Source organism: Spermophilus citellus, assembly GCF_964194105.1.
Source record: "Spermophilus citellus genome assembly, chromosome: 7".
In the NCBI taxonomy this organism is placed as follows: domain Eukaryota; kingdom Metazoa; phylum Chordata; class Mammalia; order Rodentia; family Sciuridae; genus Spermophilus; species Spermophilus citellus.
Genome location: NC_138188.1, coordinates 12,422,288 through 12,494,376, shown reverse-complemented (window position 1 = coordinate 12,494,376; position 72,089 = coordinate 12,422,288).

Genomic DNA, 72,089 nt, shown 5'->3' with positions numbered 1-72,089 from the left:
GCTAGCTTCTTGAAACTTGACACAATAAAGTAGTTTCACGTTCTATCTCTATGTTTTGTTTCCTCTTGATGTAGCCCTAACAGTGACTGGCGAGAAACACTTTCATGGAAAGGGGTTGCCAGGCTTCCCAAATATACGAATCTCCAGAAATCTCAGGAAATATTTTTTCACCCAAACAGGATGATACTTTCAGGTAATGATCAGTACACTATGGCGACTTGGTTCCCCAAATTTCGTTTTTCTATATTGAAGCGTTCGTTTCCAGTAACAGTTTGAATTTTTAGGTTTCACTCTGTTTTCTCCTATATTGATAGATGTATTTGGAACTCTAAATCCAACACGGTTTTTGCTAGCTTCATGAAACTTGACACAATAAAGTAGTTTCACGTTCTATCTCTATGTTTTGTTTCCTCTTGATGTAGCCCTAACAGTGACTGGCGAGAAACACTTTCATGGAAAGGGGTTGCCAGGCTTCCCAAATATACGAATCTCCAGAAATCTCAGCAAATATTTTTTCACCCAAACTGGATGATACTTTCAGGTAATGATCAGTACACTATGGCGACTTGGTTCCCCAAATTTCGTTTTTCTATGTTGAAGCGTTCGTTTCCAGTAACAGTTTGAATTTTTAGGTTTCACTCTGTTTTCTCCTATATTGATAGATGTATTTGGAACTCTAAATCCAACACGGTTTGTGCTAGCTTCTTGAAACTTGACACAATAAAGTAGTTTCACGTTCTATCTCTATGTTTTGTTTCCTCTTGATGTAGCCCTAAGCAGTGACTGGCGAGAAACACTTTCATGGAAAGGGGTTGCCAGGCTTCCCAAAATTACGAATCTCCAGAAATCTCAGCAAATATTTTTTCACCCAAACAGGATGATACTTTCAGGTAATGATCAGTACAGTAAGGCGACTTGGTTCCCCAAATTTCGTTCTTCTATGTTGAAGCGTTCGTTTCCAGTAACAGTTTGAATTTTTAGGTTTCACTCTGTTTTCTCCTATATTGATAGATGTATTTGGAACTCTAAATCCAACACGGTTTGTGCTAGCTTCTTGAAACTTGACACAATAAAGTAGTTTCACGTTCTATCTCTATGTTTTGTTTCCTCATGATGTAGCCCTAAGCATTGACTGGCGAGAAACACTTTCATGGAAAGGGGTGGCTTCCCAAAATTACGAATCTCCAGAAATCTCAGCAAATATTTTTTCACCCAAACTGGATGATACTTTCAGGTAATGATCAGTACACTAAGGCGACTTGGTTCCCCAAATTTCGTTCTTCTATGTTGAAGCGTTCGTTTCCAGTAACAGTTTGAATTTTTAGGTTTCACTCTGTTTTCTCCTATATTGATAGAGGTATTTGGAACTCTGAATCCAACACGGTTTGTGCTAGCTTCTTGAAACTTGACACAATTAAGTAGTTTCACGTTCTATCTCTATGTTTTGTTTCCTCTTGATGTAGCCCTAACAGTGACTGGCGAGAAACACTTTCATGGAAAGGGGTTGCCAGGCTTCCCAAATATACGAAGATCCAGAAATCTCAGGAAATATTTTTTCACCCAAACAGGATGATACTTTCAGGTAATGATCAGTACACTAAGGCGACTTGGTTCCCCAAATTTCGTTCTTCTATGTTGAAGCGTTCGTTTCCAGTAACAGTTTGAATTTTTAGGTTTCACTCTGTTTTCTCCTATATTGATAGATGTATTTGGAACTCTAAATCCAACACGGTTTGTGCTAGCTTCTTGAAACTTGACACAATAAAGTAGTTTCACGTTCTATCTCTATGTTTTGTTTCCTCTTGATGTAGCCCTAACAGTGACCGGCGAGAAACACTTTCATGTAAAGGGGTTGCCAGGCTTCCCAAAATTACGAATCTCCAGAAATCTCAGCAAATATTTTTTCACCCAAACAGGATGATACTTTCAGGTAATGATCAGTACACTAAGGCGACTTGGTTCCCCAAATTTGGTTTTTCTATGTTGAAGCGTTCGTTTCCAGTAACAGTTTGAATTTTTAGGTTTCACTCTGTTTTCTCCTATATTGATAGATGTATTTGGAACTCTAAATCCAACACGGTTTGTGCTAGCTTCTTGAAACTTGACACAATAAAGTAGTTTCACGTTCTATCTCTATGTTTTGTTTCCTCTTGATGTAGCCCTAACAGTGACCGGCGAGAAACACTTTCATATAAAGGGGTTGCCAGGCTTCCCAAAATTACGAATCTCCAGAAATCTCAGCAAATATTTTTTCACCCAAACAGGATGATACTTTCAGGTAATGATCAGTACACTAAGGCGACTTGGTTCCCCAAATTTCGTTCTTCTATGTTGAAGCGTTCGTTTCCAGTAACAGTTTGAATTTTTAGGTTTCACTCTGTTTTCTCCTATATTGATAGATGTATTTGGAACTCTAAATCCAACACGGTTTGTGCTAGCTTCTTGAAACTTGACACAATAAAGTAGTTTCACGTTCTATCTCTATGTTTTGTTTCCTCTTGATGTAGCCCTAAGCAGTGACTGACGAGAAACACTTTCATGGAAAGGGGTTGCCAGGCTTCCCAAAATTACGAATCTCCAGAAATCTCAGCAAATATTTTTTCACCCAAACTGGATGATACTTTCAGGTAATGATCAGTACACTAAGGCGACTTGGTTCCCCAAATTTCGTTCTTCTATATTGAAGCGTTCGTTTCCAGTAACAGTTTGAATTTTTAGGTTTCACTCTGTTTTCTCCTATATTGATAGATGTATTTGGAACTCTAAATCCAACACGGTTTGTGCTAGCTTCTTGAAACTTGACACAATAAAGTAGTTTCACGTTCTATCTCTATGTTTTGTTTCCTCTTGATGTAGCCCTAACAGTGACTGGCGAGAAACACTTTCATGGAAAGGGGTTGCCAGGCTTCCCAAATATACGAATCTCCAGAAATCTCAGGAAATATTTTTTCACCCAAACAGGATGATACTTTCAGGTAATGATCAGTACACTAAGGCGACTTGGTTCCCCAAATTTCGTTCTTCTATGTTGAAGCGTTCGTTTCCAGTAACAGTTTGAATTTTTAGGTTTCACTCTGTTTTCTCCTATATTGATAGATGTATTTGGAACTCTAAATCCAACACGGTTTGTGCTAGCTTCTTGAAACTTGACACAATAAAGTAGTTTCACGTTCTAGCTCTATGTTTTGTTTCCTCATGATGTAGCCCTAAGCAGTGACTGGCGATAAACACTTTCATGGAAAGGGGTGGCTTCCCAAAATTACGAATCTCCAGAAATCGCAGCAAATATTTTTTCACCCAAACTGGATGATACTTTCAGGTAATGGTCAGTACACTAAGGCGACTTGGTTCCCCAAATTTCTTTCTTCTATGTTGAAGCGTTCGTTTCCAGTAACAGTTTGAATTTTTAGGTTTCACTCTGTTTTCTCCTATATTGATAGAGGTATTTGGAACTCTAAAACCAACACGGTTTGTGCTAGCTTCTTGAAACTTGACACAATAAAGTAGTTTCACGTTCTATCTCTATGTTTTGTTTCCTCTTGATGTAGCCCTAACAGTGACTGGCGAGAAACACTTTCATGGAAAGGGGTTGCCAGGCTTCCCATATATGCGAATCTCCAGAAATCTCAGCAAATATTTTTTCACCCAAACAGGATGATACTTTCAGGTAATGATCCGTCCAATAAGGCGACTTGGTTCCCCAAATTTCGTTCTTCTATGTTGAAGCGTTCGTTTCCAGTAACAGTTTGAATTTTTAGGTTTCACTCTGTTTTCTCCTATATTGATAGATGTATTTGGAACTCTAAATCCAACACGGTTTGTGCTAGCTTCTTGAAACTTGACACAATAAAGTAGTTTCACGTTCTATCTCTATGTTTTGTTTCCTCTTGATGTAGCCCTAACAGTGACCGGCGAGAAACACTTTCATGTAAAGGGGTTGCCAGGCTTCCCAAAATTACGAATCTCCAGAAATCTCAGCAAATATTTTTTCACCCAAACAGGATGATACTTTCAGGTAATGATCAGTACACTAAGGCGACTTGGTTCCCCAAATTTCGTTCTTCTATGTTGAAGCGTTCGTTTCCAGTAACAGTTTGAATTTTTAGGTTTCACTCTGTTTTCTCCTATATTGATAGATGTATTTGGAACTCTAAATCCAACACGGTTTGTGCTAGCTTATTGAAACTTGACACAATAAAGTAGTTTCACGTTCTATCTCTATGTTTTGTTTCCTCTTGATGTAGCCCTAACAGTGACTGGCGAGAAACACTTTCATTGAAAGGGGTTGCCAGGCTTCCCAAATATACGAATCTCCAGAAATCTCAGGAAATATTTTTTCACCCAAACAGGATGATACTTTCAGGTAATGATCAGTACACTAAGGCGACTTGGTTCCCCAAATTTCGTTCTTCTATGTTGAAGCGTTCGTTTCCAGTAACAGTTTGAATTTTTAGGTTTCACTCTGTTTTCTCCTATATTGATAGATGTATTTGGAACTCTAAATCCAACACGGTTTGTGCTAGCTTCTTGAAACTTGACACAATAAAGTAGTTTCACGTTCTATCTCTATGTTTTGTTTCCTCATGATGTAGCCCTAAGCATTGACTGGCGAGAAACACTTTCATGGAAAGGGGTGGCTTCCCAAAATTACGAATCTCCAGAAATCGCAGCAAATATTTTTTCACCCAAACTGGATGATACTTTCAGGTAATGATCAGTACACTAAGGCGACTTGGTTCCCCAAATTTCGTTCTTCTATGTTGAAGCGTTCGTTTCCAGTAACAGTTTGAATTTTTAGGTTTCACTCTGTTTTCTCCTATATTGATAGAGGTATTTGGAACTCTAAATCCAACACGGTTTGTGCTAGCTTCTTGAAACTTGACACAATAAAGTAGTTTCACGTTCTATCTCTATGTTTTGTTTCCTCTTGATGTAGCCCTAAGCATTGACTGGCGAGAAACACTTTCATGGAAAGGGGTGGCTTCCCAAAATTACGAATCTCCAGAAATCTCAGCAAATATTTTTTCACCCAAACTGGATGATACTTTCAGGTAATGATCACTACACTAACGCGACTTGGTTCCCCAAATTTCGTTCTTCTATGTTGAAGCGTTCGTTTCCAGTAACAGTTTGAATTTTTAGGTTTCACTCTGTTTTCTCCTATATTGATAGATGTATTTGGAACTCTGAATACAACACGGTTTGTGCTAGCTTCTTGAAACTTGACACAATAAAGTAGTTTCACGTTCTATCTCTATGTTTTGTTTCCTCTTGATGTAGCCCTAAGCAGTGACTGACGAGAAACACTTTCATGGAAAGGGGTTGCCAGGCTTCCCAAAATTACGAATCTCCAGAAATCTCAGCAAATATTTTTTCACCCAAACTGGATGATACTTTCAGGTAATGATCAGTACACTAAGGCGACTTGGTTCCCCAAATTTCGTTCTTCTATATTGAAGCGTTCGTTTCCAGTAACAGTTTGAATTTTTAGGTTTCACTCTGTTTTCTCCTATATTGATAGATGTATTTGGAACTCTAAATCCAACACGGTTTGTGCTAGCTTCTTGAAACTTGACACAATAAAGTAGTTTCACGTTCTATCTCTATGTTTTGTTTCCTCTTGATGTAGCCCTAACAGTGACTGGCGAGAAACACTTTCATGGAAAGGGGTTGCCAGGCTTCCCAAATATACGAATCTCCAGAAATCTCAGGAAATATTTTTTCACCCAAACAGGATGATACTTTCAGGTAATGATCAGTACACTATGGCGACTTGGTTCCCCAAATTTCGTTTTTCTATATTGAAGCGTTCGTTTCCAGTAACAGTTTGAATTTTTAGGTTTCACTCTGTTTTCTCCTATATTGATAGATGTATTTGGAACTCTGAATACAACACGGTTTGTGCTAGCTTCTTGAAACTTGACACAATAAAGTAGTTTCACGTTCTATCTCTATGTTTTGTTTCCTCTTGATGTAGCCCTAAGCAGTGACTGACGAGAAACACTTTCATGTAAAGGGGTTGCCAGGCTTCCCAAAATTACGAATCTCCAGAAATCTCAGCAAATATTTTTTCACCCAAACAGGATGATACTTTCAGGTAATGATCAGTACACTAAGGCGACTTGGTTCCCCAAATTTCGTTCTTCTATGTTGAAGCGTTCGTTTCCAGTAACAGTTTGAATTTTTAGGTTTCACTCTGTTTTCTCCTATATTGATAGATGTATTTGGAACTCTAAATCCAACACGGTTTGTGCTAGCTTCTTGAAACTTGACACAATAAAGTAGTTTCACGTTCTATCTCTATGTTTTGTTTCCTCTTGATGTAGCCCTAAGCAGTGACTGGCGAGAAACACTTTCATGGAAAGGGGTGGCTTCCCAAAATTACGAATCTCCAGAAATCTCAGCAAATATTTTTTCACCCAAACTGGATGATACTTTCAGGTAATGATCACTACACTAACGCGACTTGGTTCCCCAAATTTCGTTCTTCTATGTTGAAGCGTTCGTTTCCAGTAACAGTTTGAATTTTTAGGTTTCACTCTGTTTTCTCCTATATTGATAGATGTATTTGGAACTCTGAATACAACACGGTTTGTGCTAGCTTCTTGAAACTTGACACAATAAAGTAGTTTCACGTTCTATCTCTATGTTTTGTTTCCTCTTGATGTAGCCCTAAGCAGTGACTGACGAGAAACACTTTCATGGAAAGGGGTTGCCAGGCTTCCCAAAATTACGAATCTCCAGAAATCTCAGCAAATATTTTTTCACCCAAACTGGATGATACTTTCAGGTAATGATCAGTACACTAAGGCGACTTGGTTCCCCAAATTTCGTTCTTCTATATTGAAGCGTTCGTTTCCAGTAACAGTTTGAATTTTTAGGTTTCACTCTGTTTTCTCCTATATTGATAGATGTATTTGGAACTCTAAATCCAACACGGTTTGTGCTAGCTTCTTGAAACTTGACACAATAAAGTAGTTTCACGTTCTATCTCTATGTTTTGTTTCCTCTTGATGTAGCCCTAACAGTGACTGGCGAGAAACACTTTCATGGAAAGGGGTTGCCAGGCTTCCCAAATATACGAATCTCCAGAAATCTCAGGAAATATTTTTTCACCCAAACAGGATGATACTTTCAGGTAATGATCAGTACACTAAGGCGACTTGGTTCCCCAAATTTCGTTCTTCTATGTTGAAGCGTTCGTTTCCAGTAACAGTTTGAATTTTTAGGTTTCACTCTGTTTTCTCCTATATTGATAGATGTATTTGGAACTCTAAATCCAACACGGTTTGTGCTAGCTTCTTGAAACTTGACACAATAAAGTAGTTTCACGTTCTATCTCTATGTTTTGTTTCCTCATGATGTAGCCCTAAGCATTGACTGGCGAGAAACACTTTCATGGAAAGGGGTGGCTTCCCAAAATTACGAATCTCCAGAAATCGCAGCAAATATTTTTTCACCCAAACTGGATGATACTTTCAGGTAATGATCAGTACACTAAGGCGACTTGGTTCCCCAAATTTCGTTCTTCTATGTTGAAGCGTTCGTTTCCAGTAACAGTTTGAATTTTTAGGTTTCACTCTGTTTTCTCCTATATTGATAGAGGTATTTGGAACTCTAAATCCAACACGGTTTGTGCTAGCTTCTTGAAACTTGACACAATAAAGTAGTTTCACGTTCTATCTCTATGTTTTGTTTCCTCTTGATGTAGCCCTAACAGTGACTGGCGAGAAACACTTTCATGGAAAGGGGTTGCCAGGCTTCCCAAATATGCGAATCTCCAGAAATCTCAGGAAATATTTTTTCACCCAAACAGGATGATACTTTCAGGTAATGATCAGTACACTAAGGCGACTTGGTTCCCCAAATTTCGTTCTTCTATGTTGAAGCGTTCGTTTCCAGTAACAGTTTAAATTTTTAGGTTTCACTCTGTTTTCTCCTATATTGATAGATGTATTTATAACTCTAAATCCAACACGGTTTGTGCTAGCTTCTTGAAACTTGACACAATAAAGTAGTTTCACGTTCTATCTCTATGTTTTGTTTCCTCTTGATGTAGCCCTAAGCATTGACTGGCGAGAAACACTTTCATGGAAAGGGGTGGCTTCCCAAAATTACGAATCTCCAGAAATCTCAGCAAATATTTTTTCACCCAAACTGGATGATACTTTCAGGTAATGATCACTACACTAACGCGACTTGGTTCCCCAAATTTCGTTCTTCTATGTTGAAGCGTTCGTTTCCAGTAACAGTTTGAATTTTTAGGTTTCACTCTGTTTTCTCCTATATTGATAGATGTATTTGGAACTCTGAATACAACACGGTTTGTGCTAGCTTCTTGAAACTTGACACAATAAAGTAGTTTCACGTTCTATCTCTATGTTTTGTTTCCTCTTGATGTAGCCCTAAGCAGTGACTGACGAGAAACACTATCATGGAAAGGGGTTGCCAGGCTTCCCAAAATTACGAATCTCCAGAAATCTCAGCAAATATTTTTTCACCCAAACTGGATGATACTTTCAGGTAATGATCAGTACACTAAGGCGACTTGGTTCCCCAAATTTCGTTCTTCTATATTGAAGCGTTCGTTTCCAGTAACAGTTTGAATTTTTAGGTTTCACTCTGTTTTCTCCTATATTGATAGATGTATTTGGAACTCTAAATCCAACACGGTTTGTGCTAGCTTCTTGAAACTTGACACAATAAAGTAGTTTCACGTTCTATCTCTATGTTTTGTTTCCTCTTGATGTAGCCCTAACAGTGACCGGCGAGAAACACTTTCATGTAAAGGGGTTGCCAGGCTTCCCAAAATTACGAATCTCCAGAAATCTCAGCAAATATTTTTTCACCCAAACAGGATGATACTTTCAGGTAATGATCAGTACACTAAGGCGACTTGGTTCCCCAAATTTCGTTCTTCTATGTTGAAGCGTTCGTTTCCAGTAACAGTTTGAATTTTTAGGTTTCACTCTGTTTTCTCCTATATTGATAGATGTATTTGGAACTCTAAATCCAACACGGTTTGTGCTAGCTTCTTGAAACTTGACACAATAAAGTAGTTTCACGTTCTATCTCTATGTTTTGTTTCCTCATGATGTAGCCCTAAGCATTGACTGGCGAGAAACACTTTCATGGAAAGGGGTGGCTTCCCAAAATTACGAATCTCCAGAAATCGCAGCAAATATTTTTTCACCCAAACTGGATGATACTTTCAGGTAATGATCAGTACACTAAGGCGACTTGGTTCCCCAAATTTCGTTCTTCTATGTTGAAGCGTTCGTTTCCAGTAACAGTTTGAATTTTTAGGTTTCACTCTGTTTTCTCCTATATTGATAGAGGTATTTGGAACTCTAAATCCAACACGGTTTGTGCTAGCTTCTTGAAACTTGACACAATAAAGTAGTTTCACGTTCTATCTCTATGTTTTGTTTCCTCTTGATGTAGCCCTAAGCATTGACTGGCGAGAAACACTTTCATGGAAAGGGGTGGCTTCCCAAAATTACGAATCTCCAGAAATCTCAGCAAATATTTTTTCACCCAAACTGGATGATACTTTCAGGTAATGATCACTACACTAACGCGACTTGGTTCCCCAAATTTCGTTCTTCTATGTTGAAGCGTTCGTTTCCAGTAACAGTTTGAATTTTTAGGTTTCACTCTGTTTTCTCCTATATTGATAGATGTATTTGGAACTCTGAATACAACACGGTTTGTGCTAGCTTCTTGAAACTTGACACAATAAAGTAGTTTCACGTTCTATCTCTATGTTTTGTTTCCTCTTGATGTAGCCCTAAGCAGTGACTGACGAGAAACACTTTCATGGAAAGGGGTTGCCAGGCTTCCCAAAATTACGAATCTCCAGAAATCTCAGCAAATATTTTTTCACCCAAACTGGATGATACTTTCAGGTAATGATCAGTACACTAAGGCGACTTGGTTCCCCAAATTTCGTTCTTCTATATTGAAGCGTTCGTTTCCAGTAACAGTTTGAATTTTTAGGTTTCACTCTGTTTTCTCCTATATTGATAGATGTATTTGGAACTCTAAATCCAACACGGTTTGTGCTAGCTTCTTGAAACTTGACACAATAAAGTAGTTTCACGTTCTATCTCTATGTTTTGTTTCCTCTTGATGTAGCCCTAACAGTGACTGGCGAGAAACACTTTCATGGAAAGGGGTTGCCAGGCTTCCCAAATATACGAATCTCCAGAAATCTCAGGAAATATTTTTTCACCCAAACAGGATGATACTTTCAGGTAATGATCAGTACACTATGGCGACTTGGTTCCCCAAATTTCGTTTTTCTATATTGAAGCGTTCGTTTCCAGTAACAGTTTGAATTTTTAGGTTTCACTCTGTTTTCTCCTATATTGATAGATGTATTTGGAACTCTGAATACAACACGGTTTGTGCTAGCTTCTTGAAACTTGACACAATAAAGTAGTTTCACGTTCTATCTCTATGTTTTGTTTCCTCTTGATGTAGCCCTAAGCAGTGACTGACGAGAAACACTTTCATGTAAAGGGGTTGCCAGGCTTCCCAAAATTACGAATCTCCAGAAATCTCAGCAAATATTTTTTCACCCAAACAGGATGATACTTTCAGGTAATGATCAGTACACTAAGGCGACTTGGTTCCCCAAATTTCGTTCTTCTATGTTGAAGCGTTCGTTTCCAGTAACAGTTTGAATTTTTAGGTTTCACTCTGTTTTCTCCTATATTGATAGATGTATTTGGAACTCTAAATCCAACACGGTTTGTGCTAGCTTCTTGAAACTTGACACAATAAAGTAGTTTCACGTTCTATCTCTATGTTTTGTTTCCTCTTGATGTAGCCCTAACAGTGACCGGCGAGAAACACTTTCATATAAAGGGGTTGCCAGGCTTCCCAAAGTTACGAATCTCCAGAAATCTCAGCAAATATTTTTTCACCCAAACAGGATGATACTTTCAGGTAATGATCAGTACACTAAGGCGACTTGGTTCCCCAAATTTTGTTCTTCTATGTTGAAGCGTTCGTTTCCAGTAACAGTTTGAATTTTTAGGTTTCACTCTGTTTTCTCCTATATTGATAGATGTATTTGGAACTCTAAATCCAACACGGTTTGTGCTAGCTTCTTGAAACTTGACACAATAAAGTAGTTTCACGTTCTATCTCTATGTTTTGTTTCCTCTTGATGTAGCCCTAAGCAGTGACTGGCGAGAAACACTTTCATGGAAAGGGGTGGCTTCCCAAAATTACGAATCTCCAGAAATCTCAGCAAATATTTTTTCACCCAAACTGGATGATACTTTCAGGTAATGATCACTACACTAACGCGACTTGGTTCCCCAAATTTCGTTCTTCTATGTTGAAGCGTTCGTTTCCAGTAACAGTTTGAATTTTTAGGTTTCACTCTGTTTTCTCCTATATTGATAGATGTATTTGGAACTCTGAATACAACACGGTTTGTGCTAGCTTCTTGAAACTTGACACAATAAAGTAGTTTCACGTTCTATCTCTATGTTTTGTTTCCTCTTGATGTAGCCCTAAGCAGTGACTGACGAGAAACACTTTCATGGAAAGGGGTTGCCAGGCTTCCCAAAATTACGAATCTCCAGAAATCTCAGCAAATATTTTTTCACCCAAACTGGATGATACTTTCAGGTAATGATCAGTACACTAAGGCGACTTGGTTCCCCAAATTTCGTTCTTCTATATTGAAGCGTTCGTTTCCAGTAACAGTTTGAATTTTTAGGTTTCACTCTGTTTTCTCCTATATTGATAGATGTATTTGGAACTCTAAATCCAACACGGTTTGTGCTAGCTTCTTGAAACTTGACACAATAAAGTAGTTTCACGTTCTATCTCTATGTTTTGTTTCCTCTTGATGTAGCCCTAACAGTGACTGGCGAGAAACACTTTCATGGAAAGGGGTTGCCAGGCTTCCCAAATATACGAATCTCCAGAAATCTCAGCAAATATTTTTTCACCCAAACAGGATGATACTTTCAGGTAATGATCAGTACACTATGGCGACTTGGTTCCCCAAATTTCGTTTTTCTATATTGAAGCGTTCGTTTCCAGTAACAGTTTGAATTTTTAGGTTTCACTCTGTTTTCTCCTATATTGATAGATGTATTTGGAACTCTGAATACAACACGGTTTGTGCTAGCTTCTTGAAACTTGACACAATAAAGTAGTTTCACGTTCTATCTCTATGTTTTGTTTCCTCTTGATGTAGCCCTAAGCAGTGACTGACGAGAAACACTTTCATGTAAAGGGGTTGCCAGGCTTCCCAAAATTACGAATCTCCAGAAATCTCAGCAAATATTTTTTCACCCAAACAGGATGATACTTTCAGGTAATGATCAGTACACTAAGGCGACTTGGTTCCCCAAATTTCGTTCTTCTATGTTGAAGCGTTCGTTTCCAGTAACAGTTTGAATTTTTAGGTTTCACTCTGTTTTCTCCTATATTGATAGATGTATTTGGAACTCTAAATCCAACACGGTTTGTGCTAGCTTCTTGAAACTTGACACAATAAAGTAGTTTCACGTTCTATCTCTATGTTTTGTTTCCTCTTGATGTAGCCCTAACAGTGACCGGCGAGAAACACTTTCATATAAAGGGGTTGCCAGGCTTCCCAAAGTTACGAATCTCCAGAAATCTCAGCAAATATTTTTTCACCCAAACAGGATGATACTTTCAGGTAATGATCAGTACACTAAGGCGACTTGGTTCCCCAAATTTTGTTCTTCTATGTTGAAGCGTTCGTTTCCAGTAACAGTTTGAATTTTTAGGTTTCACTCTGTTTTCTCCTATATTGATAGATGTATTTGGAACTCTAAATCCAACACGGTTTGTGCTAGCTTCTTGAAACTTGACACAATAAAGTAGTTTCACGTTCTATCTCTATGTTTTGTTTCCTCTTGATGTAGCCCTAAGCAGTGACTGGCGAGAAACACTTTCATGGAAAGGGGTGGCTTCCCAAAATTACGAATCTCCAGAAATCTCAGCAAATATTTTTTCACCCAAACTGGATGATACTTTCAGGTAATGATCACTACACTAACGCGACTTGGTTCCCCAAATTTCGTTCTTCTATGTTGAAGCGTTCGTTTCCAGTAACAGTTTGAATTTTTAGGTTTCACTCTGTTTTCTCCTATATTGATAGATGTATTTGGAACTCTGAATACAACACGGTTTGTGCTAGCTTCTTGAAACTTGACACAATAAAGTAGTTTCACGTTCTATCTCTATGTTTTGTTTCCTCTTGATGTAGCCCTAAGCAGTGACTGACGAGAAACACTTTCATGGAAAGGGGTTGCCAGGCTTCCCAAAATTACGAATCTCCAGAAATCTCAGCAAATATTTTTTCACCCAAACTGGATGATACTTTCAGGTAATGATCAGTACACTAAGGCGACTTGGTTCCCCAAATTTCGTTCTTCTATATTGAAGCGTTCGTTTCCAGTAACAGTTTGAATTTTTAGGTTTCACTCTGTTTTCTCCTATATTGATAGATATATTTGGAACTCTAAATCCAACACGGTTTGTGCTAGCTTCTTGAAACTTGACACAATAAAGTAGTTTCACGTTCTATCTCTATGTTTTGTTTCCTCTTGATGTAGCCCTAACAGTGACTGGCGAGAAACACTTTCATGGAAAGGGGTTGCCAGGCTTCCCAAATATACGAATCTCCAGAAATCTCAGGAAATATTTTTTCACCCAAACAGGATGATACTTTCAGGTAATGATCAGTACACTATGGCGACTTGGTTCCCCAAATTTCGTTTTTCTATATTGAAGCGTTCGTTTCCAGTAACAGTTTGAATTTTTAGGTTTCACTCTGTTTTCTCCTATATTGATAGATGTATTTGGAACTCTGAATACAACACGGTTTGTGCTAGCTTCTTGAAACTTGACACAATAAAGTAGTTTCACGTTCTATCTCTATGTTTTGTTTCCTCTTGATGTAGCCCTAAGCAGTGACTGACGAGAAACACTTTCATGTAAAGGGGTTGCCAGGCTTCCCAAAATTACGAATCTCCAGAAATCTCAGCAAATATTTTTTCACCCAAACAGGATGATACTTTCAGGTAATGATCAGTACACTAAGGCGACTTGGTTCCCCAAATTTCGTTCTTCTATGTTGAAGCGTTCGTTTCCAGTAACAGTTTGAATTTTTAGGTTTCACTCTGTTTTCTCCTATATTGATAGATGTATTTGGAACTCTAAATCCAACACGGTTTGTGCTAGCTTCTTGAAACTTGACACAATAAAGTAGTTTCACGTTCTATCTCTATGTTTTGTTTCCTCTTGATGTAGCCCTAACAGTGACCGGCGAGAAACACTTTCATATAAAGGGGTTGCCAGGCTTCCCAAAGTTACGAATCTCCAGAAATCTCAGCAAATATTTTTTCACCCAAACAGGATGATACTTTCAGGTAATGATCAGTACACTAAGGCGACTTGGTTCCCCAAATTTCGTTCTTCTATGTTGAAGCGTTCGTTTCCAGTAACAGTTTGAATTTTTAGGTTTCACTCTGTTTTCTCCTATATTGATAGATGTATTTGGAACTCTAAATCCAACACGGTTTGTGCTAGCTTCTTGAAACTTGACACAATAAAGTAGTTTCACGTTCTATCTCTATGTTTTGTTTCCTCTTGATGTAGCCCTAAGCAGTGACTGGCGAGAAACACTTTCATGGAAAGGGGTGGCTTCCCAAAATTACGAATCTCCAGAAATCTCAGCAAATATTTTTTCACCCAAACTGGATGATACTTTCAGGTAATGATCACTACACTAACGCGACTTGGTTCCCCAAATTTCGTTCTTCTATATTGAAGCGTTCGTTTCCAGTAACAGTTTGAATTTTTAGGTTTCACTCTGTTTTCTCCTATATTGATAGATGTATTTGGAACTCTAAATCCAACACGGTTTGTGCTAGCTTCTTGAAACTTGACACAATAAAGTAGTTTCACGTTCTATCTCTATGTTTTGTTTCCTCTTGATGTAGCCCTAACAGTGACTGGCGAGAAACACTTTCATGGAAAGGGGTTGCCAGGCTTCCCAAATATACGAATCTCCAGAAATCTCAGGAAATATTTTTTCACCCAAACAAGATGATACTTTCAGGTAATGATCAGTACACTAAGGCGACTTGGTTCCCCAAATTTCGTTCTTCTATGTTGAAGCGTTCGTTTCCAGTAACAGTTTGAATTTTTAGGTTTCACTCTGTTTTCTCCTATATTGATAGATGTATTTGGAATTCTAAATCCAACACGGTTTGTGCTAGCTTCTTGAAACTTGACACAATAAAGTAGTTTCACGTTCTATCTCTATGTTTTGTTTCCTCATGATGTAGTCCTAAGCATTGACTGGCGAGAAACACTTTCATGGAAAGGGGTGGCTTCCCAAAATTACGAATCTCCAGAAATCGCAGCAAATATTTTTTCACCCAAACTGGATGATACTTTCAGGTAATGATCAGTACACTAAGGCGACTTGGTTCCCCAAATTTCGTTCTTCTATGTTGAAGCGTTCGTTTCCAGTAACAGTTTGAATTTTTAGGTTTCACTCTGTTTTCTCCTATATTGATAGAGGTATTTGGAACTCTAAATCCAACACGGTTTGTGCTAGCTTCTTGAAACTTGACACAATAAAGTAGTTTCACGTTCTATCTCTATGTTTTGTTTCCTCTTGATGTAGCCCTAACAGTGACTGGCGAGAAACACTTTCATGGAAAGGGGTTGCCAGGCTTCCCAAATATGCGAATCTCCAGAAATCTCAGGAAATATTTTTTCACCCAAACAGGATGATACTTTCAGGTAATGATCAGTACACTAAGGCGACTTGGTTCCCCAAATTTCGTTCTTCTATGTTGAAGCGTTCGTTTCCAGTAACAGTTTGAATTTTTAGGTTTCACTCTGTTTTCTCCTATATTGATAGATGTATTTATAACTCTAAATCCAACACGGTTTGTGCTAGCTTCTTGAAACTTGACACAATAAAGTAGTTTCACGTTCTATCTCTATGTTTTGTTTCCTCTTGATGTAGCCCTAAGCATTGACTGGCGAGAAACACTTTCATGGAAAGGGGTGGCTTCCCAAAATTACGAATCTCCAGAAATCTCAGCAAATATTTTTTCACCCAAACTGGATGATACTTTCAGGTAATGATCACTACACTAACGCGACTTGGTTCCCCAAATTTCGTTCTTCTATGTTGAAGCGTTCGTTTCCAGTAACAGTTTGAATTTTTAGGTTTCACTCTGTTTTCTCCTATACTGATAGATGTATTTGGAACTCTGAATACAACACGGTTTGTGCTAGCTTCTTGAAACTTGACACAATAAAGTAGTTTCACGTTCTATCTCTATGTTTTGTTTCCTCTTGATGTAGCCCTAAGCAGTGACTGACGAGAAACACTTTCATGGAAAGGGGTTGCCAGGCTTCCCAAAATTACGAATCTCCAGAAATCTCAGCAAATATTTTTTCACCCAAACTGGATGATACTTTCAGGTAATGATCAGTACACTAAGGCGACTTGGTTCCCCAAATTTCGTTCTTCTATATTGAAGCGTTCGTTTCCAGTAACAGTTTGAATTTTTAGGTTTCACTCTGTTTTCTCCTATATTGATAGATGTATTTGGAACTCTAAATCCAACACGGTTTGTGCTAGCTTCTTGAAACTTGACACAATAAAGTAGTTTCACGTTCTATCTCTATGTTTTGTTTCCTATTGATGTAGCCCTAACAGTGACTGGCGAGAAACACTTTCATGGAAAGGGGTTGCCAGGCTTCCCAAATATACGAATCTCCAGAAATCTCAGGAAATATTTTTTCACCCAAACAGGATGATACTTTCAGGTAATGATCAGTACACTATGGCGACTTGGTTCCCCAAATTTCGTTTTTCTATATTGAAGCGTTCGTTTCCAGTAACAGTTTGAATTTTTAGGTTTCACTCTGTTTTCTCCTATATTGATAGATGTATTTGGAACTCTGAATACAACACGGTTTGTGCTAGCTTCTTGAAACTTGACACAATAAAGTAGTTTCACGTTCTATCTCTATGTTTTGTTTCCTCTTGATGTAGCCCTAAGCAGTGACTGACGAGAAACACTTTCATGGAAAGGGGTTGCCAGGCTTCCCAAAATTACGAATCTCCAGAAATCTCAGCAAATATTTTTTCACCCAAACTGGATGATACTTTCAGGTAATGATCAGTACACTAAGGCGACTTGGTTCCCCAAATTTCGTTCTTCTATGTTGAAGCGTTCGTTTCCAGTAACAGTTTGAATTTTTAGGTTTCACTCTGTTTTCTCCTATATTGATAGATGTATTTGGAACTCTAAATCCAACACGGTTTGTGCTAGCTTCTTGAAACTTGACACAATAAAGTAGTTTCACGTTCTATCTCTATGTTTTGTTTCCTCTTGATGTAGCCCTAACAGTGACCGGCGAGAAACACTTTCATGTAAAGGGGTTGCCAGGCTTCCCAAAATTACGAATCTCCAGAAATCTCAGCAAATATTTTTTCACCCAAACAGGATGATACTTTCAGGTAATGATCAGTACACTAAGGCGACTTGGTTCCCCAAATTTCGTTCTTCTATGTTGAAGCGTTCGTTTCCAGTAACAGTTTGAATTTTTAGGTTTCACTCTGTTTTCTCCTATATTGATAGATGTATTTGGAACTCTAAATCCAACACGGTTTGTGCTAGCTTCTTGAAACTTGACACAATAAAGTAGTTTCACGTTCTATCTCTATGTTTTGTTTCCTCTTGATGTAGCCCTAAGCATTGACTGGCGAGAAACACTTTCATGGAAAGGGGTGGCTTCCCAAAATTACGAATCTCCAGAAATCTCAGCAAATATTTTTTCACCCAAACTGGATGATACTTTCAGGTAATGATCACTACACTAACGCGACTTGGTTCCCCAAATTTCGTTCTTCTATGTTGAAGCGTTCGTTTCCAGTAACAGTTTGAATTTTTAGGTTTCACTCTGTTTTCTCCTATATTGATAGATGTATTTGGAACTCTGAATACAACACGGTTTGTGCTAGCTTCTTGAAACTTGACACAATAAAGTAGTTTCACGTTCTATCTCTATGTTTTGTTTCCTCTTGATGTAGCCCTAAGCAGTGACTGACGAGAAACACTTTCATGGAAAGGGGTTGCCAGGCTTCCCAAAATTACGAATCTCCAGAAATCTCAGCAAATATTTTTTCACCCACACTGGATGATACTTTCAGGTAATGATCAGTACACTAAGGCGACTTGGTTCCCCAAATTTCGTTCTTCTATATTGAAGCGTTCGTTTCCAGTAACAGTTTGAATTTTTAGGTTTCACTCTGTTTTCTCCTATATTGATAGATGTATTTGGAACTCTAAATCCAACACGGTTTGTGCTAGCTTCTTGAAACTTGACACAATAAAGTAGTTTCACGTTCTATCTCTATGTTTTGTTTCCTCTTGATGTAGCCCTAACAGTGACTGGCGAGAAACACTTTCATGGAAAGGGGTTGCCAGGCTTCCCAAATATACGAATCTCCAGAAATCTCAGGAAATATTTTTTCACCCAAACAGGATGATACTTTCAGGAAATGATCAGTACACTATGGCGACTTGGTTCCCCAAATTTCGTTTTTCTATATTGAAGCGTTCGTTTCCAGTAACAGTTTGAATTTTTAGGTTTCACTCTGTTTTCTCCTATATTGATAGATGTATTTGGAACTCTGAATACAACACGGTTTGTGCTAGCTTCTTGAAACTTGACACAATAAAGTAGTTTCACGTTCTATCTCTATGTTTTGTTTCCTCCTGATGTAGCCCTAATCAGTGACTGACGAGAAACACTTTCATGGAAAGGGGTTGCCAGGCTTCCCAAAATTACGAATCTCCAGAAATCTCAGCAAATATTTTTTCACCCAAACCGGATGATACTTTCAGGTAATGATCAGTACACTAAGGCGACTTGGTTCCCCAAATTTCGTTCTTCTATGTTGAAGCGTTCGTTTCCAGTAACAGTTTGAATTTTTAGGTTTCACTCTGTTTTCTCCTATATTGATAGATGTATTTGGAACTCTAAATCCAACACGGTTTGTGCTAGCTTCTTGAAACTTGACACAATAAAGTAGTTTTACGTTCTATCTCTATGTTTTGTTTCCTCTTGATGTAGCCCTAACAGTGACTGGCGAGAAACACTTTCATGGAAAGGGGTTGCCAGGCTTCCCAAATATACGAATCTCCAGAAATCTCAGGAAATATTTTTTCACCCAAACAGGATGATACTTTCAGGTAATGATCAGTACACTAAGGCGACTTGGTTCCCCAAATTTCGTTCTTCTATGTTGAAGCGTTCGTTTCCAGTAACAGTTTGAATTTTTAGGTCTCACTCTGTTTTCTCCTATATTGATAGATGTATTTGGAACTCTAAATCCAACACGGTTTGTGCTAGCTTCTTGAAACTTGACACAATAAAGTAGTTTCACGTTCTATCTCTATGTTTTTTTTCCTCTTGATGTAGCCCTAACAGTGACTGGCGAGAAACACTTTCATGGAAAGGGGTTGCCAGGCTTCCCAAATATACGAATCTCCAGAAATCTCAGGAAATATTTTTTCACCCAAACAGGATGATACTTTCAGGTAATGATCAGTACACTAAGGCGACTTGGTTCCCCAAATTTCGTTCTTCTATGTTGAAGCGTTCGTTTCCAGTAACAGTTTGAATTTTTAGGTTTCACTCTGTTTTCTCCTATATTGATAGATGTATTTGGAACTCTAAATCCAACACGGTTTGTGCTAGCTTCTTGAAACTTGACACAATAAAGTAGTTTCACGTTCTATCTCTATGTTTTGTTTCCTCATGATGTAGCCCTAAGCATTGACTGGCGAGAAACACTTTCATGGAAAGGGGTGGCTTCCCAAAATTACGAATCTCCAGAAATCGCAGCAAATATTTTTTCACCCAAACTGGATGATACTTTCAGGTAATGATCAGTACACTAAGGCGACTTGGTTCCCCAAATTTCGTTCTTCTATGTTGAAGCGTTCGTTTCCAGTAACAGTTTGAATTTTTAGGTTTCACTCTGTTTTCTCCTATATTGATAGAGGTATTTGGAACTCTAAATCCAACACGGTTTGTGCTAGCTTCTTGAAACTTGACACAATAAAGTAGTTTCACGTTCTATCTCTATGTTTTGTTTCCTCTTGATGTAGCCCTAACAGTGACTGGCGAGAAACACTTTCATGGAAAGGGGTTGCCAGGCTTCCCAAATATGCGAATCTCCAGAAATCTCAGGAAATATTTTTTCACCCAAACAGGATGATACTTTCAGGTAATGATCAGTACACTAAGGCGACTTGGTTCCCCAAATTTCGTTCTTCTATGTTGAAGCGTTCGTTTCCAGTAACAGTTTGAATTTTTAGGTTTCACTCTGTTTTCTCCTATATTGATAGATGTATTTGGAACTCTAAATCCAACACGGTTTGTGCTAGCTTCTTGAAACTTGACACAATAAAGTAGTTTCACGTTCTATCTCTATGTTTTGTTTCCTCTTGATGTAGCCCTAAGCATTGACTGGCGAGAAACACTTTCATGGAAAGGGGTGGCTTCCCAAAATTACGAATCTCCAGAAATCTCAGCAAATATTTTTTCACCCAAACTGGATGATACTTTCAGGTAATGATCACTACACTAACGCGACTTGGTTCCCCAAATTTCGTTCTTCTATGTTGAAGCGTTCGTTTCCAGTAACAGTTTGAATTTTTAGGTTTCACTCTGTTTTCTCCTATATTGATAGATGTATTTGGAACTCTGAATACAACACGGTTTGTGCTAGCTTCTTGAAACTTGACACAATAAAGTAGTTTCACATTCTATCTCTATGTTTTGTTTCCTCTTGATGTAGCCCTAAGCAGTGACTGACGAGAAACACTTTCATGGAAAGGGGTTGCCAGGCTTCCCAAAATTACGAATCTCCAGAAATCTCAGCAAATATTTTTTCACCCAAACTGGATGATACTTTCAGGTAATGATCAGTACACTAAGGCGACTTGGTTCCCCAAATTTCGTTCTTCTATATTGAAGCGTTCGTTTCCAGTAACAGTTTGAATTTTTAGGTTTCACTCTGTTTTCTCCTATATTGATAGTTGTATTTGGAACTCTAAATCCAACACGGTTTGTGCTAGCTTCTTGAAACTTGACACAATAAAGTAGTTTCACGTTCTATCTCTATGTTTTGTTTCCTCTTGATGTAGCCCTAACAGTGACTGGCGAGAAACACTTTCATGGAAAGGGGTTGCCAGGCTTCCCAAAAATACGAATCTCCAGAAATCTCAGGAAATATTTTTTCACCCAAACAGGATGATACTTTCAGGTAATGATCAGTACACTATGGCGACTTGGTTCCCCAAATTTCGTTTTTCTATATTGAAGCGTTCGTTTCCAGTAACAGTTTGAATTTTTAGGTTTCACTCTGTTTTCTCCTATATTGATAGATGTATTTGGAAGTCTAAATCCAACACGGTTTTTGCTAGCTTCATGAAACTTGACACAATAAAGTAGTTTCACGTTCTATCTCTATGTTTTGTTTCCTCTTGATGTAGCCCTAACAGTGACTGGCGAGAAACACTTTCATGGAAAGGGGTTGCCAGGCTTCTCAAATATACGAATCTCCAGAAATCTCAGCAAATATTTTTTCACCCAAACTGGATGATACTTTCAGGTAATGATCAGTACACTATGGCGACTTGGTTCCCCAAATTTCGTTTTTCTATGTTGAAGCGTTCGTTTCCAGTAACAGTTTGAATTTTTAGGTTTCACTCTGTTTTCTCCTATATTGATAGAGGTATTTGGAACTCTAAATCCAACACGGTTTGTGCTAGCTTCTTGAAACTTGACACAATAAAGTAGTTTCATGTTCTATCTCTATGTTTTGTTTCCTCTTGAGGTAGCCCTAACAGTGACTGGCGAGAAACACTTTCATGGAAAGGGGTTGCCAGGCTTCCCAAATATACGAATCTCCAGAAATCTCAGGAAATATTTTTTCACCCAAACAGGATGATACTTTCAGGTAATGATCAGTACACTAAGGCGACTTGGTTCCCCAAATTTCGTTCTTCTATGTTGAAGCGTTCGTTTCCAGTAACAGTTTGAATTTTTAGGTTTCACTCTGTTTTCTCCTATATTGATAGATGTATTTGGAACTCTAAATCCAACACGGTTTGTGCTAGCTTCTTGAAACTTGACACAATAAAGTAGTTTCACGTTCTATCTCTATGTTTTGTTTCCTCTTGATGTAGCCCTAAGCAGTGACTGGCGAGAAACACTTTCATGGAAAGGGGTGGCTTCCCAAAATTACGAATCTCCAGAAATCTCAGCAAATATTTTTTCACCCAAACTGGATGATACTTTCAGGTAATGATCACTACACTAACGCGACTTGGTTCCCCAAATTTCGTTCTTCTATGTTGAAGCGTTCGTTTCCAGTAACAGTTTGAATTTTTAGGTTTCACTCTGTTTTCTCCTATATTGATAGATGTATTTGGAACTCTGAATACAACACGGTTTGTGCTAGCTTCTTGAAACTTGACACAATAAAGTAGTTTCACGTTCTATCTCTATGTTTTGTTTCCTCTTGATGTAGCCCTAAGCAGTGACTGACGAGAAACACTTTCATGGAAAGGGGTTGCCAGGCTTCCCAAAATTACGAATCTCCAGAAATCTCAGCAAATATTTTTTCACCCAAACTGGATGATACTTTCAGGTAATGATCAGTACACTAAGGCGACTTGGTTCCCCAAATTTCGTTCTTCTATATTGAAGCGTTCGTTTCCAGTAACAGTTTGAATTTTTAGGTTTCACTCTGTTTTCTCCTATATTGATAGATGTATTTGGAACTCTAAATCCAACACGGTTTGTGCTAGCTTCTTGAAACTTGACACAATAAAGTAGTTTCACGTTCTATCTCTATGTTTTGTTTCCTCTTGATGTAGCCCTAACAGTGACTGGCGAGAAACACTTTCATGGAAAGGGGTTGCCAGGCTTCCCAAATATACGAATCTCCAGAAATCTCAGCAAATATTTTTTCACCCAAACAGGATGATACTTTCAGGTAATGATCAGTACACTATGGCGACTTGGTTCCCCAAATTTCGTTTTTCTATATTGAAGCGTTCGTTTCCAGTAACAGTTTGAATTTTTAGGTTTCACTCTGTTTTCTCCTATATTGATAGATGTATTTGGAACTCTGAATACAACACGGTTTGTGCTAGCTTCTTGAAACTTGACACAATAAAGTAGTTTCACGTTCTATCTCTATGTTTTGTTTCCTCTTGATGTAGCCCTAAGCAGTGACTGACGAGAAACACTTTCATGTAAAGGGGTTGCCAGGCTTCCCAAAATTACGAATCTCCAGAAATCTCAGCAAATATTTTTTCACCCAAACAGGATGATACTTTCAGGTAATGATCAGTACACTAAGGCGACTTGGTTCCCCAAATTTCGTTCTTCTATGTTGAAGCGTTCGTTTCCAGTAACAGTTTGAATTTTTAGGTTTCACTCTGTTTTCTCCTATATTGATAGATGTATTTGGAACTCTAAATCCAACACGGTTTGTGCTAGCTTCTTGAAACTTGACACAATAAAGTAGTTTCACGTTCTATCTCTATGTTTTGTTTCCTCTTGATGTAGCCCTAAGCAGTGACTGGCGAGAAACACTTTCATGGAAAGGGGTGGCTTCCCAAAATTACGAATCTCCAGAAATCTCAGCAAATATTTTTTCACCCAAACTGGATGATACTTTCAGGTAATGATCACTACACTAACGCGACTTGGTTCCCCAAATTTCGTTCTTCTATGTTGAAGCGTTCGTTTCCAGTAACAGTTTGAATTTTTAGGTTTCACTCTGTTTTCTCCTATATTGATAGATGTATTTGGAACTCTGAATACAACACGGTTTGTGCTAGCTTCTTGAAACTTGACACAATAAAGTAGTTTCACGTTCTATCTCTATGTTTTGTTTCCTCTTGATGTAGCCCTAAGCAGTGACTGACGAGAAACACTTTCATGGAAAGGGGTTGCCAGGCTTCCCAAAATTACGAATCTCCAGAAATCTCAGCAAATATTTTTTCACCCAAACTGGATGATACTTTCAGGTAATGATCAGTACACTAAGGCGACTTGGTTCCCCAAATTTCGTTCTTCTATATTGAAGCGTTCGTTTCCAGTAACAGTTTGAATTTTTAGGTTTCACTCTGTTTTCTCCTATATTGATAGATGTATTTGGAACTCTAAATCCAACACGGTTTGTGCTAGCTTCTTGAAACTTGACACAATAAAGTAGTTTCACGTTCTATCTCTATGTTTTGTTTCCTCTTGATGTAGCCCTAACAGTGACTGGCGAGAAACACTTTCATGGAAAGGGGTTGCCAGGCTTCCCAAATATACGAATCTCCAGAAATCTCAGGAAATATTTTTTCACCCAAACAGGATGATACTTTCAGGTAATGATCAGTACACTAAGGCGACTTGGTTCCCCAAATTTCGTTCTTCTATGTTGAAGCGTTCGTTTCCAGTAACAGTTTGAATTTTTAGGTTTCACTCTGTTTTCTCCTATATTGATAGATGTATTTGGAACTCTAAATCCAACACGGTTTGTGCTAGCTTCTTGAAACTTGACACAATAAAGTAGTTTCACGTTCTATCTCTATGTTTTGTTTCCTCATGATGTAGCCCTAAGCATTGACTGGCGAGAAACACTTTCATGGAAAGGGGTGGCTTCCCAAAATTACGAATCTCCAGAAATCGCAGCAAATATTTTTTCACCCAAACTGGATGATACTTTCAGGTAATGATCAGTACACTAAGGCGACTTGGTTCCCCAAATTTCGTTCTTCTATGTTGAAGCGTTCGTTTCCAGTAACAGTTTGAATTTTTAGGTTTCACTCTGTTTTCTCCTATATTGATAGAGGTATTTGGAACTCTAAATCCAACACGGTTTGTGCTAGCTTCTTGAAACTTGACACAATAAAGTAGTTTCACGTTCTATCTCTATGTTTTGTTTCCTCTTGATGTAGCCCTAACAGTGACTGGCGAGAAACACTTTCATGGAAAGGGGTTGCCAGGCTTCCCAAATATGCGAATCTCCAGAAATCTCAGGAAATATTTTTTCACCCAAACAGGATGATACTTTCAGGTAATGATCAGTACACTAAGGCGACTTGGTTCCCCAAATTTCGTTCTTCTATGTTGAAGCGTTCGTTTCCAGTAACAGTTTGAATTTTTAGGTTTCACTCTGTTTTCTCCTATATTGATAGATGTATTTATAACTCTAAATCCAACACGGTTTGTGCTAGCTTCTTGAAACTTGACACAATAAAGTAGTTTCACGTTCTATCTCTATGTTTTGTTTCCTCTTGATGTAGCCCTAAGCATTGACTGGCGAGAAACACTTTCATGGAAAGGGGTGGCTTCCCAAAATTACGAATCTCCAGAAATCTCAGCAAATATTTTTTCACCCAAACTGGATGATACTTTCAGGTAATGATCACTACACTAACGCGACTTGGTTCCCCAAATTTCGTTCTTCTATGTTGAAGCGTTCGTTTCCAGTAACAGTTTGAATTTTTAGGTTTCACTCTGTTTTCTCCTATATTGATAGATGTATTTGGAACTCTGAATACAACACGGTTTGTGCTAGCTTCTTGAAACTTGACACAATAAAGTAGTTTCACGTTCTATCTCTATGTTTTGTTTCCTCTTGATGTAGCCCTAAGCAGTGACTGACGAGAAACACTATCATGGAAAGGGGTTGCCAGGCTTCCCAAAATTACGAATCTCCAGAAATCTCAGCAAATATTTTTTCACCCAAACTGGATGATACTTTCAGGTAATGATCAGTACACTAAGGCGACTTGGTTCCCCAAATTTCGTTCTTCTATATTGAAGCGTTCGTTTCCAGTAACAGTTTGAATTTTTAGGTTTCACTCTGTTTTCTCCTATATTGATAGATGTATTTGGAACTCTAAATCCAACACGGTTTGTGCTAGCTTCTTGAAACTTGACACAATAAAGTAGTTTCACGTTCTATCTCTATGTTTTGTTTCCTCTTGATGTAGCCCTAACAGTGACCGGCGAGAAACACTTTCATGTAAAGGGGTTGCCAGGCTTCCCAAAATTACGAATCTCCAGAAATCTCAGCAAATATTTTTTCACCCAAACAGGATGATACTTTCAGGTAATGATCAGTACACTAAGGCGACTTGGTTCCCCAAATTTCGTTCTTCTATGTTGAAGCGTTCGTTTCCAGTAACAGTTTGAATTTTTAGGTTTCACTCTGTTTTCTCCTATATTGATAGATGTATTTGGAACTCTAAATCCAACACGGTTTGTGCTAGCTTCTTGAAACTTGACACAATAAAGTAGTTTCACGTTCTATCTCTATGTTTTGTTTCCTCATGATGTAGCCCTAAGCATTGACTGGCGAGAAACACTTTCATGGAAAGGGGTGGCTTCCCAAAATTACGAATCTCCAGAAATCGCAGCAAATATTTTTTCACCCAAACTGGATGATACTTTCAGGTAATGATCAGTACACTAAGGCGACTTGGTTCCCCAAATTTCGTTCTTCTATGTTGAAGCGTTCGTTTCCAGTAACAGTTTGAATTTTTAGGTTTCACTCTGTTTTCTCCTATATTGATAGAGGTATTTGGAACTCTAAATCCAACACGGTTTGTGCTAGCTTCTTGAAACTTGACACAATAAAGTAGTTTCACGTTCTATCTCTATGTTTTGTTTCCTCTTGATGTAGCCCTAAGCATTGACTGGCGAGAAACACTTTCATGGAAAGGGGTGGCTTCCCAAAATTACGAATCTCCAGAAATCTCAGCAAATATTTTTTCACCCAAACTGGATGATACTTTCAGGTAATGATCACTACACTAACGCGACTTGGTTCCCCAAATTTCGTTCTTCTATGTTGAAGCGTTCGTTTCCAGTAACAGTTTGAATTTTTAGGTTTCACTCTGTTTTCTCCTATATTGATAGATGTATTTGGAACTCTGAATACAACACGGTTTGTGCTAGCTTCTTGAAACTTGACACAATAAAGTAGTTTCACGTTCTATCTCTATGTTTTGTTTCCTCTTGATGTAGCCCTAAGCAGTGACTGACGAGAAACACTTTCATGGAAAGGGGTTGCCAGGCTTCCCAAAATTACGAATCTCCAGAAATCTCAGCAAATATTTTTTCACCCAAACTGGATGATACTTTCAGGTAATGATCAGTACACTAAGGCGACTTGGTTCCCCAAATTTCGTTCTTCTATATTGAAGCGTTCGTTTCCAGTAACAGTTTGAATTTTTAGGTTTCACTCTGTTTTCTCCTATATTGATAGATGTATTTGGAACTCTAAATCCAACACGGTTTGTGCTAGCTTCTTGAAACTTGACACAATAAAGTAGTTTCACGTTCTATCTCTATGTTTTGTTTCCTCTTGATGTAGCCCTAACAGTGACTGGCGAGAAACACTTTCATGGAAAGGGGTTGCCAGGCTTCCCAAATATACGAATCTCCAGAAATCTCAGGAAATATTTTTTCACCCAAACAGGATGATACTTTCAGGTAATGATCAGTACACTATGGCGACTTGGTTCCCCAAATTTCGTTTTTCTATATTGAAGCGTTCGTTTCCAGTAACAGTTTGAATTTTTAGGTTTCACTCTGTTTTCTCCTATATTGATAGATGTATTTGGAACTCTGAATACAACACGGTTTGTGCTAGCTTCTTGAAACTTGACACAATAAAGTAGTTTCACGTTCTATCTCTATGTTTTGTTTCCTCTTGATGTAGCCCTAAGCAGTGACTGACGAGAAACACTTTCATGTAAAGGTGTTGCCAGGCTTCCCAAAATTACGAATCTCCAGAAATCTCAGCAAATATTTTTTCACCCAAACAGGATGATACTTTCAGGTAATGATCAGTACACTAAGGCGACTTGGTTCCCCAAATTTCGTTCTTCTATGTTGAAGCGTTCGTTTCCAGTAACAGTTTGAATTTTTAGGTTTCACTCTGTTTTCTCCTATATTGATAGATGTATTTGGAACTCTAAATCCAACACGGTTTGTGCTAGCTTCTTGAAACTTGACACAATAAAGTAGTTTCACGTTCTATCTCTATGTTTTGTTTCCTCTTGATGTAGCCCTAACAGTGACCGGCGAGAAACACTTTCATATAAAGGGGTTGCCAGGCTTCCCAAAGTTACGAATCTCCAGAAATCTCAGCAAATATTTTTTCACCCAAACAGGATGATACTTTCAGGTAATGATCAGTACACTAAGGCGACTTGGTTCCCCAAATTTTGTTCTTCTATGTTGAAGCGTTCGTTTCCAGTAACAGTTTGAATTTTTAGGTTTCACTCTGTTTTCTCCTATATTGATAGATGTATTTGGAACTCTAAATCCAACACGGTTTGTGCTAGCTTCTTGAAACTTGACACAATAAAGTAGTTTCACGTTCTATCTCTATGTTTTGTTTCCTCTTGATGTAGCCCTAAGCAGTGACTGGCGAGAAACACTTTCATGGAAAGGGGTGGCTTCCCAAAATTACGAATCTCCAGAAATCTCAGCAAATATTTTTTCACCCAAACTGGATGATACTTTCAGGTAATGATCACTACACTAACGCGACTTGGTTCCCCAAATTTCGTTCTTCTATGTTGAAGCGTTCGTTTCCAGTAACAGTTTGAATTTTTAGGTTTCACTCTGTTTTCTCCTATATTGATAGATGTATTTGGAACTCTGAATACAACACGGTTTGTGCTAGCTTCTTGAAACTTGACACAATAAAGTAGTTTCACGTTCTATCTCTATGTTTTGTTTCCTCTTGATGTAGCCCTAAGCAGTGACTGACGAGAAACACTTTCATGGAAAGGGGTTGCCAGGCTTCCCAAAATTACGAATCTCCAGAAATCTCAGCAAATATTTTTTCACCCAAACTGGATGATACTTTCAGGTAATGATCAGTACACTAAGGCGACTTGGTTCCCCAAATTTCGTTCTTCTATATTGAAGCGTTCGTTTCCAGTAACAGTTTGAATTTTTAGGTTTCACTCTGTTTTCTCCTATATTGATAGATGTATTTGGAACTCTAAATCCAACACGGTTTGTGCTAGCTTCTTGAAACTTGACACAATAAAGTAGTTTCACGTTCTATCTCTATGTTTTGTTTCCTCTTGATGTAGCCCTAACAGTGACTGGCGAGAAACACTTTCATGGAAAGGGGTTGCCAGGCTTCCCAAATATACGAATCTCCAGAAATCTCAGCAAATATTTTTTCACCCAAACAGGATGATACTTTCAGGTAATGATCAGTACACTATGGCGACTTGGTTCCCCAAATTTCGTTTTTCTATATTGAAGCGTTCGTTTCCAGTAACAGTTTGAATTTTTAGGTTTCACTCTGTTTTCTCCTATATTGATAGATGTATTTGGAACTCTGAATACAACACGGTTTGTGCTAGCTTCTTGAAACTTGACACAATAAAGTAGTTTCACGTTCTATCTCTATGTTTTGTTTCCTCTTGATGTAGCCCTAAGCAGTGACTGACGAGAAACACTTTCATGTAAAGGGGTTGCCAGGCTTCCCAAAATTACGAATCTCCAGAAATCTCAGCAAATATTTTTTCACCCAAACAGGATGATACTTTCAGGTAATGATCAGTACACTAAGGCGACTTGGTTCCCCAAATTTCGTTCTTCTATGTTGAAGCGTTCGTTTCCAGTAACAGTTTGAATTTTTAGGTTTCACTCTGTTTTCTCCTATATTGATAGATGTATTTGGAACTCTAAATCCAACACGGTTTGTGCTAGCTTCTTGAAACTTGACACAATAAAGTAGTTTCACGTTCTATCTCTATGTTTTGTTTCCTCTTGATGTAGCCCTAACAGTGACCGGCGAGAAACACTTTCATATAAAGGGGTTGCCAGGCTTCCCAAAGTTACGAATCTCCAGAAATCTCAGCAAATATTTTTTCACCCAAACAGGATGATACTTTCAGGTAATGATCAGTACACTAAGGCGACTTGGTTCCCCAAATTTTGTTCTTCTATGTTGAAGCGTTCGTTTCCAGTAACAGTTTGAATTTTTAGGTTTCACTCTGTTTTCTCCTATATTGATAGATGTATTTGGAACTCTAAATCCAACACGGTTTGTGCTAGCTTCTTGAAACTTGACACAATAAAGTAGTTTCACGTTCTATCTCTATGTTTTGTTTCCTCTTGATGTAGCCCTAAGCAGTGACTGGCGAGAAACACTTTCATGGAAAGGGGTGGCTTCCCAAAATTACGAATCTCCAGAAATCTCAGCAAATATTTTTTCACCCAAACTGGATGATACTTTCAGGTAATGATCACTACACTAACGCGACTTGGTTCCCCAAATTTCGTTCTTCTATGTTGAAGCGTTCGTTTCCAGTAACAGTTTGAATTTTTAGGTTTCACTCTGTTTTCTCCTATATTGATAGATGTATTTGGAACTCTGAATACAACACGGTTTGTGCTAGCTTCTTGAAACTTGACACAATAAAGTAGTTTCACGTTCTATCTCTATGTTTTGTTTCCTCTTGATGTAGCCCTAAGCAGTGACTGACGAGAAACACTTTCATGGAAAGGGGTTGCCAGGCTTCCCAAAATTACGAATCTCCAGAAATCTCAGCAAATATTTTTTCACCCAAACTGGATGATACTTTCAGGTAATGATCAGTACACTAAGGCGACTTGGTTCCCCAAATTTCGTTCTTCTATATTGAAGCGTTCGTTTCCAGTAACAGTTTGAATTTTTAGGTTTCACTCTGTTTTCTCCTATATTGATAGATATATTTGGAACTCTAAATCCAACACGGTTTGTGCTAGCTTCTTGAAACTTGACACAATAAAGTAGTTTCACGTTCTATCTCTATGTTTTGTTTCCTCTTGATGTAGCCCTAACAGTGACTGGCGAGAAACACTTTCATGGAAAGGGGTTGCCAGGCTTCCCAAATATACGAATCTCCAGAAATCTCAGGAAATATTTTTTCACCCAAACAGGATGATACTTTCAGGTAATGATCAGTACACTATGGCGACTTGGTTCCCCAAATTTCGTTTTTCTATATTGAAGCGTTCGTTTCCAGTAACAGTTTGAATTTTTAGGTTTCACTCTGTTTTCTCCTATATTGATAGATGTATTTGGAACTCTGAATACAACACGGTTTGTGCTAGCTTCTTGAAACTTGACACAATAAAGTAGTTTCACGTTCTATCTCTATGTTTTGTTTCCTCTTGATGTAGCCCTAAGCAGTGACTGACGAGAAACACTTTCATGTAAAGGGGTTGCCAGGCTTCCCAAAATTACGAATCTCCAGAAATCTCAGCAAATATTTTTTCACCCAAACAGGATGATACTTTCAGGTAATGATCAGTACACTAAGGCGACTTGGTTCCCCAAATTTCGTTCTTCTATGTTGAAGCGTTCGTTTCCAGTAACAGTTTGAATTTTTAGGTTTCACTCTGTTTTCTCCTATATTGATAGATGTATTTGGAACTCTAAATCCAACACGGTTTGTGCTAGCTTCTTGAAACTTGACACAATAAAGTAGTTTCACGTTCTATCTCTATGTTTTGTTTCCTCTTGATGTAGCCCTAACAGTGACCGGCGAGAAACACTTTCATATAAAGGGGTTGCCAGGCTTCCCAAAGTTACGAATCTCCAGAAATCTCAGCAAATATTTTTTCACCCAAACAGGATGATACTTTCAGGTAATGATCAGTACACTAAGGCGACTTGGTTCCCCAAATTTCGTTCTTCTATGTTGAAGCGTTCGTTTCCAGTAACAGTTTGAATTTTTAGGTTTCACTCTGTTTTCTCCTATATTGATAGATGTATTTGGAACTCTAAATCCAACACGGTTTGTGCTAGCTTCTTGAAACTTGACACAATAAAGTAGTTTCACGTTCTATCTCTATGTTTTGTTTCCTCTTGATGTAGCCCTAAGCAGTGACTGGCGAGAAACACTTTCATGGAAAGGGGTGGCTTCCCAAAATTACGAATCTCCAGAAATCTCAGCAAATATTTTTTCACCCAAACTGGATGATACTTTCAGGTAATGATCACTACACTAACGCGACTTGGTTCCCCAAATTTCGTTCTTCTATATTGAAGCGTTCGTTTCCAGTAACAGTTTGAATTTTTAGGTTTCACTCTGTTTTCTCCTATATTGATAGATGTATTTGGAACTCTAAATCCAACACGGTTTGTGCTAGCTTCTTGAAACTTGACACAATAAAGTAGTTTCACGTTCTATCTCTATGTTTTGTTTCCTCTTGATGTAGCCCTAACAGTGACTGGCGAGAAACACTTTCATGGAAAGGGGTTGCCAGGCTTCCCAAATATACGAATCTCCAGAAATCTCAGGAAATATTTTTTCACCCAAACAAGATGATACTTTCAGGTAATGATCAGTACACTAAGGCGACTTGGTTCCCCAAATTTCGTTCTTCTATGTTGAAGCGTTCGTTTCCAGTAACAGTTTGAATTTTTAGGTTTCACTCTGTTTTCTCCTATATTGATAGATGTATTTGGAATTCTAAATCCAACACGGTTTGTGCTAGCTTCTTGAAACTTGACACAATAAAGTAGTTTCACGTTCTATCTCTATGTTTTGTTTCCTCATGATGTAGTCCTAAGCATTGACTGGCGAGAAACACTTTCATGGAAAGGGGTGGCTTCCCAAAATTACGAATCTCCAGAAATCGCAGCAAATATTTTTTCACCCAAACTGGATGATACTTTCAGGTAATGATCAGTACACTAAGGCGACTTGGTTCCCCAAATTTCGTTCTTCTATGTTGAAGCGTTCGTTTCCAGTAACAGTTTGAATTTTTAGGTTTCACTCTGTTTTCTCCTATATTGATAGAGGTATTTGGAACTCTAAATCCAACACGGTTTGTGCTAGCTTCTTGAAACTTGACACAATAAAGTAGTTTCACGTTCTATCTCTATGTTTTGTTTCCTCTTGATGTAGCCCTAACAGTGACTGGCGAGAAACACTTTCATGGAAAGGGGTTGCCAGGCTTCCCAAATATGCGAATCTCCAGAAATCTCAGGAAATATTTTTTCACCCAAACAGGATGATACTTTCAGGTAATGATCAGTACACTAAGGCGACTTGGTTCCCCAAATTTCGTTCTTCTATGTTGAAGCGTTCGTTTCCAGTAACAGTTTGAATTTTTAGGTTTCACTCTGTTTTCTCCTATATTGATAGATGTATTTATAACTCTAAATCCAACACGGTTTGTGCTAGCTTCTTGAAACTTGACACAATAAAGTAGTTTCACGTTCTATCTCTATGTTTTGTTTCCTCTTGATGTAGCCCTAAGCATTGACTGGCGAGAAACACTTTCATGGAAAGGGGTGGCTTCCCAAAATTACGAATCTCCAGAAATCTCAGCAAATATTTTTTCACCCAAACTGGATGATACTTTCAGGTAATGATCACTACACTAACGCGACTTGGTTCCCCAAATTTCGTTCTTCTATGTTGAAGCGTTCGTTTCCAGTAACAGTTTGAATTTTTAGGTTTCACTCTGTTTTCTCCTATACTGATAGATGTATTTGGAACTCTGAATACAACACGGTTTGTGCTAGCTTCTTGAAACTTGACACAATAAAGTAGTTTCACGTTCTATCTCTATGTTTTGTTTCCTCTTGATGTAGCCCTAAGCAGTGACTGACGAGAAACACTTTCATGGAAAGGGGTTGCCAGGCTTCCCAAAATTACGAATCTCCAGAAATCTCAGCAAATATTTTTTCACCCAAACTGGATGATACTTTCAGGTAATGATCAGTACACTAAGGCGACTTGGTTCCCCAAATTTCGTTCTTCTATATTGAAGCGTTCGTTTCCAGTAACAGTTTGAATTTTTAGGTTTCACTCTGTTTTCTCCTATATTGATAGATGTATTTGGAACTCTAAATCCAACACGGTTTGTGCTAGCTTCTTGAAACTTGACACAATAAAGTAGTTTCACGTTCTATCTCTATGTTTTGTTTCCTATTGATGTAGCCCTAACAGTGACTGGCGAGAAACACTTTCATGGAAAGGGGTTGCCAGGCTTCCCAAATATACGAATCTCCAGAAATCTCAGGAAATATTTTTTCACCCAAACAGGATGATACTTTCAGGTAATGATCAGTACACTATGGCGACTTGGTTCCCCAAATTTCGTTTTTCTATATTGAAGCGTTCGTTTCCAGTAACAGTTTGAATTTTTAGGTTTCACTCTGTTTTCTCCTATATTGATAGATGTATTTGGAACTCTGAATACAACACGGTTTGTGCTAGCTTCTTGAAACTTGACACAATAAAGTAGTTTCACGTTCTATCTCTATGTTTTGTTTCCTCTTGATGTAGCCCTAAGCAGTGACTGACGAGAAACACTTTCATGGAAAGGGGTTGCCAGGCTTCCCAAAATTACGAATCTCCAGAAATCTCAGCAAATATTTTTTCACCCAAACTGGATGATACTTTCAGGTAATGATCAGTACACTAAGGCGACTTGGTTCCCCAAATTTCGTTCTTCTATGTTGAAGCGTTCGTTTCCAGTAACAGTTTGAATTTTTAGGTTTCACTCTGTTTTCTCCTATATTGATAGATGTATTTGGAACTCTAAATCCAACACGGTTTGTGCTAGCTTCTTGAAACTTGACACAATAAAGTAGTTTCACGTTCTATCTCTATGTTTTGTTTCCTCTTGATGTAGCCCTAACAGTGACCGGCGAGAAACACTTTCATGTAAAGGGGTTGCCAGGCTTCCCAAAATTACGAATCTCCAGAAATCTCAGCAAATATTTTTTCACCCAAACAGGATGATACTTTCAGGTAATGATCAGTACACTAAGGCGACTTGGTTCCCCAAATTTCGTTCTTCTATGTTGAAGCGTTCGTTTCCAGTAACAGTTTGAATTTTTAGGTTTCACTCTGTTTTCTCCTATATTGATAGATGTATTTGGAACTCTAAATCCAACACGGTTTGTGCTAGCTTCTTGAAACTTGACACAATAAAGTAGTTTCACGTTCTATCTCTATGTTTTGTTTCCTCTTGATGTAGCCCTAAGCATTGACTGGCGAGAAACACTTTCATGGAAAGGGGTGGCTTCCCAAAATTACGAATCTCCAGAAATCTCAGCAAATATTTTTTCACCCAAACTGGATGATACTTTCAGGTAATGATCACTACACTAACGCGACTTGGTTCCCCAAATTTCGTTCTTCTATGTTGAAGCGTTCGTTTCCAGTAACAGTTTGAATTTTTAGGTTTCACTCTGTTTTCTCCTATATTGATAGATGTATTTGGAACTCTGAATACAACACGGTTTGTGCTAGCTTCTTGAAACTTGACACAATAAAGTAGTTTCACGTTCTATCTCTATGTTTTGTTTCCTCTTGATGTAGCCCTAAGCAGTGACTGACGAGAAACACTTTCATGGAAAGGGGTTGCCAGGCTTCCCAAAATTACGAATCTCCAGAAATCTCAGCAAATATTTTTTCACCCACACTGGATGATACTTTCAGGTAATGATCAGTACACTAAGGCGACTTGGTTCCCCAAATTTCGTTCTTCTATATTGAAGCGTTCGTTTCCAGTAACAGTTTGAATTTTTAGGTTTCACTCTGTTTTCTCCTATATTGATAGATGTATTTGGAACTCTAAATCCAACACGGTTTGTGCTAGCTTCTTGAAACTTGACACAATAAAGTAGTTTCACGTTCTATCTCTATGTTTTGTTTCCTCTTGATGTAGCCCTAACAGTGACTGGCGAGAAACACTTTCATGGAAAGGGGTTGCCAGGCTTCCCAAATATACGAATCTCCAGAAATCTCAGGAAATATTTTTTCACCCAAACAGGATGATACTTTCAGGAAATGATCAGTACACTATGGCGACTTGGTTCCCCAAATTTCGTTTTTCTATATTGAAGCGTTCGTTTCCAGTAACAGTTTGAATTTTTAGGTTTCACTCTGTTTTCTCCTATATTGATAGATGTATTTGGAACTCTGAATACAACACGGTTTGTGCTAGCTTCTTGAAACTTGACACAATAAAGTAGTTTCACGTTCTATCTCTATGTTTTGTTTCCTCCTGATGTAGCCCTAATCAGTGACTGACGAGAAACACTTTCATGGAAAGGGGTTGCCAGGCTTCCCAAAATTACGAATCTCCAGAAATCTCAGCAAATATTTTTTCACCCAAACCGGATGATACTTTCAGGTAATGATCAGTACACTAAGGCGACTTGGTTCCCCAAATTTCGTTCTTCTATGTTGAAGCGTTCGTTTCCAGTAACAGTTTGAATTTTTAGGTTTCACTCTGTTTTCTCCTATATTGATAGATGTATTTGGAACTCTAAATCCAACACGGTTTGTGCTAGCTTCTTGAAACTTGACACAATAAAGTAGTTTTACGTTCTATCTCTATGTTTTGTTTCCTCTTGATGTAGCCCTAACAGTGACTGGCGAGAAACACTTTCATGGAAAGGGGTTGCCAGGCTTCCCAAATATACGAATCTCCAGAAATCTCAGGAAATATTTTTTCACCCAAACAGGATGATACTTTCAGGTAATGATCAGTACACTAAGGCGACTTGGTTCCCCAAATTTCGTTCTTCTATGTTGAAGCGTTCGTTTCCAGTAACAGTTTGAATTTTTAGGTCTCACTCTGTTTTCTCCTATATTGATAGATGTATTTGGAACTCTAAATCCAACACGGTTTGTGCTAGCTTCTTGAAACTTGACACAATAAAGTAGTTTCACGTTCTATCTCTATGTTTTTTTTCCTCTTGATGTAGCCCTAACAGTGACTGGCGAGAAACACTTTCATGGAAAGGGGTTGCCAGGCTTCCCAAATATACGAATCTCCAGAAATCTCAGGAAATATTTTTTCACCCAAACAGGATGATACTTTCAGGTAATGATCAGTACACTAAGGCGACTTGGTTCCCCAAATTTCGTTCTTCTATGTTGAAGCGTTCGTTTCCAGTAACAGTTTGAATTTTTAGGTTTCACTCTGTTTTCTCCTATATTGATAGATGTATTTGGAACTCTAAATCCAACACGGTTTGTGCTAGCTTCTTGAAACTTGACACAATAAAGTAGTTTCACGTTCTATCTCTATGTTTTGTTTCCTCATGATGTAGCCCTAAGCATTGACTGGCGAGAAACACTTTCATGGAAAGGGGTGGCTTCCCAAAATTAAGAATCTCCAGAAATCGCAGCAAATATTTTTTCACCCAAACTGGATGATACTTTCAGGTAATGATCAGTACACTAAGGCGACTTGGTTCCCCAAATTTCGTTCTTCTATGTTGAAGCGTTCGTTTCCAGTAACAGTTTGAATTTTTAGGTTTCACTCTGTTTTCTCCTATATTGATAGAGGTATTTGGAACTCTAAATCCAACACGGTTTGTGCTAGCTTCTTGAAACTTGACACAATAAAGTAGTTTCACGTTCTATCTCTATGTTTTGTTTCCTCTTGATGTAGCCCTAACAGTGACTGGCGAGAAACACTTTCATGGAAAGGGGTTGCCAGGCTTCCCAAATATGCGAATCTCCAGAAATCTCAGGAAATATTTTTTCACCCAAACAGGATGATACTTTCAGGTAATGATCAGTACACTAAGGCGACTTGGTTCCCCAAATTTCGTTCTTCTATGTTGAAGCGTTCGTTTCCAGTAACAGTTTGAATTTTTAGGTTTCACTCTGTTTTCTCCTATATTGATAGATGTATTTGGAACTCTAAATCCAACACGGTTTGTGCTAGCTTCTTGAAACTTGACACAATAAAGTAGTTTCACGTTCTATCTCTATGTTTTGTTTCCTCTTGATGTAGCCCTAAGCATTGACTGGCGAGAAACACTTTCATGGAAAGGGGTGGCTTCCCAAAATTACGAATCTCCAGAAATCTCAGCAAATATTTTTTCACCCAAACTGGATGATACTTTCAGGTAATGATCACTACACTAACGCGACTTGGTTCCCCAAATTTCGTTCTTCTATGTTGAAGCGTTTGTTTCCAGTAACAGTTTGAATTTTTAGGTTTCACTCTGTTTTCTCCTATATTGATAGATGTATTTGGAACTCTGAATACAACACGGTTTGTGCTAGCTTCTTGAAACTTGACACAATAAAGTAGTTTCACGTTCTATCTCTATGTTTTGTTTCCTCTTGATGTAGCCCTAAGCAGTGACTGACGAGAAACACTTTCATGGAAAGGGGTTGCCAGGCTTCCCAAAATTACGAATCTCCAGAAATCTCAGCAAATATTTTTTCACCCAAACTGGATGATACTTTCAGGTAATGATCAGTACACTAAGGCGACTTGGTTCCCCAAATTTCGTTCTTCTATATTGAAGCGTTCGTTTCCAGTAACAGTTTGAATTTTTAGGTTTCACTCTGTTTTCTCCTATATTGATAGATGTATTTGGAACTCTAAATCCAACACGGTTTGTGCTAGCTTCTTGAAACTTGACACAATAAAGTAGTTTCACGTTCTATCTCTATGTTTTGTTTCCTCTTGATGTAGCCCTAACAGTGACTGGCGAGAAACACTTTCATGGAAAGGGGTTGCCAGGCTTCCCAAATATACGAATCTCCAGAAATCTCAGGAAATATTTTTTCACCCAAACAGGATGATACTTTCAGGTAATGATCAGTACACTATGGCGACTTGGTTCCCCAAATTTCGTTTTTCTATATTGAAGCGTTCGTTTCCAGTAACAGTTTGAATTTTTAGGTTTCACTCTGTTTTCTCCTATATTGATAGATGTATTTGGAACTCTGAATACAACACGGTTTGTGCTAGCTTCTTGAAACTTGACACAATAAAGTAGTTTCACGTTCTATCTCTATGTTTTGTTTCCTCCTGATGTAGCCCTAAGCAGTGACTGACGAGAAACACTTTCATGGAAAGGGGTTGCCAGGCTTCCCAAAATTACGAATCTCCAGAAATCTCAGCAAATATTTTTTCACCCAAACCGGATGATACTTTCAGGTAATGATCAGTACACTAAGGCGACTTGGTTCCCCAAATTTCGTTCTTCTATGTTGAAGCGTTCGTTTCCAGTAACAGTTTGAATTTTTAGGTTTCACTCTGTTTTCTCCTATATTGATAGATGTATTTGGAACTCTAAATCCAACACGGTTTGTGCTAGCTTCTTGAAACTTGACACAATAAAGTAGTTTTACGTTCTATCTCTATGTTTTGTTTCCTCTTGATGTAGCCCTAACAGTGACTGGCGAGAAACACTTTCATGGAAAGGGGTTGCCAGGCTTCCCAAATATACGAATCTCCAGAAATCTCAGGAAATATTTTTTCACCCAAACAGGATGATACTTTCAGGTAATGATCAGTACACTAAGGCGACTTGGTTCCCCAAATTTCGTTCTTCTATGTTGAAGCGTTCGTTTCCAGTAACAGTTTGAATTTTTAGGTTTCACTCTGTTTTCTCCTATATTGATAGATGTATTTGGAACTCTAAATCCAACACGGTTTGTCCTAGCTTCTTGAAACTTGACACATTAAAGTAGTTTCACGTTCTATCTCTATGTTTTGTTTCCTCATGATGTAGCCCTAAGCATTGACTGGCGAGAAACACTTTCATGGAAAGGGGTGGCTTCCCAAAATTACGAATCTCCAGAAATCGCAGCAAATATTTTTTCACCCAAACTGGATGATACTTTCAGGTAATGATCAGTACACTAAGGCGACTTGGTTCCCCAAATTTCGTTCTTCTATGTTGAAGCGTTCGTTTCCAGTAACAGTTTGAATTTTTAGGTTTCACTCTGTTTTCTCCTATATTGATAGAGGTATTTGGAACTCTAAATCCAACACGGTTTGTGCTAGCTTCTTGAAACTTGACACAATAAAGTAGTTTCACGTTCTATCTCTATGTTTTGTTTCCTCTTGATGTAGCCCTAACAGTGACTGGCGAGAAACACTTTCATGGAAAGGGGTTGCCAGGCTTCCCAAATATGCGAATCTCCAGAAATCTCAGGAAATATTTTTTCACCCAAACAGGATGATACTTTCAGGTAATGATCAGTACACTAAGGCGACTTGGTTCCCCAAATTTCGTTCTTCTATGTTGAAGCGTTCGTTTCCAGTAACAGTTTGAATTTTTAGGTTTCACTCTGTTTTCTCCTATATTGATAGATGTATTTGGAACTCTAAATCCAACACGGTTTGTGCTAGCTTCTTGAAACTTGACACAATAAAGTAGTTTCACGTTCTATCTCTATGTTTTGTTTCCTCTTGATGTAGCCCTAAGCATTGACTGGCGAGAAACACTTTCATGGAAAGGGGTGGCTTCCGAAAATTACGAATCTCCAGAAATCTCAGCAAATATTTTTTCACCCAAACTGGATGATACTTTCAGGTAATGATCACTACACTAACGCGACTTGGTTCCCCAAATTTCGTTCTTCTATGTTGAAGCGTTCGTTTCCAGTAACAGTTTGAATTTTTAGGTTTCACTCTGTTTTCTCCTATATTGATAGATGTATTTGGAACTCTGAATACAACACGGTTTGTGCTAGCTTCTTGAAACTTGACACAATAAAGTAGTTTCACGTTCTATCTCTATGTTTTGTTTCCTCTTGATGTAGCCCTAAGCAGTGACTGACGAGAAACACTTTCATGGAAAGGGGTTGCCAGGCTTCCCAAAATTACGAATCTCCAGAAATCTCAGCAAATATTTTTTCACCCAAACTGGATGATACTTTCAGGTAATGATCAGTACACTAAGGCGACTTGGTTCCCCAAATTTCGTTCTTCTATATTGAAGCGTTCGTTTCCAGTAACAGTTTGAATTTTTAGGTTTCACTCTGTTTTCTCCTATATTGATAGTTGTATTTGGAACTCTAAATCCAACACGGTTTGTGCTAGCTTCTTGAAACTTGACACAATAAAGTAGTTTCACGTTCTATCTCTATGTTTTGTTTCCTCTTGATGTAGCCCTAACAGTGACTGGCGAGAAACACTTTCATGGAAAGGGGTTGCCAGGCTTCCCAAAAATACGAATCTCCAGAAATCTCAGGAAATATTTTTTCACCCAAACAGGATGATACTTTCAGGTAATGATCAGTACACTATGGCGACTTGGTTCCCCAAATTTCGTTTTTCTATATTGAAGCGTTCGTTTCCAGTAACAGTTTGAATTTTTAGGTTTCACTCTGTTTTCTCCTATATTGATAGATGTATTTGGAAGTCTAAATCCAACACGGTTTTTGCTAGCTTCATGAAACTTGACACAATAAAGTAGTTTCACGTTCTATCTCTATGTTTTGTTTCCTCTTGATGTAGCCCTAACAGTGACTGGCGAGAAACACTTTCATGGAAAGGGGTTGCCAGGCTTCTCAAATATACGAATCTCCAGAAATCTCAGCAAATATTTTTTCACCCAAACTGGATGATACTTTCAGGTAATGATCAGTACACTATGGCGACTTGGTTCCCCAAATTTCGTTTTTCTATGTTGAAGCGTTCGTTTCCAGTAACAGTTTGAATTTTTAGGTTTCACTCTGTTTTCTCCTATATTGATAGATGTATTTGGAACTCTAAATCCAACACGGTTTGTGCTAGCTTCTTGAAACTTGACACAATAAAGTAGTTTCACGTTCTATCTCTATGTTTTGTTTCCTCTTGATGTAGCCCTAAGCATTGACTGGCGAGAAACACTTTCATGGAAAGGGGTGGCTTCCCAAAATTACGAATCTCCAGAAATCTCAGCAAATATTTTTTCACCCAAACTGGATGATACTTTCAGGTAATGATCACTACACTAACGCGACTTGGTTCCCCAAATTTCGTTCTTCTATGTTGAAGCGTTCGTTTCCAGTAACAGTTTGAATTTTTAGGTTTCACTCTGTTTTCTCCTATATTGATAGATGTATTTGGAACTCTGAATACAACACGGTTTGTGCTAGCTTCTTGAAACTTGACACAATAAAGTAGTTTCACGTTCTATCTCTATGTTTTGTTTCCTCTTGATGTAGCCCTAAGCAGTGACTGACGAGAAACACTTTCATGGAAAGGGGTTGCCAGGCTTCCCAAAATTACGAATCTCCAGAAATCTCAGCAAATATTTTTTCACCCAAACTGGATGATACTTTCAGGTAATGATCAGTACACTAAGGCGACTTGGTTCCCCAAATTTCGTTCTTCTATATTGAAGCGTTCGTTTCCAGTAACAGTTTGAATTTTTAGGTTTCACTCTGTTTTCTCCTATATTGATAGTTGTATTTGGAACTCTAAATCCAACACGGTTTGTGCTAGCTTCTTGAAACTTGACACAATAAAGTAGTTTCACGTTCTATCTCTATGTTTTGTTTCCTCTTGATGTAGCCCTAACAGTGACTGGCGAGAAACACTTTCATGGAAAGGGGTTGCCAGGCTTCCCAAAAATACGAATCTCCAGAAATCTCAGGAAATATTTTTTCACCCAAACAGGATGATACTTTCAGGTAATGATCAGTACACTAAGGCGACTTGGTTCCCCAAATTTCGTTCTTCTATGTTGAAGCGTTCGTTTCCAGTAACAGTTTGAATTTTTAGGTTTCACTCTGTTTTCTCATATATTGATAGATGTATTTGGAACTCTAAATCCAACACGGTTTGTGCTAGCTTCTTGAAACTTGACACAATAAAGTAGTTTCACGTTCTATCTCTATGTTTTGTTTCCTCTTGATGTAGCCCTAAGCATTGACTGGCGAGAAACACTTTCATGGAAAGGGGTGGCTTCCCAAAATTACGAATCTCCAGAAATCTCAGCAAATATTTTTTCACCCAAACTGGATGATACTTTCAGGTAATGATCACTACACTAACGCGACTTGGTTCCCCAAATTTCGTTCTTCTATGTTGAAGCGTTCGTTTCCAGTAACAGTTTGAATTTTTAGGTTTCACTCTGTTTTCTCCTATATTGATAGATGTATTTGGAACTCTGAATACAACACGGTTTGTGCTAGCTTCTTGAAACTTGACACAATAAAGTAGTTTCACGTTCTATCTCTATGTTTCGTTTCCTCTTGATGTAGCCCTAAGCAGTGACTGACGAGAAACACTTTCATGGAAAGGGGTTGCCAGGCTTCCCAAAATTACGAATCTCCAGAAATCTCAGCAAATATTTTTTCACCCAAACTGGATGATACTTTCAGGTAATGATCAGTACACTAAGGCGACTTGGTTCCCCAAATTTCGTTCTTCTATATTGAAGCGTTCGTTTCCAGTAACAGTTTGAATTTTTAGGTTTCACTCTGTTTTCTCCTATATTGATAGATGTATTTGGAACTCTAAATCCAACACGGTTTGTGCTAGCTTCTTGAAACTTGACACAATAAAGTAGTTTCACGTTCTATCTCTATGTTTTGTTTCCTCTTGATGTAGCCCTAACAGTGACTGGCGAGAAACACTTTCATGGAAAGGGGTTGCCAGGCTTCCCAAATATACGAATCTCCAGAAATCTCAGGAAATATTTTTTCACCCAAACAGGATGATACTTTCAGGTAATGATCAGTACACTAAGGCGACTTGGTTCCCCAAATTTCGTTCTTCTATGTTGAAGCGTTCGTTTCCAGTAACAGTTTGAATTTTTAGGTTTCACTCTGTTTTCTCCTATATTGATAGATGTATTTGGAACTCTAAATCCAACACGGTTTGTGCTAGCTTCTTGAAACTTGACACAATAAAGTAGTTTCACGTTCTATCTCTATGTTTTGTTTCCTCTTGATGTAGCCCTAACAGTGACTGGCGAGAAACACTTTCATGGAAAGGGGTTGCCAGGCTTCCAAAATATACGAATCTCCAGAAATCGCAGCAAATATTTTTTCACCCAAACTGGATGATACTTTCAGGTAATGATCAGTACACTAAGGCGACTTGGTTCCCCAAATTTCGTTCTTCTATGTTGAAGCGTTCGTTTCCAGTAACAGTTTGAATTTTTAGGTTTCACTCTGTTTTCTCCTATATTGATAGATGTATTTGGAACTCTAAATCCAACACGGTTTGTGCTAGCTTCTTGAAACTTGACACAATAAAGTAGTTTCACGTTCTATCTCTATGTTTTGTTTCCTCATGATGTAGCCCTAAGCATTGACTGGCGAGAAACACTTTCATGGAAAGGGGTGGCTTCCCAAAATTACGAATCTCCAGAAATCGCAGCAAATATTTTTTCACCCAAACTGGATGATACTTTCAGGTAATGATCAGTACACTAAGGCGACTTGGTTCCCCAAATGTCGTTTTTCTATATTGAAGCGTTCGTTTCCAGTAACCGTTTGAATTTTTAGGTTTCACTCTGTTTTCTCCTATATTGATAGAGGTATTTGGAACTCTAAATCCAACACGGTTTGTGCTAGCTTCTTGAAACTTGACACAATAAAGTAGTTTCATGTTCTATCTCTATGTTTTGTTTCCTCTTGAGGTAGCCCTAACAGTGACTGGCGAGAAACACTTTCATGGAAAGGGGTTGCCAGGCTTCCCAAATATACGAATCTCCAGAAATCTCAGGAAATATTTTTTCACCCAAACAGGATGATACTTTCAGGTAATGATCAGTACACTATGGCGACTTGGTTCCCCAAATTTCGTTTTTCTATGTTGAAGCGTTCGTTTCCAGTAACAGTTTGAATTTTTAGGTTTCACTCTGTTTTCTCATATATTGATAGATGTATTTGGAACTCTAAATCCAACACGGTTTGTGCTAGCTTCTTGAAACTTGACACAATAAAGGAGTTTCACGTTCTATCTCTATGTTTTGTTTCCTCTTGATGTAGCCCTAACAGTGACTGGCGAGAAACACTTTCATGGAAAGGGGTTGCCAGGCTTCCAAAATATACGAATCTCCAGAAATCTCAGCAAATATTTTTTCACCCAAACAGGATGATACTTTCAGGTAATGATCAGTACACTAAGGCGACTTGGTTCCCCAAATTTCGTTCTTCTATGTTGAAGCGTTCGTTTCCAGTAACAGTTTGAATTTTTAGGTTTCACTCTGTTTTCTCCTATATTGATAGATGTATTTGGAACTCTGAATCCAACAAGGTTTGTGCTAGGTTCTTGAAACTTGACACAATAAAGTAGTTTCACGTTCTATCTCTATGTTTTGTTTCCTCTTGATGTAGCCCTAACAGTGACTGGCGAGAAACACTTTCATGTAAAGGGGTTGCCAGGCTTCCCAAATATACGAATCTCCAGAAATCTCAGGAAATATTTTTTCACCCAAACAGGATGATACTTTCAGGTAATGATCCGTACACTAAGGCGACTTGGTTCCCCAAATTTCGTTCTTCTATGTTGAAGCGTTCGTTTCCAATAACAGTTTGAATTTTTAGGTTTCACTCTGTTTTCTCCTATATTGATAGATGTATTTGGAACTCTAAATCCAACACGGTTTGTGCTAGCTTCTTGAAACTTGACACAATAAAGTAGTTTCACGTTCTATCTCTATGTTTTGTTTCCTCTCGATGTAGCCCTAACAGTGACTGGCGAGAAACACTTTCATGGAAAGGGGTTGCCAGGCTTCCCAAATATACGAATCTCCAGAAGTCTCAGCAAATATTTTTTCACCCAAACAGGATGATACTTTCAGGTAATGATCAGTACACTAAGGCGACTTGGTTCCCCAAATTTCGTTCTTCTATGTTGAAGCGTTCGTTTCCAGTAACAGTTTGAATTTTTAGGTTTCACTCTGTTTTCTCCTATATTGATAGATGTATTTGGAACTCTGAATCCAACAAGGTTTGTGCTAGGTTCTTGAAACTTGACACAATAAAGTAGTTTCACGTTCTATCTCTGTTTTGTTTCCTCTTGATGTAGCCCTAACAGTGACCGGCGAGAAACACTTTGATGTAAAGGGGTTGCCAGGATTCCCAAATATACGAATCTCCAGAAATCTCAGGAAATATTTTTTCACCCAAACAGGATGATACTTTCAGGTAATGATCAGTACACTAAGGAGACTTGGTTCCCCAAATTTCGTTCTTCTATGTTGAAGCGTTCGTTTCCAGTAACAGTTTGAATTTTTAGGTTTCACTCTGTTTTCTCCTATATTGATAGATGTATTTGGAACTCTAAATCCAACACGGTTTGTGCTAGCTTCTTGAAACTTGACACAATAAAGTAGTTTCACGTTCTATCTCTATGTTTTGTTTCCTCTTGATGTAGCCCTAAGCATTGACTGGCGAGAAACACTTTCATGGAAAGGGGTGGCTTCCCAAAATTACGAATCTCCAGAAATCTCAGCAAATATTTTTTCACCCAAACTGGATGATACTTTCAGGTAATGATCACTACACTAACGCGACTTGGTTCCCCAAATTTCGTTCTTCTATGTTGAAGCGTTCGTTTCCAGTAACAGTTTGAATTTTTAGGTTTCACTCTGTTTTCTCCTATATTGATAGATGTATTTCGAACTCTAAATCCAACACGGTTTGTGCTAGCTTCTTGAAACTTGACACAATAAAGCAGTTTCACGTTCTATCTCTAGGTTTTGTTTCCTCTTGATGTAGCCCTAAGCAGTGACTGGCAAGAAACACTTTCATGGAAAGGGGTTGCCATGCTTCCCAAAATTACGAATCTCCAGAAATCTCAGCAAATATTTTTTCACCCAAACTGGATGATACTTTCAGGTAATGATCAGTACACTAAGGCGACTTGGTTCCCCAAATGTCGTTCTTCTATGTTGAAGCGTTCGTTTCCAGTAACAGTTTGAATTTTTAGGTTTCACTCTGTTTTCTCCTATATTGATAGAGGTATTTGGAACTCTGAATCCAACACGGTTTGTGCTAGCTTCTTGAAACTTGACACAATAAAGTAGTTTCACGTTCTATCTCTATGTTTTGTTTCCTCTTGATGTAGCCCTAACAGTGACTGGCGAGAAACACTTTCATGGAAAGGGGTTGCCAGGCTTCCCAAATATGCGAATCTCCAGAAATCTCAGGAAATATTTTTTCACCCAAACTGGATGATACTTTCAGGTAATGATCAGTACACTAAGGCGACTTGGTTCCCCAAATTTCGTTCTTCTATGTTGAAGCGTTCGTTTCCAGTAACAGTTTGAATTTTTAGGTTTCACTCTGTTTTCTCCTATATTGATAGATGTATGTGGAACTCTAAATCCAACACGGTTTGTGCTAGCTTCTTGAAACTTGACACAATAAAGTAGTTTCACGTTCTATCTCTATGTTTTGTTTCCTCATGATGTAGCCCTAAGCATTGACTGGCGAGAAACACTTTCATGGAAAGGGGTGGCTTCCCAAAATTACGAATCTCCAGAAATCGTAGCAAATATTTTTTCACCCAAACAGGATGATACTTTCAGGTAATGATCAGTACACTAAGGCGACTTGGTTCCCCAAATTTCGTTCTTCTATGTTGAAGCGTTCGTTTCCAGTAACAGTTTGAATTTTTAGGTTTCACTCTGTTTTCTCCTATATTGATAGATGTATTTGGAACTCTAAATCCAACACGGTTTGTGCTAGCTTCTTGAAACTTGACACAATAAAGTAGTTTCACGTTCTCTCTCTATGTTTTGTTTCCTCTTGATGTAGCCCTAAGCAGTGACTGGCAAGAAACACTTTCATGGAAAGGGGTTGCCAGGCTTCCCAAAATTACGAATCTCCAGAAATCTCAGCAAATATTTTTTCACCCAAACAGGATGATACTTTCAGGTAATGATCAGTACACTAAGGCGACTTGGTTCCCCAAATTTCGTTCTTCTATGTTGAAGCGTTCGTTTCCAGTAACAGTTTGAATTTTTAGGTTTCACTCTGTTTTCTCCTATATTGATAGATGTATTTGGAACTCTAAATCCAACACGGTTTGTGCTAGCTTCTTGAAACTTGACACAATAAAGTAGTTTCACGTTCTATCTCTATGTTTTGTTTCCTCATGATGTAGCCGTAAGCATTGACTGGCGAGAAACACTTTCATGGAAAGGGGTGGCTTCCCAAAATTACGAATCTCCAGAAATCGCAGCAAATATTTTTTCACCCAAACTGGATGATACTTTCAGGTAATGATCAGTACACTAAGGCGACTTGGTTCCCCAAATTTCGTTCTTCTATGTTGAAGCGTTCGTTTCCAGTAACAGTTTGAATTTTTAGGTTTCACTCTGTTTTCTCCTATATTGATAGAGGTATTTGGAACTCTAAATCCAACACGGTTTGTGCTAGCTTCTTGAAACTTGACACAATAAAGTAGTTTCACGTTCTATCTCTATGTTTTGTTTCCTCTTGATGTAGCCCTAACAGTGACTGGCGAGAAACACTTTCATGGAAAGGGGTTGCCAGGCTTCCCAAATATGCGAATCTCCAGAAATCTCAGGAAATATTTTTTCACCCAAACAGGATGATACTTTCAGGTAATGATCAGTACACTAAGGCGACTTGGTTCCCCAAATTTCGTTCTTCTATGTTGAAGCGTTCGTTTCCAGTAACAGTTTGAATTTTTAGGTTTCACTCTGTTTTCTCCTATATTGATAGATGTATTTGGAACTCTAAATCCAACACGGTTTGTGCTAGCTTCTTGAAACTTGACACAATAAAGTAGTTTCACGTTCTATCTCTATGTTTTGTTTCCTCTTGATGTAGCCCTAACAGTGACCGGCGAGAAACACTTTCATGTAAAGGGGTTGCCAGGCTTCCCAAATATACGAATCTCCAGAAATCTCAGGAAATATTTTTTCACCCAAACAGGATGATACTTTCAGGTAATGATCAGTACACTAAGGCGACTTGGTTCCCCAAATTTCGTTCTTCTATGTTGAAGCGTTCGTTTCCAGTAACAGTTTGAATTTTTAGGTTTCACTCTGTTTTCTCCTATATTGATAGATGTATTTGGAACTCTAAATCCAACACGGTTTGTGCTAGCTTCTTGAAACTTGACACAATAAAGTAATTTCACGTTCTATCTCTATGTTTTGTTTCCTCTTGATGTAGCCCTAAGCAGTGACTGGCGATAAACACTTTCATGGAAAGGGGTGGCTTCCCAAAATTACGAATCTCCAGAAATCTCAGGAAATGTTTTTTCACCCAAACTGGATGATACTTTCAGGTAATGATCACTACACTAACGCGACTTGGTTCCCCAAATTTCTTTCTTCTATGTTGAAGCGTTCGTTTCCAGTAACAGTTTGAATTTTTAGGTTTCACTCTGTTTTCTCCTATATTGATAGATGTATTTGGAACTCTAAATCCAACACGGTTTGTGCTAGCTTCTTGAAACTTGACACAATAAAGTAGTTTCACGTTCTATCTCTTAGTTTTGTTTCCTCTTGATGTAGCCCTAAGCAGTGACTGGCAAGAAACACTTTCATGGAAAGGGGTTGCCATGCTTCCCAAAATTACGAATCTCCAGAAATCTCAGCAAATATTTTTTCACCCAAACTGGATGATACTTTCAGGTAATGATCAGTACACTAAGGCGACTTGGTTCCCCAAATTTCGTTCTTCTATGTTGAAGCGTTCGTTTCCAGTAACAGTTTGAATTTTTAGGTTTCACTCTGTTTTCTCCTATATTGATAGATGTATTTGGAACTCTGAATCCAACAAGGTTTGTGCTAGGTTCTTGAAACTTGACACAATAACGTAGTTTCACGTTCTATCTCTATGTTTTGATTCCTCTTGATGTAGCCCTAACAGTGACCGGCGAGAAACACTTTCATGTAAAGGGGTTGCCAGGATTCCCAAATATACGAATCTCCAGAAATCTCAGGAAATATTTTTTCACCCAAACAGGATGATACTTTCAGGTAATGATCAGTACACTAAGGAGACTTGGTTCCCCAAATTTCGTTTTTCTATGTTGAAGCGTTCGTTTCCAGTAACAGTTTGAATTTTTAGGTTTCACTCTGTTTTCTCCTATATTGATAGATGTATTTGGAACTCTAAATCCAACACGGTTTGTGCTAGCTTCTTGAAACTTGACACAATAAAGTAGTTTCACGTTCTATCTCTATGTTTTGTTTCCTCTTGATGTAGCCCTAAGCATTGACTGGCGAGAAACACTTTCATGGAAAGGGGTGGCTTCCCAAAATTACGAATCTCCAGAAATCTCAGCAAATATTTTTTCACCCAAACTGGATGATACTTTCAGGTAATGATCACTACACTAACGCGACTTGGTTCCCCAAATTTCGTTCTTCTATGTTGAAGCGTTCGTTTCCAGTAACAGTTTGAATTTTTAGGTTTCACTCTGTTTTCTCCTATATTGATAGAGGTATTTGGAACTCTGAATCCAACACGGTTTGTGCTAGCTTCTTGAAACTTGACACAATAAAGTAGTTTCACGTTCTATCTCTTAGTTTTGTTTCCTCTTGATGTAGCCCTAAGCAGTGACTGGCAAGAAACACTTTCATGGAAAGGGGTTGCCATGCTTCCCAAAATTACGAATCTCCAGAAATCTCAGCAAATATTTTTTCACCCAAACTGGATGATACTTTCAGGTAATGATCAGTACACTAAGGCGACTTGGTTCCCCAAATTTCGTTCTTCTATGTTGAAGCGTTCGTTTCCAGTAACAGTTTGAATTTTTAGGTTTCACTCTGTTTTCTCCTATATTGATAGATGTATTTGGAACTCTGAATCCAACAAGGTTTGTGCTAGGTTCTTGAAACTTGACACAATAACGTAGTTTCACGTTCTATCTCTATGTTTTGTTTCCTCTTGATGTAGCCCTAACAGTGACCGGCGAGAAACACTTTCAATTAAAGGGGTTGCCAGGATTCCCAAATATACGAATCTCCAGAAATCTCAGGAAATATTTTTTCACCCAAACAGGATGATACTTTCAGGTAATGATCAGTACACTAAGGAGACTTGGTTCCCCAAATTTCGTTTTTCTATGTTGAAGCGTTCGTTTCCAGTAACAGTTTGAATTTTTAGGTTTCACTCTGTTTTCTCCTATATTGATAGATGTATTTGGAACTCTAAATCCAACACGGTTTGTGCTAGCTTCTTGAAACTTGACACAATAAAGTAGTTTCACGTTCTATCTCTATGTTTTGTTTCCTCTTGATGTAGCCCTAAGCATTGACTGGCGAGAAACACTTTCATGGAAAGGGGTGGCTTCCCAAAATTACGAATCTCCAGAAATCTCAGCAAATATTTTTTCACCCAAACTGGATGATACTTTCAGGTAATGATCACTACACTAACGCGACTTGGTTCCCCAAATTTCGTTCTTCTATGTTGAAGCGTTCGTTTCCAGTAACAGTTTGAATTTTTAGGTTTCACTCTGTTTTCTCCTATATTGATAGAGGTATTTGGAACTCTGAATCCAACACGGTTTGTGCTAGCTTCTTGAAACTTGACACAATAAAGTAGTTTCACGTTCTATCTCTATGTTTTGTTTCCTCTTGATGTAGCCCTAACAGTGACTGGCGAGAAACACTTTCATGGAAAGGGGTTGCCAGGCTTCCCAAATATGCGAATCTCCAGAAATCTCAGGAAATATTTTTTCACCTAAACAGGATGATACTTTCAGGTAATGATCAGTACACTAAGGCGACTTGGTTCCCCAAATTTCGTTCTTCTATGTTGAAGCGTTCGTTTCCAGTAACAGTTTGAATTTTTAGGTTTCACTCTGTTTTCTCCTATATTGATAGATGTATTTTGAACTCTAAATCCAACACGGTTTGTGCTAGCTTCTTGAAACTTGACACAATAAAGTAGTTTCACGTTCTATCTCTATGTTTTGTTTCCTCTTGATGTAGCCCTAACAGTGACCGGCGAGAAACACTTTCATGTAAAGGGGATGCCAGGCTTCCCAAATATACGAATCTCCAGAAATCTCAGGAAATATTTTTTCACCCAAACAGGATGATACTTTCAGGTAATGATCAGTACACTAAGGCGACTTGGTTCCCCAAATTTCGTTCTTCTATGTTGAAGCGTTCGTTTCCAGTAACAGTTTGAATTTTTAGGTTTCACTCTGTTTTCTCCTATGTTGATAGATGTATTTGGAACTCTAAATCCAACATGGTTTGTGCTAGCTTCTTGAAACTTGACACAATAAAGTAATTTCACGTTCTATCTCTATGTTTTGTTTCCTCTTGATATAGCCCCAAGCAGTGACTGAGGAGAAACACTTTCATGGAAAGGGGTTGCCAAGCTTCCTAAAATTACAAATCTCCAGAAATCTCAGCAAATATTTTTTCACCCAAACAGGATGATACTTTCAGGTAATGATCAGTACACTAAGGCGACTTGGTTCCCCAAATTTCGTTCTTCTATGTTGAAGCGTTCGTTTCCAGTAACAGTTTGAATTTTTAGGTTTCACTCTGTTTTCTCCTATATTGATAGATGTATTTGGAACTCTAAATCCAACACGGTTTGTGCTAGCTTCTTGAAACTTGACACAATAAAGTAGTTTCACGTTCTATCTCTATGTTTTGTTTCCTCTTGATGTAGCCCTAACATGACTGGCGAGAAACACTTTCATGGAAAGGGGTTGCCAGGCTTCCAAAATATACGAATCTCCAGAAATCTCAGCAAATATTTTTTCACCCAAACAGGATGATACTTTCAGGTAATGATCAGTACACTAAGGCGACTTGGTTCCCCAAATTTCGTTCTTCTATGTTGAAGCGTTCGTTTCCAGTAACAGTTTGAATTTTTAGGTTTCACTCTGTTTTCTCCTATATTGATAGATGTATTTGGAACTCTAAATCCAACACGGTTTGTGCTAGCTTCTGGAAACTTGACACAATAAAGCAGTTTCACGTTCTATCTCTATGTTTTGTTTCCTCTTGATGTAGCCCTAAGCAGTGACTGGCAAAAAACACTTTCATGGAAAGGGGTTGCCAGGCTTCCCAAAATTACGAATCTCCAGAAATCTCAGCAAATATTTTTTTCACCCAAACTGGATGATACTTTCAGGTAATGATCAGTACACTAAGGCGACTTGGTTCCCCAAATTTCGTTCTTCTATGTTGAAGCGTTCGTTTCCAGTAACAGTTTGAATTTTTAGGTTTCACTCTGTTTTCTCCTATATTGATAGATGTATTTGGAACTCTAAATCCAACACGGTTTGTGCTAGCTTCTTGAAACTTGACACAATAAAGTAGTTTCACGTTCTATCTCTTAGTTTTGTTTCCTCTTGATGTAGCCCTAAGCAGTGACTGGCAAGAAACACTTTCATGGAAAGGGGTTGCCAGGCTTCCCAAATATGCGAATCTCCAGAAATCTCAGCAAATGTTTTTTCACCCAAACTGGATGATACTTTCAGGTAATGATCAGTACACTAAGGCGACTTGGTTCCCCAAATTTCGTTCTTCTATGTTGAAGCGTTCGTTTCCAGTAACAGTTTGAATTTTTAGGTTTCACTCTGTTTTCTCCTATATTGATAGATGTATTTGGAACTCTGAATCCAACAAGGTTTGTGCTAGGTTCTTGAAACTTGACACAATAAAGTAGTTTCACGTTCTATCTCTATGTTTTGTTTCCTCTTGATGTAGCCCTAACAGTGACTGGCGAGAAACACTTTCATGGAAAGGGGTTGCCAGGCTTCCCAAATATACGAATCTCCAGAAATCTCAGCAAATGTTTTTTCACCCAAACTGGATGATACTTTCAGGTAATGATCAGTACACTAAGGCGACTTGGTTCCCCAAATTTCGTTCTTCTATGTTGAAGCGTTCGTTTCCAGTAACAGTTTGAATTTTTAGGTTTCACTCTGTTTTCTCCTATATTGATAGATGTATTTGGAACTCTGAATCCAACAAGGTTTGTGCTAGGTTCTTGAAACTTGACACAATAAAGTAGTTTCACGTTCTATCTCTATGTTTTGTTTCCTCTTGATGTAGCCCTAACAGTGACTGGCGAGAAACACTTTCATGGAAAGGGGTTGCCAGGCTTCCCAAATATACGAATCTCCAGAAATCTCAGGAAATGTTTTTTCACCCAAACTGGATGATACTTTCAGGTAATGATCACTACACTAACGCGACTTGGTTCCCCAAATTTCTTTCTTCTATGTTGAAGCGTTCGTTTCCAGTAACAGTTTGAATTTTTAGGTTTCACTTTGTTTTCTCCTATATTGATAGATGTATTTGGAACTCTAAATCCAACACGGTTTGTGCTAGCTTCTTGAAACTTGACACAATAAAGTAGTTTCACGTTCTATCTCTTAGTTTTGTTTCCTCTTGATGTAGCCCTAAGCAGTGACTGGCAAGAAACACTTTCATGGAAAGGGGTTGCCATGCTTCCCAAAATTACGAATCTCCAGAAATCTCAGCAAATATTTTTTCACCCAAACTGGATGATACTTTCAGGTAATGATCAGTACACTAAGGCGACTTGGTTCCCCAAATTTCATTCTTCTATGTTGAAGCGTTCGTTTCCAGTAACAGTTTGAATTTTTAGGTTTCACTCTGTTTTCTCCTATATTGATAGATGTATTTGGAACTCTGAATCCAACAAGGTTTGTGCTAGGTTCTTGAAACTTGACACAATAAAGTAGTTTCACGTTCTATCTCTATGTTTTGTTTCCTCTTGATGTAGCCCTAACAGTGACCGGCGAGAAACACTTTCATGTAAAGGGGTTGCCAGGATTCCCAAATATACGAATCTCCAGAAATCTCAGGAAATATTTTTTCACCCAAACAGGATGATACTTTCAGGTAATGATCAGTACACTAAGGAGACTTGGTTCCCCAAATTTCGTTCTTCTATGTTGAAGCGTTCGTTTCCAGTAACAGTTTGAATTTTTAGGTTTCACTCTGTTTTCTCCTATATTGATAGATGTATTTGGAACTCTAAATCCAACACGGTTTGTGCTAGCTTCTTGAAACTTGACACAATAAAGTAGTTTCACGTTCTATCTCTATGTTTTGTTTCCTCTTGATGTAGCCCTAAGCATTGACTGGCGAGAAACACTTTCATGGAAAGGGGTGGCTTCCCAAAATTACGAATCTCCAGAAATCTCAGCAAATATTTTTTCACCCAAACTGGATGATACTTTCAGGTAATGATCACTACACTAACGCGACTTGGTTCCCCAAATTTCGTTCTTCTATGTTGAAGCGTTCGTTTCCAGTAACAGTTTGAATTTTTAGGTTTCACTCTGTTTTCTCCTATATTGATAGAGGTATTTGGAACTCTGAATCCAACACGGTTTGTGCTAGCTTCTTGAAACTTGACACAATAAAGTAGTTTCACGTTCTATCTCTATGTTTTGTTTCCTCTTGATGTAGCCCTAACAGTGACTGGCGAGAAACACTTTCATGGAAAGGGGTTGCCAGGCTTCCCAAATATGCGAATCTCCAGAAATCTCAGGAAATATTTTTTCACCTAAACAGGATGATACTTTCAGGTAATGATCAGTACACTAAGGCGACTTGGTTCCCCAAATTTCGTTCTTCTATGTTGAAGCGTTCGTTTCCAGTAACAGTTTGAATTTTTAGGTTTCACTCTGTTTTCTCCTATATTGATAGATGTATTTGGAACTCTAAATCCAACACGGTTTGTGCTAGCTTCTTGAAACTTGACACAATAAAGTAGTTTCACGTTCTATCTCTATGTTTTGTTTCCTCTTGATGTAGCCCTAACAGTGACCGGCGAGAAACACTTTCATGTAAAGGGGTTGCCAGGCTTCCCAAATATACGAATCTCCAGAAATCTCAGGAAATATTTTTTCACCCAAACAGGATGATACTTTCAGGTAATGATCAGTACACTAAGGCGACTTGGTTCCCCAAATTTCGTTCTTCTATGTTGAAGCGTTCGTTTCCAGTAACAGTTTGAATTTTTAGGTTTCACTCTGTTTTCTCCTATATTGATAGATGTATTTGGAACTCTAAATCCAACACGGTTTGTGCTAGCTTCTTGAAACTTGACACAATAAAGTAATTTCACGTTCTATCTCTATGTTTTGTTTCCTCTTGATGTAGCCCCAAGCAGTGACTGAGGAGAAACACTTTCATGGAAAGGGGTTGCCAAGCTTCCTAAAATTACAAATCTCCAGAAATCTCAGCAAATATTTTTTCACCCAAACAGGATGATACTTTCAGGTAATGATCAGTACACTAAGGCGACTTGGTTCCCCAAATTTCGTTCTTCTATGTTGAAGCGTTCGTTTCCAGTAACAGTTTGAATTTTTAGGTTTCACTCTGTTTTCTCCTATATTGATAGATGTATTTGGAACTCTAAATCCAACACGGTTTGTGCTAGCTTCTTGAAACTTGACACAATAAAGTAGTTTCACGTTCTATCTCTATGTTTTGTTTCCTCTTGATGTAGCCCTAACAGTGACTGGCGAGAAACACTTTCATGGAAAGGGGTTGCCAGGCTTCCAAAATATACGAATCTCCAGAAATCTCAGCAAATATTTTTTCACCCAAACAGGATGATACTTTCAGGTAATGATCAGTACACTAAGGCGACTTGGTTCCCCAAATTTCGTTCTTCTATGTTGAAGCGTTCGTTTCCAGTAACAGTTTGAATTTTTAGGTTTCACTCTGTTTTCTCCTATATTGATAGATGTATTTGGAACTCTGAATCCAACACGGTTTGTGCTAGCTTCTTGAAACTTGACACAATAAAGTAGTTTCACGTTCTATCTCTATGTTTTGTTTCCTCTTGATGTAGCCCTAACAGTGACTGGCGAGAAACACTTTCATGGAAAGGGGTTGCCAGGCTTCCCAAATATACGTATCTCCAGAAATCTCAGGAAATATTTTTTCACCCAAACAGGATGATACTTTCAGGTAATGATCCGTACACTAAGGCGACTTGGTTCCCCAAATTTGGTTCTTCTATGTTGAAGCGTTCGTTTCCAATAACAGTTTGAATTTTTAGGTTTCACTCTGTTTTCTCCTATATTGATAGATGTATTTGGAACTCTAAATCCAACACGGTTTGTGCTAGCTTCTTGAAACTTGACACAATAAAGTAGTTTCACGTTCTATCTCTATGTTTTGTTTCCTCTTGATGTAGCCCTAACAGTGACTGGCGAGAAACACTTTCATGGAAAGGGGTTGCCAGGCTTCCCAAATATACGAATCTCCAGAAATCTCAGCAAATATTTTTTCACCCAAACAGGATGATACTTTCAGGTAATGATCAGTACACTAAGGCGACTTGGTTCCCCAAATTTCGTTCTTCTATGTTGAAGCGTTCGTTTCCAGTAACAGTTTGAATTTTTAGGTTTCACTCTGTTTTCTCCTATATTGATAGATGTATTTGGAACTCTGAATCCAACAAGGTTTGTGCTAGGTTCTTGAAACTTGACACAATAAAGTAGTTTCACGTTCTATCTCTATGTTTTGTTTCCTCTTGATGTAGCCCTAACAGTGACCGGCGAGAAACACTTTCATGTAAAGGGGTTGCCAGGATTCCCAAATATACGAATCTCCAGAAATCTCAGGAAATATTTTTTCACCCAAACAGGATGATACTTTCAGGTAATGATCAGTACACTAAGGAGACTTGGTTCCCCAAATTTCGTTCTTCTATGTTGAAGCGTTCGTTTCCAGTAACAGTTTGAATTTTTAGGTTTCACTCTGTTTTCTCCTATATTGATAGATGTATTTGGAACTCTAAATCCAACACGGTTTGTGCTAGCTTCTTGAAACTTGACACAATAAAGTAGTTTCACGTTCTATCTCTATGTTTTGTTTCCTCTTGATGTAGCCCTAAGCATTGACTGGCGAGAAACAATTTCATGGAAAGGGGTGGCTTCCCAAAATTACGAATCTCCAGAAATCTCAGCAAATATTTTTTCACCCAAACTGGATGATACTTTCAGGTAATGATCACTACACTAACGCGACTTTTTCCCCAAATTTCGTTCTTCTATGTTGAAGCGTTCGTTTCCAGTAACAGTTTGAATTTTTAGGTTTCACTCTGTTTTCTCCTATATTGATAGAGGTATTTGGAACTCTGAATCCAACACGGTTTGTGCTAGCTTCTTGAAACTTGACACAATAAAGTAGTTTCACGTTCTATCTCTATGTTTTGTTTCCTCTTGATGTAGCCCTAACAGTGACTGGCGAGAAACACTTTCATGGAAAGGGGTTGCCAGGCTTCCCAAATATGCGAATCTCCAGAAATCTCAGGAAATATTTTTTCACCCAAACAGGATGATACTTTCAGGTAATGATCAGTACACTAAGGCGACTTGGTTCCCCAAATTTCGTTCTTCTATGTTGAAGCGTTCGTTTCCAGTAACAGTTTGAATTTTTAGGTTTCACTCTGTTTTCTCCTATATTGATAGATGTATTTGGAACTCTAAATCCAACACGGTTTGTGCTAGCTTCTTGAAACTTGACACAATAAAGTAGTTTCACGTTCTATCTCTATGTTTTGTTTCCTCTTGATGTAGCCCTAACAGTGACCGGCGAGAAACACTTTCATGTAAAGGGGTTGCCAGGCTTCCCAAAATTACGAATCTCCAGAAATCTCAGCAAATATTTTTTCACCCAAACAGGATGATACTTTCAGGTAATGATCAGTACACTAAGGCGACTTGGTTCCCCAAATTTTGTTCTTCTATGTTGAAGCGTTCGTTTCCAGTAACAGTTTGAATTTTTAGGTTTCACTCTGTTTTCTCCTATATTGATAGATGTATTTGGAACTCTAAATCCAACACGGTTTGTGCTAGCTTCTTGAAACTTGACACAATAAAGTAGTTTCACGTTCTATCTCTATGTTTTGTTTCCTCTTGATGTAGCCCTAACAGTGACCGGCGAGAAACACTTTCATGTAAAGGGGTTGCCAGGCTTCCCAAAATTACAAATCTCCAGAAATCTCAGGAAATATTTTTTCACCCAAACAGGATGATACTTTCAGGTAATGATCAGTACACTAAGGCGACTTGGTTCCCCAAATTTCGTTCTTCTATGTTGAAGCGTTCGTTTCCAGTAACAGTTTGAATTTTTAGGTTTCACTCTGTTTTCTCCTATATTGATAGATGTATTTGGAACTCTAAATCCAACACGGTTTGTGCTAGCTTCTTGAAACTTGACACAATAAAGTAGTTTCACGTTCTATCTCTATGTTTTGTTTCCTCTTGATGTAGCCCTAAGCATTGACTGGCGAGAAACACTTTCATGGAAAGGGGTGGCTTCCCAAAATTACGAATCTCCAGAAATCTCAGCAAATATTTTTTCACCCAAACTGGATGATACTTTCAGGTAATGATCACTACACTAACGCGACTTGGTTCCCCAAATTTCGTTCTTCTATGTTGAAGCGTTCGTTTCCAGTAACAGTTTGAATTTTTAGGTTTCACTCTGTTTTCTCCTATATTGATAGAGGTATTTGGAACTCTGAATCCAACACGGTTTGTGCTAGCTTCTTGAAACTTGACACAATAAAGTAGTTTCACGTTCTATCTCTATGTTTTGTTTCCTCTTGATGTAGCCCTAACAGTGACTGGCGAGAAACACTTTCATGGAAAGGGGTTGCCAGGCTTCCCAAATATGCGAATCTCCAGAAATCTCAGCAAATATTTTTTCACCTAAACAGGATGATACTTTCAGGTAATGATCAGTACACTAAGGCGACTTGGTTCCCCAAATTTCGTTCTTCTATGTTGAAGCGTTCGTTTCCAGTAACAGTTTGAATTTTTAGGTTTCACTCTGTTTTCTCCTATATTGATAGATGTATTTGGAACTCTAAATCCAACACGGTTTGTGCTAGCTTCTTGAAACTTGACACAATAAAGTAGTTTCACGTTCTATCTCTATGTTTTGTTTCCTCTTGATGTAGCCCTAACAGTGACCGGCGAGAAACACTTTCATGTAAAGGGGTTGCCAGGCTTCCCAAATATACGAATCTCCAGAAATCTCAGGAAATATTTTTTCACCCAAACAGGATGATACTTTCAGGTAATGATCAGTACACTAAGGCGACTTGGTTCCCCAAATTTCGTTCTTCTATGTTGAAGCGTTCGTTTCCAGTAACAGTTTGAATTTTTAGGTTTCACTCTGTTTTCTCCTATATTGATAGATGTATTTGGAACTCTAAATCCAACACGGTTTGTGCTAGCTTCTTGAAACTTGACACAATAAAGTAATTTCACGTTCTATCTCTATGTTTTGTTTCCTCTTGATGTAGCCCCAAGCAGTGACTGAGGAGAAACACTTTCATGGAAAGGGGTTGCCAAGCTTCCTAAAATTACAAATCTCCAGAAATCTCAGGAAATATTTTTTCACCCAAACAGGATGATACTTTCAGGTAATGATCAGTACACTAAGGCGACTTGGTTCCCCAAATTTCGTTCTTCTATGTTGAAGCGTTCGTTTCCAGTAACAGTTTGAATTTTTAGGTTTCACTCTGTTTTCTCCTATATTGATAGATGTATTTGGAACTCTAAATCCAACACGGTTTGTGCTAGCTTCTTGAAACTTGACACAATAAAGTAGTTTCACGTTCTATCTCTATGTTTTGTTTCCTCTTGATGTAGCCCTAACAGTGACTGGCGAGAAACACTTTCATGGAAAGGGGTTGCCAGGCTTCCAAAATATACGAATCTCCAGAAATCTCAGCAAATATTTTTTCACCCAAACAGGATGATACTTTCAGGTAATGATCAGTACACTAAGGCGACTTGGTTCCCCAAATTTCGTTCTTCTATGTTGAAGCGTTCGTTTCCAGTAACAGTTTGAATTTTTAGGTTTCACTCTGTTTTCTCCTATATTGATAGATGTATTTGGAACTCTGAATCCAACAAGGTTTGTGCTAGGTTCTTGAAACTTGACACAATAAAGTAGTTTCACGTTCTATCTCTATGTTTTGTTTCCTCTTGATGTAGCCCTAACAGTGACTGGCGAGAAACACTTTCATGGAAAGGGGTTGCCAGGCTTCCCAAATATACGAATCTCCAGAAATCTCAGGAAATATTTTTTCACCCAAACAGGATGATACTTTCAGGTAATGATCAGTACACTAAGGCGACTTGGTTCCCCAAATTTGGTTCTTCTATGTTGAAGCGTTCGTTTCCAATAACAGTTTGAATTTTTAGGTTTCACTCTGTTTTCTCCTATATTGATAGATGTATTTGGAACTCTAAATCCAACACGGTTTGTGCTAGCTTCTTGAAACTTGACACAATAAAGTAGTTTCACGTTCTATCTCTATGTTTTGTTTCCTCTTGATGTAGCCCTAACAGTGACTGGCGAGAAACACTTTCATGGAAAGGGGTTGCCAGGCTTCTCAAATATACGAATCTCCAGAAATCTCAGCAAATATTTTTTCACTCAAACAGGATGATACTTTCAGGTAATGATCAGTACACTAAGGCGACTTGGTTCCCCAAATTTCGTTCTTCTATGTTGAAGCGTTCGTTTCCAGTAACAGTTTGAATTTTTAGGTTTCACTCTGTTTTCTCCTATATTGATAGATGTATTTGGAACTCTGAATCCAACAAGGTTTGTGCTAGGTTCTTGAAACTTGACACAATAAAGTAGTTTCACGTTCTATCTCTATGTTTTGTTTCCTCTTGATGTAGCCCTAACAGTGACCGGCGAGAAACACTTTCATGTAAAGGGGTTGCCAGGATTCCCAAATATACGAATCTCCAGAAATCTCAGGAAATATTTTTTCACCCAAACAGGATGATACTTTCAGGTAATGATCAGTACACTAAGGAGACTTGGTTCCCCAAATTTCGTTCTTCTATGTTGAAGCGTTCGTTTCCAGTAACAGTTTGAATTTTTAGGTTTCACTCTGTTTTCTCCTATATTGATAGATGTATTTGGAACTCTAAATCCAACACGGTTTGTGCTAGCTTCTTGAAACTTGACACAATAAAGTAGTTTCACGTTCTATCTCTATGTTTTGTTTCCTCTTGATGTAGCCCTAAGCATTGACTGGCGAGAAACACTTTCATGGAAAGGGGTGGCTTCCCAAAATTACGAATCTCCAGAAATCTCAGCAAATATTTTTTCACCCAAACTGGATGATACTTTCAGGTAATGATCACTACACTAACGCGACTTTTTCCCCAAATTTCGTTCTTCTATGTTGAAGCGTTCGTTTCCAGTAACAGTTTGAATTTTTAGGTTTCACTCTGTTTTCTCCTATATTGATAGAGGTATTTGGAACTCTGAATCCAACACGGTTTGTGCTAGCTTCTTGAAACTTGACACAATAAAGTAGTTTCACGTTCTATCTCTATGTTTTGTTTCCTCTTGATGTAGCCCTAACAGTGACTGGCGAGAAACACTTTCATGGAAAGGGGTTGCCAGGCTTCCCAAATATGCGAATCTCCAGAAATCTCAGGAAATATTTTTTCACCCAAACAGGATGATACTTTCAGGTAATGATCAGTACACTAAGGCGACTTGGTTCCCCAAATTTCGTTCTTCTATGTTGAAGCGTTCGTTTCCAGTAACAGTTTGAATTTTTAGGTTTCACTCTGTTTTCTCCTATATTGATAGATGTATTTGGAACTCTAAATCCAACACGGTTTGTGCTAGCTTCTTGAAACTTGACACAATAAAGTAGTTTCACGTTCTATCTCTATGTTTTGTTTCCTCTTGATGTAGCCCTAACAGTGACCGGCGAGAAACACTTTCATGTAAAGGGGTTGCCAGGCTTCCCAAAACTACGAATCTCCAGAAATCTCAGCAAATATTTTTTCACCCAAACAGGATGATACTTTCAGGTAATGATCAGTACACTAAGGCGACTTGGTTCCCCAAATTTCGTTCTTCTATGTTGAAGCGTTCGTTTCCAGTAACAGTTTGAATTTTTAGGTTTCACTCTGTTTTCTCCTATATTGATAGATGTATTTGGAACTCTAAATCCAACACGGTTTGTGCTAGCTTCTTGAAACTTGACACAATAAAGTAGTTTCACGTTCTATCTCTATGTTTTGTTTCCTCTTGATGTAGCCCTAACAGTGACCGGCGAGAAACACTTTCATGTAAAGGGGTTGCCAGGCTTCCCAAAATTACGAATATCCAGAAATCTCAGCAAATATTTTTTCACCCAAACAGGATGATACTTTCAGGTAATGATCAGTACACTAAGGCGACTTGGTTCCCCAAATTTTGTTCTTCTATGTTGAAGCGTTCGTTTCCAGTAACAGTTTGAATTTTTAGGTTTCACTCTGTTTTCTCCTGTATTGATAGATGTATTTGGAACTCTAAATCCAACACGGTTTGTGCTAGCTTCTTGAAACTTGACACAATAAAGTAGTTTCACGTTCTATCTCTATGTTTTGTTTCCTCATGATGTAGCCCTAAGCATTGACTGGCGAGAAACACTTTCATGGAAAGGGGTGGCTTCCCAAAATTACGAATCTCCAGAAATCGCAGCAAATATTTTTTCACCCAAACTGGATGATACTTTCAGGTAATGATCAGTACACTAAGGCGACTTGGTTCCCCAAATTTCGTTCTTCTATGTTGAAGCGTTCGTTTCCAGTAACAGTTTGAATTTTTAGGTTTCACTCTGTTTTCTCCTGTATTGATAGATGTATTTGGAACTCTAAATCCAACACGGTTTGTGCTAGCTTCTTGAAACTTGACACAATAAAGTAGTTTCACGTTCTATCTCTATGTTTTGTTTCCTCTTGATGTAGCCCTAACAGTGACTGGCGAGAAACACTTTCATGGAAAGGGGTTGCCAGGCTTCCCAAATATACGAATCTCCAGAAATCTCAGCAAATATTTTTTCACTCAAACAGGATGATACTTTCAGGTAATGATCAGTACACTAAGGCGACTTGGTTCCCCAAATTTCGTTCTTCTATGTTGAAGCGTTCGTTTCCAGTAACAGTTTGAATTTTTAGGTTTCACTCTGTTTTCTCCTATATTGATAGATGTATTTGGAACTCTGAATCCAACAAGGTTTGTGCTAGGTTCTTGAAACTTGACACAATAAAGTAGTTTCACGTTCTATCTCTATGTTTTGTTTCCTCTTGATGTAGCCCTAACAGTGACCGGCGAGAAACACTTTCATGTAAAGGGGTTGCCAGGATTCCCAAATATACGAATCTCCAGAAATCTCAGGAAATATTTTTTCACCCAAACAGGATGATACTTTCAGGTAATGATCAGTACACTAAGGAGACTTGGTTCCCCAAATTTCGTTCTTCTATGTTGAAGCGTTCGTTTCCAGTAACAGTTTGAATTTTTAGGTTTCACTCTGTTTTCTCCTATATTGATAGATGTATTTGGAACTCTAAATCCAACACGGTTTGTGCTAGCTTCTTGAAACTTGACACAATAAAGTAGTTTCACGTTCTATCTCTATGTTTTGTTTCCTCTTGATGTAGCCCTAAGCATTGACTGGCGAGAAACACTTTCATGGAAAGGGGTGGCTTCCCAAAATTACGAATCTCCAGAAATCTCAGCAAATATTTTTTCACCCAAACTGGATGATACTTTCAGGTAATGATCACTACACTAACGCGACTTTTTCCCCAAATTTCGTTCTTCTATGTTGAAGCGTTCGTTTCCAGTAACAGTTTGAATTTTTAGGTTTCACTCTGTTTTCTCCTATATTGATAGAGGTATTTGGAACTCTGAATCCAACACGGTTTGTGCTAGCTTCTTGAAACTTGACACAATAAAGTAGTTTCACGTTCTATCTCTATGTTTTGTTTCCTCTTGATGTAGCCCTAACAGTGACTGGCGAGAAACACTTTCATGGAAAGGGGTTGCCAGGCTTCCCAAATATGCGAATCTCCAGAAATCTCAGGAAATATTTTTTCACCCAAACAGGATGATACTTTCAGGTAATGATCAGTACACTAAGGCGACTTGGTTCCCCAAATTTCGTTCTTCTATGTTGAAGCGTTCGTTTCCAGTAACAGTTTGAATTTTTAGGTTTCACTCTGTTTTCTCCTATATTGATAGATGTATTTGGAACTCTAAATCCAACACGGTTTGTGCTAGCTTCTTGAAACTTGACACAATAAAGTAGTTTCACGTTCTATCTCTATGTTTTGTTTCCTCTTGATGTAGCCCTAACAGTGACCGGCGAGAAACACTTTCATGTAAAGGGGTTGCCAGGCTTCCCAAAACTACGAATCTCCAGAAATCTCAGCAAATATTTTTTCACCCAAACAGGATGATACTTTCAGGTAATGATCAGTACACTAAGGCGACTTGGTTCCCCAAATTTCGTTCTTCTATGTTGAAGCGTTCGTTTCCAGTAACAGTTTGAATTTTTAGGTTTCACTCTGTTTTCTCCTATATTGATAGATGTATTTGGAACTCTAAATCCAACACGGTTTGTGCTAGCTTCTTGAAACTTGACACAATAAAGTAGTTTCACGTTCTATCTCTATGTTTTGTTTCCTCTTGATGTAGCCCTAACAGTGACCGGCGAGAAACACTTTCATGTAAAGGGGTTGCCAGGCTTCCCAAAATTACGAATATCCAGAAATCTCAGCAAATATTTTTTCACCCAAACAGGATGATACTTTCAGGTAATGATCAGTACACTACGGCGACTTGGTTCCCCAAATTTCGTTCTTCTATGTTGAAGCGTTCGTTTCCAGTAACAGTTTGAATTTTTAGGTTTCACTCTGTTTTCTCCTGTATTGATAGATGTATTTGGAACTCTAAATCCAACACGGTTTGTGCTAGCTTCTTGAAACTTGACACAATAAAGTAGTTTCACGTTCTATCTCTATGTTTTGTTTCCTCATGATGTAGCCCTAAGCATTGACTGGCGAGAAACACTTTCATGGAAAGGGGTGGCTTCCCAAAATTACGAATCTCCAGAAATCGCAGCAAATATTTTTTCACCCAAACTGGATGATACTTTCAGGTAATGATCAGTACACTAAGGCGACTTGGTTCCCCAAATGTCGTTTTTCTATATTGAAGCGTTCGTTTCCAGTAACAGTTTGAATTTTTAGGTTTCACTCTGTTTTCTCCTATATTGATAGATGTATTTGGAACTCTAAATCCAACACGGTTTGTGCTAGCTTCTTGAAACTTGACACAATAAAGTAGTTTCACGTTCTATCTCTATGTTTTGTTTCCTCATGATGTAGCCCTAAGCATTGACTGGCGAGAAACACTTTCATGGAAAGGGGTGGCTTCCCAAAATTACGAATCTCCAGAAATCGCAGCAAATATTTTTTCACCCAAACAGGATGATACTTTCAGGTAATGATCAGTACACTAAGGCGACTTGGTTCCCCAAATTTCGTTCTTCTATGTTGAAGCGTTCGTTTCCAGTAACAGTTTGAATTTTTAGGTTTCACTCTGTTTTCTCCTATATTGATAGATGTATTTGGAACTCTAAATCCAACACGGTTTGTGCTAGCTTCTTGAAACTTGACACAATAAAGTAATTTCACGTTCTATCTCTATGTTTTGTTTCCTCTTGATGTAGCCCTAAGCAGTGACTGGCGATAAACACTTTCATGGAAAGGGGTGGCTTCCCAAAATTACGAATCTCCAGAAATCTCAGGAAATGTTTTTTCACCCAAACTGGATGATACTTTCAGGTAATGATCACTACACTAACGCGACTTGGTTCCCCAAATTTCGTTCTTCTATGTTGAAGCGTTCGTTTCCAGTAACAGTTTGAATTTTTAGGTTTCACTCTGTTTTCTCCTATATTGATAGATGTATTTGGAACTCTAAATCCAACACGGTTTGTGCTAGCTTCTTGAAACTTGACAAAATAAAGCAGTTTCACGTTCTATCTCTATGTTTTGTTTCCTCTTGATGTAGCCCTAAGCAGTGACTGGCAAGAAACACTTTCATGGAAAGGGGTTGCCATGCTTCCCAAAATTACGAATCTCCAGAAATCTCAGCAAATATTTTTTCACCCAAACTGGATGATACTTTCAGGTAATGATCAGTACACTAAGCCGACTTGGTTCCCCAAATGTCGTTCTTCTATGTTGAAGCGTTCTTTTCCAGTAACAGTTTGAATTTTTAGGTTTCACTCTGTTTTCTCCTATATTGATAGATGTATTTGGAACTCTAAATCCAACACGGTTTGTGCTAGCTTCTTGAAACTTGACACAATAAAGTAATTTCACGTTCTATCTCTATGTTTTGTTTCCTCTTGATGTAGCCCCAAGCAGTGACTGAGGAGAAACACTTTCATGGAAAGGGGTTGCCAAGCTTCCTAAAATTACAAATCTCCAGAAATCTCAGCAAATATTTTTTCACCCAAACAGGATGATACTTTCAGGTAATGATCAGTACACTAAGGCGACTTGGTTCCCCAAATTTCGTTCTTCTATGTTGAAGCGTTCGTTTCCAGTAACAGTTTGAATTTTTAGGTTTCACTCTGTTTTCTCCTATATTGATAGATGTATTTGGAACTCTAAATCCAACACGGTTTGTGCTAGCTTCTTGAAACTTGACACAATAAAGTAGTTTCACGTTCTATCTCTATGTTTTGTTTCCTCTTGATGTAGCCCTAACAGTGACTGGCGAGAAACACTTTCATGGAAAGGGGTTGCCAGGCTTCCAAAATATACGAATCTCCAGAAATCTCAGCAAATATTTTTTCACCCAAACAGGATGATACTTTCAGGTAATGATCAGTACACTAAGGCGACTTGGTTCCCCAAATTTCGTTCTTCTATGTTGAAGCGTTCGTTTCCAGTAACAGTTTGAATTTTTAGGTTTCACTCTGTTTTCTCCTATATTGATAGATGTATTTGGAACTCTGAATCCAACAAGGTTTGTGCTAGGTTCTTGAAACTTGACACAATAAAGTAGTTTCACGTTCTATCTCTATGTTTTGTTTCCTCTTGATGTAGCCCTAACAGTGACTGGCGAGAAACACTTTCATGGAAAGGGGTTGCCAGGCTTCCCAAATATACGAATCTCCAGAAATCTCAGGATATATTTTTTCACCCAAACAGGATGATACTTTCAGGTAATGATCCGTACACTAAGGCGACTTGGTTCCCCAAATTTCGTTTTTCTATGTTGAAGCGTTCGTTTCCAATAACAGTTTGAATTTTTAGGTTTCACTCTGTTTTCTCCTATATTGATAGATGTATTTGGAACTCTAAATCCAACACGGTTTGTGCTAGCTTCTTGAAACTTGACACAATAAAGTAGTTTCACGTTCTATCTCTATGTTTTGTTTCCTCTTGATGTAGCCCTAACAGTGACTGGCGAGAAACACTTTCATGGAAAGGGGTTGCCAGGCTTCCCAAATATACGAATCTCCAGAAATCTCAGCAAATATTTTTTCACCCAAACAGGATGATACTTTCAGGTAATGATCAGTACACTAAGGCGACTTGGTTCCCCAAATTTCGTTCTTCTATGTTGAAGCGTTCGTTTCCAGTAACAGTTTGAATTTTTAGGTTTCACTCTGTTTTCTCCTATATTGATAGATGTATTTGGAACTCTGAATCCAACAAGGTTTGTGCTAGGTTCTTGAAACTTGACACAATAAAGTAGTTTCACGTTCTATCTCTATGTTTTGTTTCCTCTTGATGTAGCCCTAACAGTGACCGGCGAGAAACACTTTCATGTAAAGGGGTTGCCAGGATTCCCAAATATACGAATCTCCAGAAATCTCAGGAAATATTTTTTCACCCAAACAGGATGATACTTTCAGGTAATGATCAGTACACTAAGGAGACTTGGTTCCCCAAATTTCGTTCTTCTATGTTGAAGCGTTCGTTTCCAGTAACAGTTTGAATTTTTAGGTTTCACTCTGTTTTCTCCTATATTGATAGATGTATTTGGAACTCTAAATCCAACACGGTTTGTGCTAACTTCTTGAAACTTGACACAATAAAGTAGTTTCACGTTCTATCTCTATGTTTTGTTTCCTCTTGATGTAGCCCTAAGCATTGACTGGCGAGAAACACTTTCATGGAAAGGGGTGGCTTCCCAAAATTACGAATCTCCAGAAATCTCAGCAAATATTTTTCACCCAAACTGGATGATACTTTCAGGTAATGATCACTACACTAACGCGACTTGGTTCCCCAAATTTCGTTCTTCTATGTTGAAGCGTTCGTTTCCAGTAACAGTTTGAATTTTTAGGTTTCACTCTGTTTTCTCCTATATTGATAGAGGTATTTGGAACTCTGAATCCAACACGGTTTGTGCTAGCTTCTTGAAACTTGACACAATAAAGTAGTTTCACGTTCTATCTCTATGTTTTGTTTCCTCTTGATGTAGCCCTAACAGTGACTGGCGAGAAACACTTTCATGGAAAGGGGTTGCCAGGCTTCCCAAATATGCGAATCTCCAGAAATCTCAGGAAATATTTTTTCACCCAAACAGGATGATACTTTCAGGTAATGATCAGTACACTAAGACGACTTGGTTCCCCAAATTTCGTTCTTCTATGTTGAAGCGTTCGTTTCCAGTAACAGTTTGAATTTTTAGGTTTCACTCTGTTTTCTCCTATATTGATAAATGTATTTGGAACTCTAAATCCAACACGGTTTGTGCTAGCTTCTTGAAACTTGACACAATAAAGTAGTTTCACGTTCTATCTCTATGTTTTGTTTCCTCTTGATGTAGCCCTAACAGTGACCGGCGAGAAACACTTTCATGTAAAGGGGTTGCCAGGCTTCCCAAATATACGAATCTCCAGAAATCTCAGGAAATATTTTTTCACCCAAACAGGATGATACTTTCAGGTAATGATCAGTACACTAAGGCGACTTGGTTCCCCAAATTTCGTTCTTCTATGTTGAAGCGTTCATTTCCAGTAACAGTTTGAATTTTTAGGTTTCACTCTGTTTTCTCCTATATTGATAGATGTATTTGGAACTCTAAATCCAACACGGTTTGTGCTAGCTTCTTGAAACTTGACACAATAAAGTAATTTCACGTTCTATCTCTATGTTTTGTTTCCTCTTGATGTAGCCCTAAGCAGTGACTGGCGATAAACACTTTCATGGAAAGGGGTGGCTTCCCAAAATTACGAATCTCCAGAAATCTCAGGAAATGTTTTTTCACCCAAACTGGATGATACTTTCAGGTAATGATCACTAAACTAACGCGACTTGGTTCCCCAAATTTCGTTCTTCTATGTTGAAGCGTTCGTTTCCAGTAACAGTTTGAATTTTTAGATTTCACTCTGTTTTCTCCTATATTGATAGAGGTATTTGGAACTCTGAATCCAACACGGTTTGTGCTAGCTTCTTGAAACTTGACACAATAAAGTAGTTTCACGTTCTATCTCTATGTTTTGTTTCCTCTTGATGTAGCCCTAAGCAGTGACTGGCAAGAAACACTTTCATGGAAAGGGGTTGCCATGCTTCCCAAAATTACGAATCTCCAGAAATCTCAGCAAATATTTTTTCACCCAAACTGGATGATACTTTCAGGTAATGATCAGTACACTAAGCCGACTTGGTTCCCCAAATGTCGTTCTTCTATGTTGAAGCGTTCGTTTCCAGTAACAGTTTGAATTTTTAGGTTTCACTCTGTTTTCTCCTATATTGATAGATGTATTTGGAACTCTAAATCCAACACGGTTTGTGCTAGCTTCTTGAAACTTGACACAATAAAGTAATTTCACGTTCTATCTCTATGTTTTGTTTCCTCTTGATGTAGACCCAAGCAGTGACTGAGGAGAAACACTTTCATGGAAAGGGGTTGCCAAGCTTCCTAAAATTACAAATCTCCAGAAATCTCAGCAAATATTTTTTCACCCAAACAGGATGATACATTCAGGTAATGATCAGTACACTAAGGCGACTTGGTTCCCCAAATTTCGTTCTTCTATGTTGAAGCGTTCGTTTCCAGTAACAGTTTGAATTTTTAGGTTTCACTCTGTTTTCTCCTATATTGATAGATGTATTTGGAACTCTAAATCCAACACGGTTTGTGCTAGCTTCTTGAAACTTGACACAATAAAGTAGTTTCACGTTCTATCTCTATGTTTTGTTTCCTCTTGATGTAGCCCTAACAGTGACTGGCGAGAAACACTTTCATGGAAAGGGGTTGCCAGGCTTCCAAAATATACGAATCTCCAGAAATCTCAGCAAATATTTTTTCAACCAAACAGGATGATACTTTCAGGTAATGATCAGTACACTAAGGCGACTTGGTTCCCCAAATTTCGTTCTTCTATGTTGAAGCGTTCGTTTCCAGTAACAGTTTGAATTTTTAGGTTTCACTCTGTTTTCTCCTATATTGATAGATGTATTTGGAACTCTGAATCCAACAAGGTTTGTGCTAGGTTCTTGAAACTTGACACAATAAAGTAGTTTCACGTTCTATCTCTATGTTTTGTTTCCTCTTGATGTAGCCCTAACAGTGACTGGCGAGAAACACTTTCATGGAAAGGGGTTGCCAGGCTTCCCAAATATACGAATCTCCAGAAATCTCAGGAAATATTTTTTCACCCAAACAGGATGATACTTTCAGGTAATGATCCGTACACTAAGGCGACTTGGTTCCCCAAATTTCGTTCTTCTATGTTGAAGCGTTCGTTTCCAATAACAGTTTGAATTTTTAGGTTTCACTCTGTTTTCTCCTATATTGATAGATGTATTTGGAACTCTAAATCCAACACGGTTTGTGCTAGCTTCTTGAAACTTGACACAATAAAGTAGTTTCACGTTCTATCTCTATGTTTTGTTTCCTCTTGATGTAGCCCTAACAGTGACTGGCGAGAAACACTTTCATGGAAAGGGGTTGCCAGGCTTCCCAAATATACGAATCTCCAGAAATCTCAGCAAATATTTTTTCACCCAAACAGGATGATACTTTCAGGTAATGATCAGTACACTAAGGCGACTTGGTTCCCCAAATTTCGTTCTTCTATGTTGAAGCGTTCGTTTCCAGTAACAGTTTGAATTTTTAGGTTTCACTCTGTTTTCTCCTATATTGATAGATATATTTGGAACTCTGAATCCATCAAGGTTTGTGCTAGGTTCTTGAAACTTGACACAATAAAGTAGTTTCACGTTCTATCTCTATGTTTTGTTTCCTCTTGATGTAGCCCTAACAGTGACCGGCGAGAAACACTTTCATGTAAAGGGGTTGCCAGGATTCCCAAATATACGAATCTCCAGAAATCTCAGGAAATATTTTTTCACCCAAACAGGATGATACTTTCAGGTAATGATCAGTACACTAAGGAGACTTG